The sequence below is a fragment of the Equus quagga genome, chromosome 6 (genome assembly GCF_021613505.1).
Source record: "Equus quagga isolate Etosha38 chromosome 6, UCLA_HA_Equagga_1.0, whole genome shotgun sequence".
In the NCBI taxonomy this organism is placed as follows: Eukaryota; Metazoa; Chordata; class Mammalia; order Perissodactyla; family Equidae; genus Equus; species Equus quagga.
The window spans coordinates 39,721,465-39,793,553 of record NC_060272.1 but is presented as its reverse complement, the minus strand read 5'-3'; the positions used below and the strand labels follow the sequence as shown (position 1 = coordinate 39,793,553).

The 72,089-nt window shown below is 34.9% G+C and overlaps 1 pseudogene; it reads left to right on the top strand.

Annotated features, from left to right (window-relative positions):
• Positions 1–40,473: 40,473 nt before the first annotated feature.
• LOC124240713 (tigger transposable element-derived protein 1-like) lies at positions 40,474–63,567 on the top strand (annotated as a pseudogene).
• Positions 63,568–72,089: the final 8,522 nt, after the last annotated feature.

Here is a 72,089-nt window from a genome sequence, read left to right as displayed (position 1 = left end):
ATTTTAAGATTCTAAGGTGACAAGGTCATTATAGGATGGAAATGTCCCTATAAGGGAGGAACAACAATATCATATCTATAGAGTTAGTGTTCGATATATATGTATAGGCTTGATATTCACTCATTTGTCCTTTTACACAATCAGGAGGTATTTGTAAAATATAGGGTGATATAATAAGATGTATAAATACAGAATCTGACCTAACGTGCAGAATCATTTATTATTTGAATCACTATTATTTAAGTTGATGAGCTGATGTATGAGTAATGAATATTTAAATTGTGAAGAATAAAGAACAGCTTTCGAAGAATGTTTGCTTTGGTACAAGTAACCTTCTTTGAATTAGACTTAGTATCTCAATTCTTCTTTGACTCCCCAGGGTATAGCTCCTACAATTTCTTCTGTTACATGTCAGCTTTTTTTCCCCTCTCTATCTAACATAAGCATGCGTGTTTGGTGTTCTCCATCTTCAAATGATTAACACCTCTCATGAAAAAACATACTCCTTCCATCTGCTGACCTTGTTTCATTAAATACCTTTCATGAAAATAGAAACTTTGTTTCTGTCTCTCTTTAATCATATTTACTCTTTCCTCTAGAAGAGTGTGTATTAAATAGCAGGCATTATGTAAATATTTATCAGAAAAAGCAGAGGAAACACATGCATGACAATATAGTATCCATATGAAGAAGCGCAGCTTCCTGACAAGGCAGAAAGAGGTTGCTCGTTTTGGTAGTGTTCCAAATCTTTGTGGTGGTGTTTCTAGATGTTTCAAATTCTTAGTAATGTGGGAGGGTAGAGTGTGCATAAATCATCTCACAGCATTCAGTTATTTGAGAAATACGTTCGTGTTACTGTGTTCCAAGAAACTGAATTAAACCATGGGCGTCCAAACATGAATAAGGCATGATCCTCTGCTCTCAAGAAGGCAATTATCTAGTGTGGGAGAGAAACATCATGATACAATTTAATAAATATAAATCTATTTATAACAAAGGAAATATAACAGAGGAGAAGATGAAAGCTTGTTCAAATGCGAATGTTTAATTCGTGTGGGTGAGTAGGATTTACCCAGCAGAAAATATTGGGAAGGCATATCTGATGCAAGATATCTAACTTGGAGAAGCACAAACCGTGAATTATAATGTCATGTTGTGAAAACAATTAAAAACTTGTTTAAAAACAATATTTGTGACTCATTGGATACGTAGAATTACGGAAGTAACTTTCAGATTGAGTGATTGAATAGATGTTAATAATATCAACCCAAATAGGGCATACTAAAGAAGATTGAGCAGATACAAAAGCGAGCAAATAATTTGTAAATAATATGTTAAATTTGATGTATTTGAGAGGATGTGCTAACTCCTTACGCAACAAAAACGAATACGTATTCAGTTGACAGAATCTAAGAGAAAATTGGTCCCACTGAAGTCCGACACATTTACTCATTTAATCATATTCCTGTCCCATTGAAGAAAGAGCAGGAAATATTTTGTCTTGTTTTAATTAGATTTTGATAAAGAAAGAAAGCTTTCTTATTGCAAAAAGATGGGGAAAATTTGGAACTTCTTAAATATCTGTGGATTCTTCCACTCTCTTCTAATCTTAAGGAGGCCTTTATTATATTATTAGTCAAGAAAAACACTTTGATTTGCTATAATTACACCAGAGTAGTGCTATTTTATAGATAATATTTAAAGGTTTTTCAATAAGTGACAGGAGAATTACTTCTTATATTAGTTGAAGATAAGGGCAGATGTGTACTGGTTTATGTGTATTCCTTCAATAATCGTTTAAAAATAAAAAGGAACAACCATGTGCAAAGTGGGACTCAAACAACTGTAAAAATGAGCACCACACTCATTCTAGTATATCTCATAAGTCAAATCACAAAACAGAGACAATATGGACGCACACCACCAGGATAAGAATAAAACAGGTAGTAACTGCATATTAGGACAAAAAGAAAATAAAACAATAGGCAAACTCTCTCAATAATAGGAATTCCAGCGAAGCATTTTAAGATGATAAAGAATTCTAGAACTTCCAATAGCTATTTGCCTCATATTCATATAAGGAGAAAGTAAAATCAAATGCTGAAATTCCAAGTCCTAAAAAATGATGTCACATAATTGAGATTCTAAGGATTTAAAAAGCCCCTTCAGCTTAAAATTGGAGATATTACTGAAACAGCTCTAGGTTTAGCAATAACAGAAGGTTGGAAGAAGAAAATAGACAGTGAACAGAAGAATGGCTATATTATTAAATTCAGCAAAGCTTTACCAAGGGGTTGTAAAATGCAGGATATTATAAAGATCCAGTTATAAAGCTTCTGTTTTTAGTAAAGTTGTAGATGAAATCAAGATGGGAAGCAAGTCATGTAACAATGGCTGGGGATCAGATAACTCATTGCCCACGTGAAAATAAACTCCCCAAGGAAATATTTGGTTTACAATGGTACCAGATTGGTGGGAGGGATGAGGATGAGCCACTTCCCCTACAAGGAAGGGCTCTGCCTGGCTACCAGGATAGTGCCCTCAGCAGGCAGCCTCTAGCCCATAGCTCCTTCAGGGTCTGCCTTAACTGCAGGATGCCTCTTTGCCCACGGCCACACCCTTCCCAAGTCAGCCCACAAGTGATGGTGAAGAGAAGCCTGGACACTGCAGGGAGATGGGGGACATTCCTACAGGGAAGTGCACATTCCAGACTTCCCATCCCTGTTGATCAAGGCTCTGTCAGACTTCAATTGCAGTTTATCTTCTTCCACTGCTCAATGCTACTGCTCCTATCACTCCATGACTGTTTCTTACTAATGCATATTTTACACCTCAATTTCCCTCTCAGCCTCTACTGTCGGGGAACCATACAAGTAACAGTTGGCGGTATACTCAGGTGCTTGACAGATGCTCAAAAAGGTCTAGCATGCTGCCACCTCAGGGCCTTTGCACAGCTCTAAGTGAGACCTTCAATGTTCATTCTATGTAAAATGCAATGCATTCCAGATCTCTCTATCCCTCTCCTTTGTTCTATTTTTTTCTTAGTACATATTTCCATTTACTCTATTATAATTTTATTAATTTGTCTGGTAAATTCCACTGTTCCCTCAGTAGAATGCTAGCCTCAGGAGGCCGGTCCCATGCCCAAGTGGTTAAGTTCACGCGCTCTGCTTCAACAGCCTGGGGTTCGGCAGCTTGGTTCCTTGGTGCAGACCTATGCACCACTCATCACGCGATGCTGAGGCAGCATCCCACGTAGAAGAACTAGAATCACTTACAACTAGGACATGCAACTATGTACTGGCACTTTGGGGGAAAACAAAAAAGAGGAAGATTGGCAACAGACATTAGCTCAGGGTCAATTTTCCCCACAAAAAAACCAACCAAACAAACAAAAAAACACAACACAACAAAACAAACAAACAAAAGAATGCTAGCCTCATAAAGATGTGGGTTTCTATTTATTTTGTGAATTAATATTTTCTCTATCCCATGAATGGGGCCTAATACATGGTTGGTGCTTATTGATTATTTCTCCTATGAGTAAATATTAGTTAAAACCCGGAAGTAACCCAAAAGTCTTGAATAGAATCAGTGTAATTACATTATAAAGTGAGGGGGAAAAATCGAAAAAAAAACTAGAAACCCAAGCAATATATTTTTGACTTACTTTAATATGTGTGAACAGTGTAAAAAATAAGATCATTTTTGACATGAGATGTTGGGTGGCGTGTTTCTTGATATGAAAGGGACACTTCCTTTGAAAGGAGAATATGAGAGCATCAGCTGCTTCAGTACCAGCACTGTTCTATCTCAAAAGCTTGTTTATGGGGCTGGCCCGGTGGTGTAGCAGTTGGGTTCATGCGCCCAGGCTTCAGAGACCCAGGGTTAGAAGGTTTGGATCCCAGGCATGGACATGCGAATTGCTTATCAAGCCATGCTCTGGCAGGCGTCTCACATATAAAAAAAGTAGAGGAAAATGGGCACAGATGTTATCTCAGGGCCAATCTTCCTCAGCAAAAAGAGGAGGATTAGCAGGTGGTGTTAGCTCAGGGCTAATCTTCCTCACAAAAATAAAAAACTTGCTAATCAAAATTTTTACTTGTTTTATTATGATTACCTTGGGGTTATACTGTTACCAGAAAGATTAATCTGGTTCAGTTCTGTTAAAGCACAGCAAAGAGGCAAATATAAATAGGTTATTAAAGTCCATTTGACAGTGATGAACACACCCTACAAGTGAGATTATATCAGATGACATTTCAATCTCTGTTAATTTATAGATATGACATATATACTAATTTGTGATATGACTTTTATTATTTCCTTTGGCAATTTAGATTGTTAAAAAGTATAAATACCAAACACTAGTAAGTGTTAAAATTTGAAATGTGGATTAATCTAGTAGAGACAATTAAGTTTCTCTTTCTAAATATAATGAGATCTTGATTTACCAAATGAGAAATCATAATTCACACTTGAATGCACTGAAATATAATTTTACCCAAGAATAATTTCCATCACTTTCTCCACTGAATTAAATATGCTGTAATACTTACTTGTATGTATGGGACAACTATATAATCATTGGCAAGAACTTTGATAAAGAGCTTCTTGGATAAACGATGCTATCTGTGGATTTATAGGACACATATGCTTTGAGCAATGCTATCTGTGCACTGCAGACACTAGCTAGTTCAATCTCAGTGGCAAAGTGTGTGAGAGGACAGACTGGATAAAAAGGTAATATCCTCTCTAACTTAATCAGTCTTCCGTGGTGAGAGGCTAAGCTTGTAACTGCTATTCAGAAAGATGTTCATTAAGGTGTCTGAAGCGTCCTTCACCTTGCAGGAGGCAGGCCAGTTTATCGGATTGCTTAAATTAACAGGCAGGATGTTCTTTGCAATACCTTTTAACTGAAGTTCAGTATACTCACTCTCTGCCAGCCTGGAGCTGTATTCTAATAGCGAAATAGGTTTTTTATAAGTGAAACCCAGGGTCACTTTTATGTTTGAATTTGTAAATCTGCCTTGGAAACATTATGGGATTCCCAGGGTGTTTAAGGTTAAGGTTTTTAAATGTGGCTCTAAAACCGGGGACAAGTGGGGAAGAATTTTGGTATGTTGTTAAATCTGATTTACTTTTAAAGGAAATATCAGAAAGAGTATGTCAATCAGCATTACCCTAAAATCTATAGGATAACGCCGTTTGGGATGTGGAATATCATCCTTGGGGTAAGTAGAAATTATGAATATGTGTCTAAATGTAGAGGGGTTTACAAAGAAGAAATGGAAGAATAACTAAAGGATCAGCTTTCAAAATATAACTCTAAGCAGCTTTTTGTTACATTATTTGAAATAGGATACAGTATTTTTGAATTGCCCTTACAGAGCAGTCAAGAATCTGGCCGAAGCTTTCTCTGCAGTAACTGTGTTAATAGCACCCCTCCATTCATTTCATTTTTCACTGAGTGTATACTTTGTCCTGGGCACTGGCACTGTCGGGGAATAAAAAAAGGAGAGTGGACAGGGCTGGCCCCGTGGCCGAGTGGTTAAGTTCGCGCGCTCCGCTGCAGGCGGCCCAGTGTTTCCTTGGTGCGAATCCTGGGCGTGGACATGACACTGCTCATCAAACCACGCTGAGGCGGCGTCCCACGTGCCACAACTAGAAGGACCCACAACAAAGAATATACAACTATGTACCGGGGGACTTTGGGGAGAAAAAGGAAAAAAATAATTTTTTTTTAAAAAAAGGAGAGTGGTGCACACATTCTATCCCGCCCAGTCTGAGAAAGGAGTTAAGAAAATTGGCCCCCTCCATCCTCCCAGAAAACTGACCTTCTCTTAACTTACTGTCTGCTTCACTAGCAAAACTAAAATAATAACTAAAAGCCCTGTCAGTATCCAATTTTAGATCAGCTTTGCTTCTCTCCCTCCTTTCCATCTTACGCAAATCAGTTAATTAATTAATTTAAAAACCCTACAGTACTGTCAGTTAAAGCCAAAATTTGTAGAAGAAACCCTAGAAAAAAGTTAGTCTGCCTTTGCATTAGACAGAAGTTTCTTAGATATGACGCCAAAAGCAAGAGCCAAATAAGAAAATAATATGATAATTTAATGCAATATCAAACTCCACTTAAAAGCTTTTGCTTTTCAGAAAATATCCTTAAAAAGGCAAAGTAAAAAAAAGTAATTTTTCAAAGTAACAATTGTTATATATGTTATATACATAATGTTATTTTTGTTCTCTCACTTAATGCAGCAACTATTAAGGCAAGTATTTATATTCACAAATAAGGAGGCATATCTAGATACTTTCTGTATAGCTACTAAAAGTGGAAATGAGGTGAGAATCTTGCTTTTCTGATACCTGGCAAAATGTTCTTTTTCATGGTACTTATTTTAAATGTGATAATATGAATTCATATTTAAATTGTATTAAGAATAAATATAGTCATTGAGCTCTAATCAACACATTATAATTATAAAATGCACATTTGCCAAAAGATCCCTTTAGCTACATATTTTGTAGCTAAAAATATTACATTTTTTGCTACCTGGAATAATTTCTATTACTGAGAGAATTCCCTTTTCCTGTTCTTGTTTAATCCATATTTTTGAGTAGGTGGTGAGAATTATTATGTCTCAATAGATGGAGAAAATGACTTGAATAAATTTCATGTTTATATTTTTAATTAGAGACATTGTTTATCCACCTTTAATAAAAAAATGAGGTTTTATCTATTAAGATAAATAAGTGGTTTTTATAGCAAGCTAATAGTTCACAAAGAAGTGTCAAAACAAAAATAAATAAACATTTTTAAAAGACATGTCTGCTTTTAATAATTAAATGTGCTTAGTTATATTTTCAAATAAGTTACAGGATTATGTATTAAAATATAACATAGAACACAACCAATTGCTAATTACCTAAATACTTAACTTCTTGACATATGATGCATTCTCTTTAAAATCTTTATATTTTATGCAAATTCTTATAGGATAAAATTTTTCAAATGTTGTAATAAATAGATGGAAAATAAAATTTTCAGTACAATTGAAGCTCAAAAAAATATCATTTTGTGGATTGTTAATTTAAGGTAATATCACAGATTATTTTAATTATCAGTATGGTACTTCAATTTTCTTCCTATGAATTTCTGAGAAGTACACTTCCTCAATGTAAATTTTGGATTTTTCTTATATTAAAAAAAATATTATTTCTTGGGGCCTGCCCAGTGGTACATTGGTTAAGTTCACCCATTCCACTTCAGCGGGCCAGGGTTGACGGGTTCAGATCCTGGATGTGGACCTATGCACTGCTTGTCAAGCCATGTTGTGGCAGGTGTCCCACATATAAAGTAGAGGAATATGGGCAGCTAATCTTCCTCAGCAAAAGAAAAAAAAATTCTTGATGAATTCTGATAATATATTTCTAGAAATGTTTTCAATATTTTAACTTTGCCTTTACTACTCCTTAAAGGGCAAACATAATATAAAAGCTAAAACTAATGGTAAGGTAAAGCCTAATTTTCTTGCAAAATACCTGTCTGATATTCAAGACATTGTGTGCAACATAGTTTTATTATTTGTATTTAATGAATTTTACTAGATAATTCTTATATGGACAATGTCACATGTACGTTTAAGATAAAGACAAATTTGATATGCAACAGATGACCATAAATACAACAAAAGCTCTGCCAAAAGCATGATTAAAACAACATAAAAATTAAATAATATCTAAAATCATGTTAGCAAATTTGTAAAAATTCATTTGAGATATACATGGAAAATTATTCATAAAACTATATAAAAATAATAAGAAAAAGATAAGTAAATTGGAGCAAACTCAGGAGTGCAATGTGAAAACAATTTCTGAATCAAATAAGGTAGCTGATGGCATTCCGATAATGAATATGAAACACTGCTAAACAGTCCATTCAAAGTCAATCTGGAATCATGAGACTACTAAAATTTTATTGTTATGATATCAGAATCACTACACCAAACTGATTATGTGATTTGAAAAGTAGCTTATTCAATACCCTGGCTCATAAACTGTTGTGAGTTGTGACATTGACAACTAGAGACATTTGCCTCGATATCTGTCTTTTGTAGGAGCAGAGATTTCTCATTGACATTCTGAATCTCTGCTACAGAGTGATGCGGGAAAAAAGAAGACATGTCATCAAATGACATATAGAAAATAAAGAAATTGTTAGATATTCCAGAATTATTCCATCTAAGTAATTACTCTATACCTTTTGTAATACATTTTGTATTTTTAAGTAAAATTGTAAACACAAATATTTCTGTTGGGTTTATATTCTCTACATGTCAGCAATTTTTTATTTGTAGGTTGAAGTACAAGTTTGTGATAGTCTGCATTCTGGAGCAAATGTACATGATAGATATTAAAACTGATATTATGCAATTTAGTTATTATAATTTAGGTTCCCAAGTCCAGAAGATAATATATGTAAAAGTGAGAATATAAGATTGTATTAATCTGATGCATATCCCTAATACCCATGCCTGAAATAGTTGATATCACATGTATATTTATCACTTCAAATGTAATCACATATCTGTGTATATACATAAATATATTTCATTTTAGTTTCAAAAATTAGACAAAAGAAAAAACAATTTTAAACTATTTTCAAAGAATTTAACAAAATTAAAAATAAAAAATCTTTTATTAAAATTAAATCAATATTTTATAAATATGCATTGAATCAGCTTTAATATACGTCTCCAGGAAGATTTTCTTGAAACTTCTTTCTGTTCACCAAATAGAAGCAATGCTTTCTCCTTCATGACCTACCCTAATTCTCCCATAAATCTTATAATTCCTTATGTGCATAATTTGTTGATACCATAGACCATGTTTCTATTATTTTTTATGTCTGGAACATGACACTGAAATAGCCTCAATGCAACATTGTTAACTGAAACAACTATATAAAACTTTGCTTAAATGTGACTTTTGGATAATTAGGGAGGATTCTGTAACAATATCAAAGCAAGGAAAAGATTTGAAAATCAAATGGTAGAGTTGACAACTTTTATCTCAAATCCAATCGGATAAGTTCAAATTTCCAGAAAAATTAAGAACAATGTTCAAAAGATATGAAAGTAAAAATATACCAGTGTCAAGTTGACTCCTTATTAATCTGAGAATATAAAGGATTTTATAAGATCAAAGAACATTCTCTCCTTTAAATCAATATGCCTTTAAACTTTTTTTTAAGTAACTTTAGATTTGCCAAAAAGTTGCCAAGAGCTGTAATGCATTACTGTATACCCTTTACCAGCCTCCCAGAATGATAACCACGCTATAATTACCAAACTAATAAATTCACATTGGTACAATACCGTTAACTAAACCACAGACTTTATTTGGATTTCACCCGAATTTCCTCCAGTGTCATCTTTTTCTAATCCAGTATCCAATCCAGAATATAATGTTATACTCATTTATCACATCCCCTTACTCTCCTCCAATCTATGACAGTTTCTTAGTCTTTCATTGTTTTTTATGACTTTCACCCTTTTCAATACCATTGGTTGAGTATTTTGTAGAATTCTCTATATTTGAGTTTGTCTGATGTCTTCTCATGATTACACTGGGTTTATAGGTTTTTCTAATTCCACACAGGTGAAGTTGCCCTCTCATTAAATTATATAAGTGAGGACATGCTGTCAACATGAATTTTACTCGGGATGTTAACACTGATCATGATTAAGACTGTGTCTGTCAGGGGCCAGCCTGATGGTGCAACAGTTAAGTTCGCACTTTTTGCTGCAGCGGCCTGGGGTTTGCCGGTTCGGATCCCGGGTGCTATGCCATGCTGTGGCAGGCATCCCACGTATAAAGTAGAGGTAAATGGGCACAGATGTTAGCTCAGGGCCAGTCTTCCTCAGCAAAAAGAGGAGGATTGGCAGCCGATGTTAGCTTGGGATAATCTTCCTCAAAAAAAAAAAAAAATTGCAAAGATTGTTTCTGTCAGATTACTATTTTTCCCTGTCCATACAATATTCATACCCATAATTTTTTTCATACTATATTCTTTAGAAGTGTGTCACTAAGTCTAGCTCACTCTTCAGGAGAAGAACATTAAGCTTCAACGCCAGGAGAGAGGAATATCAAAGAACATAGGTAAAAACAAATGTTAAAAACATATGCAAACATATGTTAAAACAAACACTAGGATTAATAAATATTATTTGGATGACAATATGAAGACTATGCAAATATTCTGTTTCTTTAGTTTCCCCCATTATCTGTAGTTTTTGGCTGGGTATAGCATACTCTATTGGTGGGCCATGACAAGGTAAGGCTTTTAAAGCACTTCCCCATCTTTGGGGTTCTGAGTTAGAAACTCTGTTAAGGATGAGAGATTCTCAAGAGTGTTGGAGGACTGAGTTGGGGTAAGAACTCTTCGACAGCTGAAGGCCGCTCTCCCTCCCATTCTGTTGCTAGGGCTGCTGAATCTTGAGGCTCTTACTCCTTGGAGGCCATCTGGACCACAAGGCACCACCCTGTTGCTGTATGCAAACACCCATTAATTTTAATATTCATCAGAGGATCTCATGAGCAGCATTTATCACTGAGGTGTTCTAATGATGATTTTCTATTTCTTTGGTTTATCTGGTACTATAATTTTTTAAACATTTTGTACCAAGCTTGGACATAAGAATCTCTTTCTGGTTGGTTCCTGTGCTCTTATGATGTTGAGGGGTTCAACTCCTGTGTGCAATTCCTCGGGCCTGACCATAAGTAGCGACACAGCCTTCCCCTGGCGGGCCTTATGGGAGAAATCTGCTATCCCTCACCAGACTCAGGGCACAGCCAGTGCATTGCAGTCTCTGAAGAGAGTTGCAGTCAAAGATTCAGACCCTTCTAGCCTGTCAAATGCTTAGCATATTTTCATTCCTAGGACCCCGGCACATTCATGCCCATGTCTTTACCTGGGGCCCTGGGCAGAAATCTTTTCCAGGGACATCTGCTGAGGCTGCCTTTGGGGACTGGGCGGTGTAAGGAGGGAGGAGGGGAAAGCCTTAAAGACACTTTTTTCCCTCTGTAACTCATTAGTCAGTGCTTTCCCACTCCTAGCCCTCCCTCCTGGCCAATCTGCTGACCTGGGATTCATAAAACTACCAGCGCCTTTTGTTTGGGGCTCCCTCAACAGTGAGATGACTCCCAAATTTGTGCTGTTCCACTTTGCTCTTGATCGGTGGAATTTTGGGGACAGATTACCAGAGAGAAGGGAATTCTGGAGGGAGAGGGATGGAAATCTATATCTAAGTTAGATGTGGTTTCTTAGCTGAGAGCTAGGCTTTGTATGTACAAGTCAAGACTCAGACCCTCAGAAAGAAGACACTGTGAAGGCTGATAGCCAACAGGGACACCAGGAGTCCTGCAGTGCTGGGAACATTGGAACTCCCCAAATGAAGAGTAAAGAGACTTTGCTTAACACCTCAGGCATTCAGGTGACACAAGCTAAAGCTCAAATAAGTAAAGGCTACACCCCAGATTAGCGGACACAACCTATTACTAAAACCTGTTACTAAAACAAAACTGAAATAGGCCAGTAAAACAAAACAAAAAATCACACCTGAAAAGATCAAGGGGATCTGCCAGTAATAGAACTTCCTGCCACAAAAACACTCAACGCCTCTAAAAAGAAGACAACATAATTAGCATCCACAATGTCTCACATGCAATTGACAAAATACTGGACATGCAAAAAAGTAGGAAAACGTGAGTACTGTTACCACAACCACATCGTTAAAACAAACTCCAGGATGACCCAGAAGTAATAGACAAGAACTTAAATCAATTATTATGTGGATTGTGATAACTTAAGGATGCATATTCAAATCTCTAGCACAAACAATAAAATTATTAAAAAATAGATAAAGCAAAAATGCAACAAATGGAAAAAAGTGTAACATGAAACAACTATTTCATCGAACAAAAACAATGCATTCAGGGCAGAAAAAAATCTAGGTAAACTATTTGATGCTAATACAAAATGACTGAAAGTAGTTTCATTTATATACTAAAACTAAACTGAATAATTAAAATCATCCTAACCAAAATAATTCTGTTATGTATTTAATATATTTCAATGGTTATGTAATTGTTTCAATTCTACCTAATTCTTTTAATACCCAGGCAAATTTTTAATGTGGATGTCTTTATTTTTTAGTATACTGGCTGCCTGAGCTGTTCAAAAGTATATATTAAATTTTGATAATGATTTTGTTTTATTCTGATGACTTTCCAAGTATGTCTACAGAAGGCAAACAGTAAAGCTTCCAATGACGGAGGTTGCACTTTTTCAGTAGTATAATTTTGTTTTGTTTACCTTTACCACCCATAATTAGAGAAGAATGATGAAAAGTAACTGCAAGATTTGTCTTTTTGAGCCTCAATAGATTATTTGTAGTTTTCAGTTATATTGTGAAAACAGCGTCTCTAAATAATACTACTACAACTAAAATGTTACGAGGAAAGATATTTCTAATGGAAAACCATCACCATTATTTGTGGCAAATATTTTAAATATCTCTCCCATACCAAGTATTGAATTCTAACGCTGTTTCTGTCCCTTTCCTTCAAAAGAAGACCAGATTGTTCATTATGAAAACAAAACTTGTATTTGGTAGATGCAGTAGACATATGTAATATTGTTAATAAAAGAAGAACCTAAATTCAAATGAAAAATAAAACATTATAATTCCTGTTGCTAAACATACAAGTAGTAAACTCAGTTATAACCAGCAGTCACAACTTGCATGAAATTGCACCAATATGGCACTAGAGAAGATCAGGCCAAAAAAAACCAAAAAGAAAAAAGAAATTACTACAGTTAGGTTAGTATATTGTTTTCTTTCAATTAGGAATCACTCTCAGTTACTGATGCATCTGTTCATTTCTTGAGTATCTAGTGTCAGGCATTTTTGGAAGTGGATGATCTGTATATCTTGGCCACCTTTGACCACTTTTGGTTAACCTTCATGGTCTTCTCTAAACTGTCTCCTGTTGGCCAAATCCACATTCTATTAAAGACATCTGTCTTTGGCGCTTGATGAGATCCAGGGCTTCCTGCTTTTTTTCCTCCATCAAAATGGCCTCCTCCTCAATTTTTTGTATTGCCTAGCTTGTTAAGAAATGTAATTATTCAATTTAAATAAACTATGAAAAATGATCTAATATCATGTATGTGACACTGATATAAAGTGATTTGTTTTTGCACCCCCAAAGCCCCAGTACATGGTTGTATATCCTAATTGTAAGTCATTCCAGTTCTTCTATGTGAACCACCACCACAGCATGGCAACTGACAGACAGGTGGTGCAGTTCCATGACCAGGGAGTGAACCCCCGGCCACTGAAGCAGCTAGTGCCAAACTTTAACCACTAGGCCATCAGGGCTAGCTCTGACATGAAGTGGGGTTTTTTTGGTTTGTTTTTGAGGAAGATTAGCCCTGAGCTAACATCTGCTGCCAATCCTCCTCTTTTTGCTGAGGAAGACTGCCCCTGAGCTAACATCTGTGCCCATCTTCCTCTATTTATATGTGGGGTGCCTGCCACAGCATGGCTAGACAAGCGGGGCATAGGTCCACACCTGGGATCTGACCTGGCAAACCCCAGGCTACTGAAGAGGAACGTGCGAACTTAATCACTCTGCCACTGAACTAAACACTGCCCACAAAGTGTTTTTTGAGGAGTAATTGGACTAAGAATATCTTTTCTGAAGCAACTCTAAATATAAGTTCATAACACAGAATGTCACAAAAGTAAAGTCGAAAAAACAGGAAGTTACTATTGAAGAACTATTTCTGGGAAGAAGAGTAGGTCCCTGCTCTATCACAGTACTCCACCAATTAAGCCAAAGATGGAAGCAATTGTATTTCTCTACAGCCCAAATAGAATTTCTGTTATTTGATTTTGTAAACCATCTTCCAGAGAATGTGTTCATCATTATTACAATCACCTTAACTATGTGATCATCATTCTAGGCAAACACTAAATGATGATCATCCTGTGAACTGAATAGCTTCACCTGGTAAAGAAGTTTGTAACTGTGTCTGGCAGCAGAGGTATAGTACTAGTCTACCCATTCTACTCAGGTAAGATGACTGTAGCAGGGCTGTCTAGTTCCTCTGACATTCTAACATGCAGGATAGAAGATGGATACTGAGAGAATAGATGAGCAAATAGAAAAAATTGGAATTTATCATTGCTAGCTACTCCTTTGAACAAAATCAGTTAAAACAATAGTCTGATTTTGACAGGTACTCAACCTACCTTCTCAAGAACAGATCAACGTATTGATATTTTAAAATAAATATTGAAATCAATCACCTCCGGACGTTTTACCTTTGCACATTCACTGTATTCCTTTGACCTTGTCTATTTAAAACACAGAGATGAGAAACTATTAATTCTATTTTTAACAGGTCAGTTCAATTACCAGATATTGTTTTTAAAGATTGAGACTATATTTCTCATTATATATTATAAAACACAAACTAGTTCTGGAGTGTAATTTGAGTGGAATAATTTGTTTTTACAATTTTCCCTTATAGCAAAATACATTTCATTAATTACATTTCAAATCTACATTTTAAAGATTTCTCCCTGTATATTCCACTGCCTTATTCATTTATCCCAACATTTTTTTGAGGCAGTAGTAATTGTGAATACTGCAATCAAATGTAGCTTGCAGTCTAATGGGAGAATTTTAAATTACTACATTGATAATGCTAACTAAAAAGTTAATATAGATGTGCATGTACATATACATGTCTGTATATGAATGGATAGGTACTCATATCTATCTTCTATATGTCTATCTATCAATCACTGAGGTAGACTAAATCGGTGTTCAGGCAAATAAATCGAGAATGCATCATAGAATCACAGAGAATGGACCGTGTATCTCCCAGTTAGAAAAGAAAGATCAGGCATTCCTGGCAGAAGAAACAGCCCACTCATTTCTTAGTATGATTTCTTAGTTTAATCCTTTAATTTTCCTTAGCACTTAAAACAAAATCCCTAACTTTAAACGTTGCCCTCGTTAAATGTTAAGTTTGTCTAGCTCTGCTTTATCTTAATCAGCGTTTTACCTTCATATGCTGCAATGACATGCTACTAGCCACACAGAATTTTAATATGGTATAGAAAGATTAATATTGCATTTTATCTGACACTTTTTATTGCATTTGAGATATTTGGGATATTCTCAAAGTTATTTATTTCATGATACAGAAGGGTTGGAGAAAAAGTTTTAATGGAAATCAATCATAAATATTCAGACATTTGGCTTATTATTTTTCAGAGTAAAAACGACAATTAATCTCTCCCCATTTTGGCTGCAGATGATCCTATTTTTACAGGGGTCTCAGCAGAGTTTATGTGAGATTTGAAGATTATCGGTGTTGTTTAATGCATATTATTTATAGTTTGGAGTTAGTCATTTGCGCATGTACTTTGTGTCTAATATGACTGAAATCAAAACTACATAAACATGAGTTATCTCTAAAAGTGTTCTGTGTGCTTCATTCCTTATGGCAAGTTAATGCAGCAACGCTTTATACCGCACCGAGCTGCAAATGTCTGTTAACTCTCAATTATTTTATTGAAGTAAGCAGATTTCTGACAACCATCTGTTTAGAGTGTACTTATTTCTGTTAATAAATCTATTTGAAAGTGAAATTGTCATTAAAGCAAGGAAGTAAGCACAACATCTCTGGGTAGTTGGAGCTATATATATTTTGTGACACATCCTGTGCAATGACAGTTATAGAGGCATAAAATGAGTGCAAAATTTCTGCTAAAACAAAAAAAAAGAGCTCTATTTATATTGTGCTTATACAAATATCATCTTTAAAGCAAGCCAATTAACAGTATATTTTAGTCTTCAAAGTTTATATAATTTGCATTAATATTAGAAAAGTATAATGAAGCGTTAACAACATTTTTGGCACTTCATTACTCTGGATATTTCACATTTGCACTTTTTTTTTTAACCCTGAGTTTTCTTTTCTAGTATCCTCAAGTATTTAAGTGGCCATTTGAACATGGCTAATTAGCTGTTGCGATAATACATACAACTTTTCTACCCTCCTTTCTCAAGTGAACCATCAATGTTGTAAATTATAGAAATGCCTGAGTATATTCACTCTGGAACGTGTGACATTGAGTTGCTTGGTGGGAATCAAGGTCTACAATTCTATGCGTCGGCCTATATAATTTCTTTTAATATTTAAAATCATTGTTTATTTCATTTAAAATGAACTCTTTATGTAACTCTTTCCTAGTTTGCATTCAAATGTGTGTCTTATTGTGCCTGGATTTTCTTTTTCGATAGTGATTGCCTAGATCTGTAAGGTCACTTTCTTCAGAGCTTGTCAAAGTGAATTTTTCCTGCATTCTATATTCTATGCTTAAAGTTAGATAGTTCCATCCCAAACAACCTCCAAATTTGATGAAAAATCTATCCAGGCATTTTCGTGTCGTGTGTTAACACATAGAAACAATTATTTAAAAGCATCTTTTCGTTAATAGTTTAGGCAACCTAGAATAATATGATAAAGTTCTATTCAGGGAAATGTATATCTGATGAAATAAAAATTGCTTTTCTATGGACAAGAAAATTTTCAAAGGATGGTCACACATCCTAACCAGAGCATGTGCCAAAATCCCCTGACAGATATTTCCTCGATCTAATCAAATTCCTACTTGTACCAGATCAGGAGGACGGAGGACTCACCTCTTGGTTCTTTGAATATGAAGGCAGGGCTGGCCTGGGAAATAGAATCGGCATCAGCCAAACTGAACTAATATCCCTGTCATGAAAAGACAGTATTTGCGGCGACAAAGGTCTATGGTGATATAGCAAGAATATCATGATTGTTCTAGCATCTTCAAGAAACACAGGGGTTCAAAGTGCCAACCAAGGAAGAAGACCATACAGAGCTTATGCTCCGCTTGTGCTTGGAGTGAGCAGCCATGCAGAGGAAGAAGCAGACTCGGGGGTACACCTGGATGATGATCAGGTGTATATTAAATTAATATCATTATTAACAGAAAATAGATATGAGATGTTTTGAGAAGATAATTAAGAGAATACTATCAAAAAGTTGAAATAGATTTATTTTTTTAGCATAACGTCACCCACCTTTCACCACATGAGGAGAGAAAGGGAGGTTCCATATGCCTCCTTGTCTGAGGACGTCATCTCCTTTGATATTCCAATGGAAAGCGACAAAATATTTTAGTGCCTTTTCCTATATATTAGAATATCTAAGTTACCAAAATCTTATATACCATGTGGCAAAATGTGCATGCATCACTTTTCCCCATATACATTACGGTTTGTAAGGGATTATAATTAACTTTATTTTCTAGAAGATTCATGAATAACAAAATTATTTTATCATTATATCAAAGTAAATGGACAAAAGGCTGGTGACTCCATGAAAACCCACTTCAGAGAATCAGACAGAGACATTAGGCAGCATAGTAAGAGGAAGGATAGAGGCCTAGCCTTGAGATATAGAAATGATGCAATCTGGAAAAAAAAAAAAGTATATTCACAACATATTGAGCACTGCCAATGAAAATGGAAGGGTCCCTAGATGCAATCTTACATATAGGGAAAAAATGAAAAATCACCAACCAAAAAAATTACTCAAGAAATTTTCAAACATTCTTCAGCACAAAATAGCAGATTAAATAGAGAAATGTTGAATAGAAAATCTTGTTTTGCATGCCTATAATTCCTTCCTTTAGTGAAATGTATTCTTCCCCAATGCATTTGTTGCTGCTGAGACTGTTAATCACAGGACCCGTCACCACGGGCACAGGGATGGATACATGACCTGTTCAGTCATAGAATCCCATTAAACCTGAAAGCACTGAGTTATGGGGTGGGTAAGTAATTAGCCCAAGTAAAGTTCCAAGGACACTGGAAGAAAGAAGCCCTCATTTGTTTTGATTGCCTATGTTAGTTTTAGCCATGCATAAATAAGAGTCCTCACTATTACTTAAATTAGTAGTTGAAAGTGGATTGGTTCAAGTCACACGTCAAAAGGATATGGTAGTGGTTGATTATAAGCTTGATTGGGAGCAATGCTGATTCCTAATACCTGGCTGAGTATGGAAAACTCTTTTTAACCCACAATGAAGAAGCTGAAATTTCACCTGTGGTATATCGGGCTTCAGATTATTTTTGACTGGTGCTGGAGTTTACAGGAATTTATGAAAATATTGCTGACATGTTGAAATAGGTTAGACACGTCTTGTTGTTGCAAGGAAGAGGTATATTTAATTACATGCTAGGGTTTTTAGAGTCCAGAAAGTGTGAACATGGAAAGTGCTTTTTTTCAGTGAAGAGTAATTCAAGATGGATAATTAATCATATGACTTGCAAAATCTTTTTATTATTATTTTTTACCCTAAGACAAAGTCATCTTGACCAATGGCTTTGGATAAAACTACAGAAGACAATATTAGGATATGGGAAAATTCAGATTTGTGAGAATTTGGATCTTTTAAGCCCTTCAGAAAGGCATGCTGATTTTTATTTCCTACATGATAAAGGAAATAATTTCTCCCCATTAAATAGCTAAGTTAATTAAGAATATGAGGCTTTTGGGGAATAAGATTTAAGCTTATTACTCTAGGTGTTTCCATTAGGGTGATTCAGACCAAAATCCAGGATGGGAGCTGAGACATTTAGCTTTTAGCAAGGCACTAAAGTCTTTTGCTAAGTGAAATGTAAACTTAAAAAGCAGAGATTAGATTCCTGGACCATGATTTGAAAAGTGTTTATATCTGTGTAAGAGTAAAAAGAATTGGCAGCCTCTAAAGATTTTAAGAGAGTTATATTATAAACGACACTCCAGCCTAATAAAGGGTAGCCTAGGGTTGTGTTCTTGGTAATATGGATTCAGCACACTTCCTTTGCCTCTCCCACTTAATATAATGGTACAAACAAGAGAAAATACATGCAGCAACTATTTGAGGACTGTGCAAAGCAAATGAGCATTAAGATCCAAAGTACCACCAAACTGACCGTGAGTTTACCATTTCTTTCCACCCAGGAAAGAAGGAAGGGCTATACTTAGCCTGACTGTCACGCAATCAACAGCGTGGAAATGAGCACAGTGGCAGACAAAGTTCTAGTCCTCTAGTTCTGACTTAAGGAGACAAACAGGAAAATTCTAATACTCATTCAGAACACATTCTTTCCTCCTTTTCTCCATTTTCTCATATTCCAGCTCAGAACAATCCCATAATGTCAGCAGCCAGTATAAGGGGCCAACAGGAGCCAAAAACTTTGAGAAAGGGAACCTTTCTCTCAGAACTGACATCCCATGACAGTGGGGCCAATTCTTGTCCATTTTTTCTGCTTCTCTGCCCTCCCAATGCTAAGGCATGAATATGGTACCAAAATGTGAAAAGGCATGGAAGAATGAATTAATTATAAACTCGGATTTCTAGTCAGATGACCAAAAAGGGGAGCTTCAGGGAACAGAAAAGTCTGGGAGAGATAGTGGAGATGGAAGAACTCGTGAAAGCAACCTCATAAAATTGTTTTTAAGCTCCAAAGCTTAACCTTGGGCTGCAGGTGCACACATCTGATTTTAACTAGCATAGCAAAGACTGATAACTGCGTTATAGGCAGACCACTAACCAAGTCACAGACAGCCTACTACTAGCTGACACACAAACAGGGCAAAGACACAGGTACAAAAAAATACTGCAAAGTTTTTGAAAACTGAACTGATATTGGAACCATAGTCTATAGAAGGCAGATTGGAACTTGAAGAACAAAATTAAACAGGTCAAATTTTGGCAAAAGTAAAAATACCAACATTCTGTATAGAGTTTAAATGAAACCTAGAGTTTCATAATGTAATGTGAGAACATAATCCAAATTTACTCTTTATATGAAGAACCAGGAAAATATTAACTCTTATGATGTAAAAAGTCAACAGACAACAAACATTGGGATAACACAGGAGTTCAACTATTTAACAAATAGTTTAAAACATTTACTTTAAAAGAATACTCAAATAAGCAATAACAATATACCTTGTGTCCAATGTTAGAACAGAAGATATAATAAACTAGATCAAATTTTTTTAAAAATTGAAATATTCAAATATTGAAATAGAAGTTTCACTGGATGGACTAAATAGTAGAATGAATATGACCAAGGAAAGATCATGAAATTGAAGATTGACCAATAGAAATTGGCCAAAATGAAAAATAGAAAAAAACTGAAAGACGCAAGCAAAAAAATGAAAGAAAATATAGATAAGTTGGATCTCAACAAAACTAAAAATTGTATGTGTCAAAAGACACTATCAAGAGAATGAAAAGGCAATCTAAATATTGGCAAAAAATATTTGGAAATCATAAATCTAATAAGAATCTAACATCCAGAATATATATAGAACTCATGAGACTCAACAACAAAAGGATAAACTACCCAATTAAAAAATGGATAAAGGACTTGAATAGACATTTCTCCAAAGAAGATATACAAATGACCAACAAGAACCTGGAAAGATGTCGAATGTCATTAATCATAGAAAACTCCAAATCAAATCCTCAATGAAGTACTACTTGGTGCTCACTGAAAAGGCTGTAATGTAAAAAAGAAAAGGAAAAATAGCACGTGTTAGTGAGTTTGTGGAGAAATTGAATGCCATGCATTACTAGTGTGAATATAAAGTGGTGGATACACTGTGGGAAGTGTTTTGTGGTCGCTTATTAAGGTAAAGACAAAATTACCATATGATGCAGTGGTTCCACTACTAGTTTTATATCCAAAAGAATTGAAAACAGATGATCAAACCAAAACATCTGTGCGCATAATAAAACTATTCACAATAGCCAGAGGTGAAATAAATAAATAAATAAATATCCCTCAACTCAGGAATGGATAAACAAATTGTGATATAAACATATAATGGGACATTATTTGCCAATAAAAACAATGAAGTGTTCATTTCTACTATAACAGGTATGTATCAGAAACATTATGCTTAGTGAAAGCAGCCAGACTCAAAAGGCCACTCACAAAATATTCAGAATTGGCAAATCCCTAGAGACAGAGAGCAGGTTAATTGTTGCCTTGGGCTGGGGGCTGGGAGAAATGGGGAGTGACTGCTTATTAGGTACATAATAAAAAGATAGAGTTAATCTTGAGCACATTAATAATTATATCAAATATAAATGGTCTTAAAAAGCCAATTAAAATAAAATATTACTAGAATATATTAAAAAAGACCCCAACAATATACAGAACAACCTTTTCAACAAATGGTGTTGGCAATTTGGACATTCCTATGTAAAAACAAAAAAAACCCAAAATCAAACAAGACAAACAAGCAAAAAATACCCCGACCTCATCTTCACACCTTATACAGAAATCAAAGCAAAACATATCATATAAAAGCTAAAAATCCTAGACGTTTTAGACTTCCAGAAGAAAACATAGGAGAAAATATTCATGGCTTGGGTTAAGTTGAGTTCTTTTTTTGTGAATGAGAATGATTGGCCCTGAGCTAACATCTTGCCAGTCTTTCTCTTTTTGCTTGAGGGAGATTGTTACTGAGGTAACGTCTGTGCCAATCTTCCTTTATTTTATGTGAGATGTTGCCACATCATGGCTTGATGAGTGTTGTGCATGTCTGAGGCCAGGATCCAAACCTGTGAACCCCAGGCCACTGAAGCAGAGCACGTGAATCCAACCACTATGCCACCTGCCGGCCCCAAGGGTTGAGTTCTTTGACATGACACCAAAAGTAGATCTGTGAAAGAAAAATATGATGAATCGTGCTTATTAAAACTTTTATTCTGCAAAAGATATTGTTAAGAGAATGAAAGGACAAATACAGACTGAGAGAAAATATTTGGAATTCATATATCCATCCATTATGAAACTGTCTACTTGTACTATGATCGGCACCTCCATCTCCCCAGTGTAGGAATTCAGGCCCTGATTGGCTCCAATCACTAAGTGTAACTAGTATATAGCTCATTTTATATGACTTTTCCTTTTCAGATATCATTCATAGCTCATATTAGTTTTCCCTGTCCTAAATATTAAATCTCAGCTACTCTCAAGGATCTGTGATTCTCTACAGAAAAAAAATTTTTGGAAACCAAATACTGGTGGCAGTGTTACAACACGTGGCACTTAGTGTAGAAAAGAATGATTCCAGAGAAGTGGCTTCTTTAAGTCACAGCTAACAGGGCAACAAATATTGGAAATTTGGTGGTGGCTTGTTTTTTTTTTTTAAGATCACAAATAGTTCGCGTTTACAATGTAACTAGTTTTATTTTTACCCACTCCTACAAAAGAGTCTATCAACCCTTCATCCCATAACCTTGGGTGTGCCAGGGTATATACTGTCATATGGAACAAATAAAAGGTGAAAAAACATAAAAGCAAAAAAAAAAATCACACTTTTGTCTATTGCTCTCAAAAACGGAAGTATCCATTTATTTTCTATTTTCCCAATCCTTGCTTCAAATGTCCTGGAATTGGCCACACATTATGGTGTTAATTACCTTCCAGGCTATTATGCATGGCCCTACAAACCAGTATGTTCATTACTTTTAGCAAAACAGAGCTGGTAGGTGACTTTATTTTGTTTTAAGGAAGATTAGCCCTGAGCTAACTACTGCCAATCCTCATCTTTTCAGTGAGGAAGACTGGCCCTGAGATAACATCCATGCCCATCTTCCTCCACTTTATTTGTGGGATGCCTACCACAGCATGGTGTGCCAAGCGGTGCCATGTCCGCACCAGGAATCCAAACCGGCTAACCCCAGGCCACTGAAGTGGAACGTGCGCACTTTGCTGCACCACTGGACTGGCCTCAGTAGGTGACTTTTGCAAGAAGAATTTCAGTGTAGTGTGCAGGTAGAAGCCAAATTGCGGTAGTTTGAAGAGTTGATTAAGAAAAATTGGCTTTAGACAACTCTTAAGAAAGTTTGACTGTGAGGGGGAAGAGAGAAATACAATGAGGAAAATCTAGTAGAAAGAGAGAGGTTCAAAGAGGAGATATCACAAATAATAGTTTTGCTCATCGAAAGCCCTAATGTAATAAAATCTTGCATATTAGAACTATTAACTTTAGAAATGAGCCAAATCAGCATTTCAATTGTAAAAGGAGGGAAATCTAAATATACAGGTACTGATATAGGTAAGTTATTGTTTGAGTAGAAAGAAACTGAAGGAATCCTTATCTGATTGCTTCTGTTTTGTGTGTGAAGTAAGAGAGAGATCAGATGAGAAGTTTTAGAATTGCAGAGAAGTTTTGAAATAGCTACTAAGAAGAAATAAAAGTGAGAGCTAAGTAAGAAAACATGTAGATTACTGAGCTGGTTTAAAAAGGCCCACATGATTTTCCCAATCATCCAAGAAAATTTTTATTTTTTTTAAGATTTGATTTTTCCTTTTTATCCCAAAGCCCCCTGATACATAGTTGTGTGTTTTTAGCTGTGGGTCCTTCTAGCTGTGGCATGTGGGACGCCGCCTCAGCATGGCTTAATGAGCTGTGCCATGTCCACGCCCAGGATTCCAACTGGCGAAAACCTGGGCTGCCAAAGTGGAGCATGTGGACTTAACCACTTGGGCATGGGGCTGGCCCCTCTAAGAAGCTTTTTATGTATGGAGAAGACAATTTATCTTAAGGAAATATTCACAGACACAAAGTTGTGTTTAATAGGGATTGACCATTACAGCTTAACAATGTAAAGATTCACCAAATTAATTTACAGGTTTGGTTTCAATTGAAAATAAAAGAAAAATATACCTGAATGTGAAACTATAAGAATGTACGTCAAATATTTGACTGTTTTTGTCACCTTTGGGGCACAAACTCCAATGAAGGCAGGGATTATTTTTCCACTAAAACATGCCTGATTCTTAATACAGAACTAGGCATGTGCTATAAATGAATATTAGCTAAATGATATGAATTCATTCTAAATGAGTGAATGTACCTGTATTCAAGAAGATTGTATGTGCCTTTCAATTATTCTTGTACATTTGCTGTTTGAAAATTATACTGAATGAGCTTTTCTGTGCTATCATGAAATTAATAAATGTTGGTGAGCAGCAAAACAGTATAAAGTGGAAACTCAGTTCTTGATTTTTAGAGATGATAAATGGCAAGGTTCCCAAGATATTTGACATTTAAATAGGTAATATGTTCTGGAGAAGAAATATTAAATTTACGTCATGAACATATGGATTGGTGTGAGTTATACACTAACGCTAGGAATAATATAGCAGTTAATGGAGTAGAAAAGCAAATGCCGGGTGTGGATATTATTTTTCTTCACCTAGTTAGAACATACCTTACACTAGGGGAAAAATAAATGATTAAGAAAGAAAAAACTACCTCTGTTTACAATGTTTACACCAAGGAACTTTGTGCCTCTAGACAATTACTTAAACTTATCAAATGTGAGGATGTTATTAAATGATTTCTAGGGTTTGCCTCTGTGTTCTAAGGGAAGACTTCATTTTAAGAATCTAGGGATTTGACAATTCAGAATTAACATTTACCATTGAAAATGTATTTAAGGGGCCGCCCGGTGGTGAGGCGGTTAAGTGCACGTGTTCCACTTTGGCCCGGGGTTCGCCGGTTACGATCCAGGTGCGGACATGGCACTGCTTGGCAAGCCATGCTGTGGTAGGGGTCACACATACAACGTAGAGGATGATGGGCATGGATATCAGCTCAGGGCCAGTCTTCCTCAGCAAAAAGAGGGGGATTGGCAGTAGTTAGCTCAGGACTGATCTTCCTAAAAAAAAAAAGATAAATAAGAAAATATATTTGAGTGAGTTTTGATATTGTGTTTGTTTATTTTCTTAATAAAGATTTACCTTTACAAGGGCAAAGTCTATTTCTCATGATACTTTTCATGATCTATCACCGATGCTTAGTCCAAGTGGCAAATAGTAAGTATTCTTAAATATGTATAATGAATAATTTCAAATTTGTAATTTCACATTATTTTACTCCTTAATAAACAAGCTCTGTTGTCATCTGATTTGTTTTTATCTATCAACTTTCAATATTTTGATAAAACAACTATGACATCATTCAGGGGTTCTTCAATATATTTCACATTTCACATCATTATAATATATTGAAAATTTACCACTTAGTTTAGCAAATTATGTTTTTAACTTGTTTAACAAAAATATTGGTAAAATTTTTAAATGTTGCAAAGAATATTCTAAGTGAAAATTTTCTTCCATCATAGCCAGAGAGAGAATTTTCGAAAGTCATCTATAATCTGATTCTTCTAATGCATAATGCTAAATTTAACCTTTGAAAACTGTATTAACTCTTTATCTTCAGTGGGATGATTTAATATACTGTGTCCTCGTACATTTAAAAGGCTAGTAAAAGTCTTGAATGTGTCTTTTCTCATTCATTTCCCCTTACAGGCTTTACAAAATGGCTATACAGCTAGACAATAACAAGGCAGTCAAATAAGCCATTGTGTTTAATTATTCAATAGATATTTATGGAACACTATTATGTGTCAGCAATGTGATAGGCATTAAGAAAAAGTCAAAGAAGAGTAAGTCATGCTCTTTGCCCTTGACATGTACTCAATCTCTCCAGCAAGAAGAGCACATGATGAAGAAATGCAATCCATTGTAATAAGTACTGAAAGGACAAAGAAAAAACAGTTTTAATATTAAGGTAGTATCTCCAGATGAGTAGGGATAAAATCTTGAACAAAGTCATATTTATGCATATCCATGAAGATCAGTACATCAGTCAGACAGAAAGGAGAATTGCAATTATGGTCAGATGCAGTAAATACAGAGACATATAAGGGAAAAAGACCAGTCTTCAAAGGTTCCCAGTGTTTACAAAGTGAGACAGAATGACATGAGGAGAAGAACCACATTAGATCATCTTGAAATTAAATGTTTATATATATTCATATATATCCAGAGGATATGAAATCACTATCTTGAAGAGATATCTGCACTCTCATGTTCATTGCAGCATGATTCACAACAGTCAAGTTATGGAAACAACCTAAGTGTCCATTGATGGATGAATGGATAAAGAAAATATGATATATATATATATATATATATATATATATATAATGGAATATTATTCAGTCTTAAAAGGAAGGAAATCCTGCCATTTTCAACAGCATGGATGAACCTGAAAGGCATTATGCTAAGTGAAATAAGTCAAGTAGAGAAGGACAACTGCTGCATAATATCTCTTATTTGTGGAATCTAAAGAAAGAAAAAGTCAGACACATAGAAACAGAAAGTAGGATGGTTGCTCTAATAGGGAGAGGATAGGGGTCCAAATTTTTAATCATAAGACTATTAAGATCTGAGGATCTAATGCATGGCTTTGTGACTATAGTTGATAATACTAGAGTGTGTAATTGAAATTTGCTAAGAGAGTAGAACTTGAGTCCTTACCACCAAAGAAAAAAAAGGTAAATATTTGAGGTGATGAATGTGTTAATTAATGGTATGATGGGAATCCTTTCACAAAATATATCGAATTATCACGTTGTATACATTATGTTACAATTTAATTTGTCAATTTTTCCTCTATAAGGCTAAAAAAAAGAAAATAAGAGAGGCATTACATGCACATACTGAAAATTGTTTTTCCGAAGCTGCTATACTATTTTCCATTCCTAAAACCAATGTATTCAAGTTTCAGTTCTTTCACATCTTTGTCAACACTTCCTATTATCAATCATTTTAATTTTAGCCGTTAAAGTTGGTGTGCAGTGATTTCTCATTTGGCTCATGTTTACCTAGTTATTAATCACATAGAGCGTTTTTTCACATTTCATGTATATATAAATTTTTGAAAATATTTATTCAAATATTTGTCTTTTTTATTTTATATTCTAAATAGAAGTACTTTGTCAGTATATGATTTACAAATATTTTTCTCAATCTGTGTCTTGCCCTTTTGTTTTCTTAAAAGTTTCTTTTGAATAAAAATAGTTTTAAATATCTAAAGAATATAATTTATCTTTTAAAGTTTATGGCTCTTTTTCATATCTGATAAATTTTTGCCCAATACAACATTGCAAAGATTTTCTCCTACGTTATCTACTGGAAGGTTTACATGTTTAGCTCTTCATTTAGGTACAAGATCCATGTTGAGTTAAGTTGTGCATATGGTGTGAAGTAAGGCTTGAGGTCCATTATTTTTAAAAATAAATATCTAATATTCATCACCTTTTGTTGAAATATTAGCGCTCCCCTTCCCATTCAATTACCTTGGCATCTTTATCAAAATTCAATTGATCTTTTAAGTATGGGTGTATTTCTGGACTATCAATGTTGATACATTGGTCTATTTGTTTCCAGAAAGTTATTAAATATTATTAAATCCACATTCTCTTAATTACTAAAGCTTTCTGTTAAGCTTTGAAAGATTGTATATGTAACTTAGAAGCCTGTTATTTTATAATATCCTTAATATCATGTTGACAATAGCCTTAATTCAATGCTACATGAGACAAATTTAACAGATTTTGTTCTAGATCCTATCAGTCAAGCTAACTGAATGGCTGAAAGAGTGGCATATTCTCATTTTATGGGGGAGAAAACTAAAATCAAAGTTGAATACTTTGGCTATGATTTCTCAGGCAGAAAGTAGCTTGTTTCTTCTAAGATCCAGGTTATTCAGACGCCCAAATCTGTCTATAGAAACACAAAATTTTACTGCATATTCTAAAATATTTGGGTACCATTCAGTTTGCTGAAAGATTGATTGTGATTGGTTTTTCACAATTAGTGAATCATTCGTTTTGTATCTACAATATATCAGCTTTTAAAATACCTTATTGTACTTAATACAATTTTACTAGTTAGGTGTTATTGTCCCCATATTGTATATTGTAGTAGAAAAAAATGCATAAATGATGTCAGACATTGTGAGATGGAAATACTGCCATGCCACTTAATTCTTTTATTGGCCATTGGCATGTTACTTTCAGTGCTCATCCATTTCTTTATTTGTAAAACTCTGTCTCATAGATCATGATAAACGTTAAGTAATACAAAGTATAGAACCTAGCAGCCTCTTTGTTGCTGCAGCTGCCACAAATAAAGAAAATGAGGATTAAATTTGTTAAATGGTTTTCTCTGGCATATTAAAATTGATATTACTTTTTTCATGCTACGGTGACTAGTCACATTAGAGTATTAACTTCTTCAAAGAAGAAACCTAGCTGTTGTTTACCTCTTACAGGGGGTAGGAGCTGAGTGAATTTACTAGAGCAGAAAATATTGCAATAATAAAGTGATATTTTGGCTTCCTCTCAAAATTGACAAACCATACATTTAGATGTAGAATGAGGCAGTGAAGCATATTGACAAAGACATTGTTAAAAAGAAACTTAAACTCTCTAGTAAAAATAACCAAAAAAGTGGGGTAAAATAATGACAGTGAAGTTATCCAACTTTTTTATTCCTTATTTATGTAATCAATAAATTAGAGATACCTCTATTTATAGCATCTCCCTCATGAGGTGGTTGTGATGATAAATGTGGCAATTAAATAAATTTGTAACAATGCATATAATACAGAAACACTGTTAAGAGTACTTCTATTTCTATTGTTATTATTTTTGTTATTGCTCTCTAGAGTCTTTGACAATAATCAGAAAAGGAGAAATTTTAATGGAAAAATTGAGAGTTTACAGGAAGGCTTGCTGTATGTGGAATTTGTAGGAAGTGAGTTTAAATTACGGAAAGATTCAAATATAGGGTGCAAGGACAAGAGCAGAGAAGCACATTATTTAAGTATTTCGCCCAGAAAAGTTGGGTTTTTTTTTCTCTTTGCAAAGAAAAAGGAGGAAAAATATGAAGAGCTTCTGATGCACCATGTTTTTCTCTATAAGGAATCAAGAGGTTTGGGTTTTAGTATATTTTTAAAAAAGAGTGAAAGAAATGCATAGAAAAGTAAGTAAAATACTAGCCCTATCTTCCAAGGCTGTTCACTATTCACACATCCTTGAAAAGGTAATTCAGAACAAAGGTCAGTCAGTGGCATTGTGGAGAAATGCGAAAGACCAGTGGAGATTTTTCTCCCAACAGGTGTATAAGATGAAAGTGTTATAAAGCCTATCAGGATGTCCATTAAGTCAGGGAGCCTGATTGGGACATAATGGTCTCTGTAAATCTGACAAAGCCTTTGACCATGAAGTGTTTGTAAATGATGAAACACCTGAGCTGGTTTCTTGCTTGATTCGGTGAGTCTGGCTGAGATCCCTGAGTAATTTGCTTCACTTTGGTCTCTGAAGACTACAGAGCCCTCAGGGTCTGCTGCCTCTTCTTCAATCTTACCATGGTTGTGGAGTTACATCAGCCCTCACTACAGCAGGCCACATGGAAGCCCACTTGGCACTCAGCTCAGCACTCACGGTACTTGGAAAATGACCATGGCTTGGGAGCATTATTGTCCTTAGACCCAGGCAAGGGACACATTTTTAAGCATCCATGCTTCAGGGGTCCATGCTTTGAAGAGCCCTCTTTGACATTTTCTATGTCCTCACCAGTTCCTGGGACCTGCCCAGGCCAGTAGTGCCATCAAGACAGGATATCCTGAGACCAGACCTGATTCCTCATGGATGCCAGACATCAGATGCACCTACTGGAAATTGTCTAAGCTGAGGCCAGCCATGACCCACGGTGCTGTCTGTGTGAGCCCAAGCCCAGACTAGGACTTATGTGGGGCCGGGTCCTTGTTTCTCTCCTCAGGGATTCTCTGACCCTCCTTCTTGAATGTGGGATCACCCTGGTGCCCCAAGAATCTTCAGTACTTCATCTCTGTTCTTGTCCTTCCTATGCCCTGTTCCTAGGAAGACAGCTTGGTGAGCAAATTGCTCCAGCTGGCTGGTGTGGTATTTTTTCAAGGTATCAAGAGATTGGACTTGTAGAATAGTGCTGACACTCAGTTTTGGAGGACTGAAATCATTTACATAGACAGGAGCCTTGCAAAAAAAACGGAGCTTCTCTGGGCCTAGCTATTTGACAATGGCAAATTAGATCAACTTTGGTAAGTGGCTATCCATGTCCTAGTACTCACGGATAACTTCTATCCCTGATATTGAGGTCAATTCATTCATGTGCCCATCATACCACAATTGTGACAACAGATAATATAGACTGGCTGATATTAACTAAGTGATTTTGTTACCTTTGCTATTAACATGATGTTTGTTAGCATGATGGATACTCTCTGGGGACTGTTAACATATCATTCTACCATATGTCCATCCACACGCCTCTGTCCCAGATTCCACTGCCTATGGGTCTAACCTCAGTTCATTTGTCCTTTAACATAAAGTGCACAACAAAATGCATTGCCCAAAGCTCTGCTTATTGAGAGAATTTCTTCCTCACCCCCGTCTTTCAAGGCTACATCTATGTATGGGTTCAGGACAGCTGCTATCTCTATTTTGTTTCCCCCTGCATAACATGCCAATTCTTATGGAAAACAAGCTTGGGCATTTTTTTCCCCTCTATCACTTGTTCATATTGGATCTCTCTTGTGACTCTTCTTGGTGTGGCCTGAGGGGATTGTGCGGGATGGAAATTCCAAGCCTCTATGGAAGATCAATAATGCTATAATTAACAAGAACTTCCAGGTAGAGATCAAATCCGGGACACTGTCAGGAAAACATAGTCTCAGATAAAGCTAAGATTGTGATAGTAGAATTAACTTTTAAAGACAGAAAAAAAAACCTAATGCATTGCATTAGAGGAAGGACGAGTCAAAAATAGGATCTTTCTATTTAAGGATGCCTTTAAGGATATTACAATCCAGCATCCTCAATGTAAATCCAAGGGGCACAAGGGAATATCTTTAAGAAATTTGTGCCTATAGGTTTTGGGTTTATTTATTGAACTCCAGTAAGATTCATAGGGGACCCAAACATTTTAAGATAATAATGAGACAAAAATGATAGCTACTTGAACAGAAAATGTCAGGGAAAAAGAAACAGTACAGAGAGTACACAAACAAATAAAAAACAAGGTGTTTGAACTCCCACATTTCTATGGACATAAAACATGCTGAAAAATACGTGGTCTACCTTTAATGGACAAGGAAGATGTAGATGGTAGACAAAAAGGACTCAGAGGACAAAACCAAAAAGCCATGGAAGATCATTTCAGGGCCTTATGTCTTAAGAAATGGTCCATATATGCCATGCTAGATTTCAAGATTGATATGAACTTCTATCAACCTCTTGTTTTCTCTACTATTTTGTAAAGGACTGGAGAAAGCAGTTGTCTTATCCCTGTACCACCACTGTATGTTTGAGTTGGAGGAGCGATAACCTGTTTCTTTAGGTTCCATACCATCCTATCCAGAGGAATTATACTCAAGGATCTGTATTTGAGAAATTAATTCTGAAGAGCTTTTACTTGCACCTGGACATGATTTGGATAACAAGTTTTCAGGCATCAAACTTGTAGTTGAAAGGAACGAGAATTTTGGAGATATTGAGAGTGAGCATATTTTCAATGGGGGAGAAATACAAATAACTTGACATAAAAGGAACTATTGGGGTTTTAAAATATGTTCTCAAATACTTTGACATTCTTCCTTGAAAAGCTTGAACTTAATCTACCCTTCATTGTAAACTCATTTAAGTGACTCATTTCTAATGCATATAATGTGGTAGAAATGATGATGCATGACTTATAAGTCTGAGTCACAAAAGGAATCACCACTCTGTCTTGCTATTTCTAGATCGCTTGTACTGGTGCAAGAATGTTGTCACTTTCTGAGGAAACTCAAGCAACCTATTGAGTCCCCTGCATAGCAAGAAACTGAGGCTTCCTGTGAACCACCAGAACCAACTTGCCAGCTATGTGAGTGAGCCTCCTTGCAGGCAGTGCCTCCTGCCCTAGTGAAGCTTTTGGGTAACTACCACTCCGGAAGACATCTTGACAGCAACCTAATGAATGGCTCTAAGCCAGAACTCTTCAGCTAAGACATTCCTGAATTCCTGACACAAAATATGAGGATCATAGATACTTATTGTTGTCTTGAGATAACTTGTTATATAGCAAGAAATAACAAAAACATCAACTCATTTACTTGGGTATTTGTATACTGGATAAAGGGTAATTTTAAAAACACATTTATAAAATAAAATTAAATAAAAAGAAAAGAAAAGACATTTTAAAGACTGTTAGACACCTGATCGTGTTTAATGTTGATATATAGAAATCCAAGCATCATTATGTCACATCTTGTTAGGATCAACCATCTGGAAAGATGGTGACAAATGAATCCCTGGCCAACATCTGCTGTAGATAGTGGTTACTTTTCTGGACCCCAAATGTATAACTGGAGTTGACCTACTTGAATGTTGGTGCAACCCCAACACTGAGTCCCTGACCTGTAATGTAAGAGCTATCTCAATAGGAAAGGACAAGTGGAAGCCTCTGAAGCTATCTATCCCACCTGGTCAAGATACTAAATTTTTAAAAAGTGTATATCTTGCCTCCCAGGAAGATGGTAGAAATTAGTATCATCCTTAAGGATCTAAAAAAAAATTCCAGGGCAACGGTACCAGCATTTAGAACCTCAGTGGATCTCTGTGGATAATCATAGACCACCACCAAATCAATCAGGCAGGAACAATGATCTCAGCTGTCATGCTGGATATGGCAACTTCATCAGAGCCGATTAGTACGGCTTCAGGTGTAGTATATGGTCATCGACTTCAAGGTTTCTTTCTCAATCAGAAAAGATCTTTAGAAATAGTTCACATTCATATGAAATAGAAAATATACATGTACGTGTTTGTCCCAGGGCTATGCTAACTCTCCCAAACACTTGTCATAATATAGTCTTCGAAGATTTTGATCATCTGGACATCCTGAGTAACATAACATTGATCCAATCCATTGGTAATATGCTTCTACAGCCGGGTGATGAAGAGTGAGCTAGTGTGCTGGATCTCCAATATGTGGAAGATAAATTTTCTGAAATTTCAGGGATCTGCCCCATTAGTAAGGTTATAAGGTACCTAGTGTCCAATGATACATCAAGATTTCTTCCAAAGCTTAAGACTAACTATTACATTTTGTACCCCCTATGATGAAAATGGAAACACAATGCCTGGTGAATCTCATAGAGTTCTGGAAGCATCTTATGTCACAGCTAGAAGTAGTGCAAACTTTAAACATTTAATTAAAATAAAATTTCTATATAAAGATATAAAAAGGTACAGTGGGAGTACAGAAGTAAGTACCTAGTCAATCTGTGATGAAACAGTAGGAAGGGTCAAAGAAAGCTTCAATAAATTGCAAATCGGAAAATTAGGCAATGAGAAATGAATAAGAGGAAAGGCTGTTCCTAGCAGAGAAAGCAATGTGAACAGAAGCATTTCCCAGAAATAGTAGGGCATGTTTGAATAGCTGCTATAGTGTAGAACGTGAAGATAGGAGTGACTAGGGCTAATGCTGGATGAGTTGGTAAGGGAAAGAAAATGGGGGACCTCATTTATTAGACTAAGAGCTTTAGTATCATCTATGGATGATAAGGAGTAAATGAAGATGTTAAAATCATTATTTTAACTGATTCTTTTCCCGCTTGGTAGAGGATAAATTTCAAAGAGTTAAAATTGAAGATGAAGAGGCCAGTTGAACACAATTGCAATACTCTGTATCATAAATGTGTAAAATTAGCAGAGATAATATAAAGATGAAAGAATGTGTTTCATGGAAACTAAGAAGTAAGATAGGCAATAAGTAATACTTGAGTTTTTCTGGGGATAAAGAAGCTTCTAGTTTTCTAGTCTAAATAGTTTGGTCATTGCTCATACCACCCATTGATATTGAGGCTATAGGGGGGTCATCATAATTGATGAAGAATGAGGGAAGATGAGTTGAATTTTGAATGTGGTAAATTTGAAGTGCCTTGAGTTGTACAGCAGACAGTCCTGCAGGTGTGATAAGAAGTCTCTAAGTTGAAGTAATTGGTACAGAAGTCCTTAGAGTACAGGCGAGAGTATAAAGTGGATAAGATTGCCCACACAGAGCTGGTACTATAAAGAAATGTCAGCTAAGCATTGAGTTCTGTTCCAGAGAGAATTATATTTCATTAAGTATTATACTTTACTTATGTAAAGAAATAATATGGCCAATTTAGAATAATCATCAGTTTGTTTAAAAACGTATAAATGTAATAAGATTATGGAACAGAGTAATCATAACGAGATTTTTAAAAATATGTGGAATAGTTGTACATTTTTCCAGTTTTATTGAGATATAATTGACATATATCACTGTGTAAGTTTAAGGTTTACAATGTAATAATTTGATATACATATATATTGAAAAATGATTACCACAATAAGGTTAATTAGCACATCCATCTCTTCATATGGTTACACGGTTTTTGTGTGGTGAGAACTTTTAAGAGCTACTCTCTTAGTGATTTTCAAATGCACAATAAAATATTGTTAATTATAGTCATCATGCTACACATCACATCTCCAGAACTTACTCATCTTGTAACTGGAAGTTTGTACTTTTTGATCACTTTCACCCAGTTCCCCCAGCCTTCAGTTGTACATTTTAAAATGTACAGAGAAGACTGAAAGGAGGGATTCAGAATGCGAGTTAAACATGGCGCAAATGAAGGGACAGAATCCTAGACTGTGTGAACCTTGATTGAATCAAAGGCACATAGAGGAAGATTACAACTTTATTATGAAGATTCAAAAAGGAAGAGGATTTGTTAAGTTATTTTCATGACTGTATTACCCTGAATCTAAATCGACCATGGAAATTTTTCTGAGTTCAAATAGCAGGTTCCATGCCTTTCAAAGCTCTTATGGCGATTACTCCACTTGTGTACTCAGTGTAAAGGCTCAGAGACTGTGATTATTGTAGTGGTAGTGGGAGACCTTTGGGTACACTCCGGTACCGGACATTGGACAATTACACAATATATATTGCACACTTTTTTTGCCCTGTTTTTGAGATGTTCTAAAACTTATAAGACACGGTAATTGCTTGTGATTTATTTTTGTTTATCATTGTCTGTATGTGTGGTAAATCTTAAGAATGCAGGTCAATATGAGAAGATTGTCCCAAGTGATCTGTCCCAAGTGATCACAAAATGGTCATTGTTATTGCAGCCTACAACAGTAATTTAAACATTTGAAACACCTTCAAATCTTTAGGTCTGGGGCCAGCCTGGTAGTGCAGCAGTTAAATTTGTGCACTCTGCTTAGGCAGCCCAGGGTTCAAATCCCAGGCATAGACCTACACACTGCTTATCAAGCCATGCTGTGGCAGGCTCGGACACATAAAATAGAGGAAGACGGGCATAGATGGTAGCTCAGGGCCTATCTTCCTCAACAAAGAGAGGAGAAATGGCAGCAGATGTTATCTCAGGGCTAATCTTCCTCAAAAAAAAAAAAACAACTTTAGGTCCATTTAACCTACTTATGTGTTTAGATACATGATAAGTTTGCAGAGATCCTGAAAGGACAGTCTGAAAAGGAAACAACAGACATTCTCAATCACGTTGATGCCGAGGCCTTGCTGTGTCCACATTTACCTTATTGCAAATATTTAACACACATAAATATGGCTTTATCATTTTCATAAATGTATCATGGGGAAATGCAATGATGAAGTTGTCTTATCTATGAATAATTTTGAGTTTTCATTTACTTAGGAACATTTTTTAAAAAACAAAGAAGTATGTCAAAAGAACATATGGTTAGATTTATTTATGAACAGAGACAGTACTCTTGATGACAATGCCATTTTCACTAACATATCAATTTTAAAGTTCAGATAAATATCCTTGGTTATCATTCACTACAATAAAACTTGGTTTTTGCCACATACCAATTTATATAAGTAGTAGTTATTTCCAAAATTAGGTCCCCCAAACCATAATATTGCATCAATATTGTTAATGTCCCTGAGCTATATTTCAAATTTAAACATCTTAACACTCTAGACTAAATATAAAACTATGGGAATTTTTATAAATTCATGAAGAGTATGTAAATTCTATGCAAATTAAAACAAAATGTATAAATTGCATGGGGGATGGGGAGATGACATTTATGGAAGTCTTTGATTAGCTATGCTTTTCTTTTTTATTTTCTCCCTAGGGTTGCCACTTAAGCTCAAATGAAGTATATTGATTATAAAAAGGTGTATCTTGTACTTGACTGTTGTAACACACTTTATGAGAGGAAAAGTCCCAGGATATGATATTTATGCTTGCTGAGTTGCAGAATATAACAGCATGATGCAAAATATATCTCAGTAAATTATGAAATATGCATATTTAGCTCTTTTGGAAGTTTTCCCTGTGAAAGTTTTACACTAGTCTGGGAGGAAGTATTTTCAGTGCTCAGGAGGTTGTGATCACAGCTGCTTTACAGTAGAGTAATAGCCAAATTAGCAGTTTTCTCTCTGCTATAAAGCAGCAGCATCAGTTTATGATCAACTGATTGATCAGACAGTAGAGGTTCTAGCACGGACCCTCTGATAGCTGACATTTGCTCTCCAAAAATCATCCTTAGAAGCCAAGACGTGATGATAAACAAATTGTAATGTTTTCTATTTTTTACTGCCCATTGCAATATGTTAAACATTTCATCTTAGTTTTAAGCTGGTACTTTTTTGTTGTTTTTGTTTTGTTTTAGCTGATTTTTTGGCAGTTATTCTAAGATAGTTAAAAATCTGCTGATGTTCCGCCATAAACGCTGGTAGGAAAATGTAATTAATGGACAATCTGCTGAGATAACTTATTGGTTCTCTATTTCCTCTACTGCCATTCTGTATTTTTCGTGCTTTTGCATGAAAAGAGGATGATGTTTTACTAAGGAACCAATCTTCTGTTTCTATTTATTTTCTCTCATTTGATAATTTTGCTAAAAATGAATTACAAAAAGGGAGTATTTTGAAACCATTTCTTCCAATATCAGTCTTATATTATCACTTCTAGATTCACTTTATTAAAATATTTCCTCAATTAGATCATGTCTGCTGCTAAAATATCATGAACACCCCCTTGGAAGCACTGTACCTGATGCCTTATGCGCACTTTATCTAATCCTTACCAAAACCTTCAAGGGTCTTGTTTTCTTCATTTTAGTAATAAATAGATGCTCTGTAAGGAGATTCTACGCTTGATCAAGAATGTACTGCCTACTGTCTGATGTTTGGCTATTTATTTCAGAATTGGAGATTTTCAAAAATTTCAAGTGCTTTCACTTAACTCAATACAATTGGTTTGTTTTCTTTCTCAAAGTCTTATGTGGCCCAAGTTGCCGCTGTTCCATTGTTCACATATAATATTTTCCCAAGATACGCTTCTCCCAAACATTCACCTATCCATGGTTTGCTTATTTTCTCATTGTTTCTCTAGTTAATCCACTCAGAGATTTTATCTTTGTTTTATGAATCTTCAATATATTGAATCACTTACATTGCACTTATACAAACTTAATCATTACATTGTATGTTTTACATTATCGCTGGTTCTATACATGCTTTCTATGGACTATTCTGGGATGGCAGAGACTTTTTCACATGTATTCTTAATTAATTAATTAAATTTTAACAGCTTTATATACAAATAACTGGACATAATTAATTTGTACAATTTTGGTAAGTTTGGACATATGAAAATACCTGTTATACCATCACCATGATCAAGATAATAGATATATCCTACACCTCTCAGAGTTTACTTATGTATGTCTCTTTATTTTTATTTTTTTACGTATGTGGTAAGAACCCTTAAGATGGGATCTACCCTCTTAACCAATTTTGAGGTGCACAATACAGTCTTGTTAACTACAGGCACTATGTTATACAACAGATCTCTAGAACGTATTCTTCTAGAATAACTGAAACTTTAAATTCCCCATTTCCCTCACCCCTCCCCCAGCCCCTAGCAACCACTATTGTATTCGTTCTCTGCTTCTATGTGTTTGACTATTTTATATACCTCATAGAAGTGGAATCACGAAGTATTTGTCCTGAAGTATTTGTCATGAGGCCAGTCCTGTGACTGGCTTATTTCATTTAGCAAAATTTCCTTCAGTTTCATCCATGTTGTCACAAATGGCCGGATTTTTTTTAAAGCTAAATACTATTTCATCGTATGGATATACCACATATTCTTTATCCATTCCTCTGTCAATGAACACTTGAGTTGTTTCCATGTTCTGGCTATTGTGAATAGTAGTGCAATGATCTAAAAGAATTGAAATCAGGATCTTTAAAAGAAATGTATTTTTAATTTATATCTCTAAGACTATGTACGATAATGCTTAAGAGACGATATACAAATATTTGACTAATAAGTCAAAAAGAGAGATGTTAAGACAGGCATTTTCATTAGAGATGTCTGTTTTTAAATCCTTTTTCTTAATAATTTATTTAATTTTATTTTTTTTTTTTTTTGAGGAAGAATAGCCGTAAGCTAACTGCTGCCAATCCTCCTCTTTTTGCTGAGGAAGACTGGCCCTGAGCTAACATCCATGCTCATCTTCCTCTACTTTATATGTGGGACGCCTACCACAGCATGGCTTGCCAAGCAGTGCCATGTCTGAACCTAGGATCCAAACTGGCGAACCCCGGGTCGCCGGTCGCTGAAGCAGAATGTGCGAACTTAACCACTGTGCCACTGGGCTTGCCCCTGTTTTTAAATCTTGACTCTTTTGCTGCAACTTAGAACCAGTTTTCTCCTTTCAAAAAGGTAATAAGAACAATATGTGGTCAAGACAGTTGTGATGAATGATTTAAAAAATGCAGGTTATTATTTAGCAAGTTACATTGTATATACTAAATATTCAATAAACTTTATTTATTTCCCATGCCTTAAAACTGTGCTGGATATATATTGGATATGGAAATATATATGTATTTTTTTGGTAAGGAAGATTGGCCGTGAACTAACATCTGTGCCAGTCTTTCTCTATTTTGTATGTGGGATGCCACGTCAGCATGGCTTGATGAGCAGTGTGTAGGTGCATGCCTGGGATTTGAACCCAGGAACCCCAGACCACCAAAGCAGAGTGTGCGAACCCAACCACTACACCACTGGGCTGGCCCCATGAATATGGAAATACTTTTGATGGCCATGATTAAATCCACCTTTCTCATAAGAATAAGATTTACTATTGAGAATCACCTCTTGCTATTTTGTAAAGTCAGAGTGGGATGGTTTGTTTCAGTTAACAAATAGGGGACCATATCTCCCCTCTCCTTTTACATGGTAAAACTGGGATAACCAAGGAATCTTATCTCAACCAATCAGATGACTGTCCAGGAAGCTTTAATTTTGTATGAGGTGCATTTAAAGAGAAGAAACTCTTGGAAGTTTTTCATCATAATGTGAACATAGCAGTGGCACCACCAGCAGTAGTTGCAGTTTATCAGACTGTTCATTCTTGCATTCATCCATTTAGCCAATAAAAATTAAATGCTCTATGTTTAAGGTAAGATTCTAAAAACTGGAGCTTACCTAATAAGGAAGAGACAGGCAATATAAAATGAATAAACATAAAATAAAGTACAGAAAGTCAAATAGTGAAAATGCTGTGGAGAAAAATAAAAGAAGAAAGGAGGATGAGGAATGCCAGGGAGTTAAAATTTTCAGTAGTGTTAGAGGGGACCTTACTAAAAAGATGTCATGTAAGCAAAGCCCTGAGGAAAGAGGAAGGACTTCACCATACATATACATTAGGAAAGAGAATACCAGAAAGGGAAAGCATGAACTGTGACAGTCTGAGGTCACAGAGTTAGTGGGCGGGCTTATGTACTTTAAGGTGTGATAGGATTTAAAGGCAACTGCAAACACTTCAATATTTACCTTAGACTGAATAGGAAGCTTTTGGAGGTTTTCAGATGAAGTGGTGAATCATATAACTAATTGTTAAGTGGGCATTCTCTGGCTGGTGTCTTAAGAAGTAACGGTTGGTAAAAAGGTTAGAGACAGTGAGACGAGTAGGAATGCCAGTGTGGTGATCCAAATAAGAGATGTCAATAGCTGGTTAGATTTTAGGACATATTTTAAAAGTAAAGCAAACATGATTTGTTGACAAATTGAAAGATAAACTCAAGAATGGCACAATTCATTGGCAGAAAATCATAAAAACTGTGGGAAACACGGGTTTGGAGGGAAGAGCAGAAGCTCATTGTACAGCAAGTTTAAAATATTCATTAGTTATCTAAATACAGTTGTAAATTATAGAGTGGATTGAGAGTATAAATTTGTGATTTATCAGACACTAATAGTGTTGAAACAATGGGAATAGAGGAAATTACCAAAGTGTGAGACTAGATAGAGAAGCAAAGAGTTCTAGGATTAGGCCCAGGGTACATCTATATTCAAAGATGGTGAAGATGAGGAAGAAGGAGAATGAAGGAGCAGGAAAAAAGGCTGCAAAAAAGCAAGGAGAGAATAGTATCTTGAGGGCCAATCAGAGTGAAGTTTTTGTTAACGAAGAAGGTAATTACCTATTACAAAAGCCACTGATGGAACAAAGGTAAAGATAGATAATTGATTTCTATTAGTAGTTTGGAGGTGACTGGTGATTAATAATTTTGATGGAGTGATGGAGTAAAAGCCTCACTCGAGAAATAATGGAAGGAGTGGAACTGTAGTAATGAGGTAGTCGGCTGCTTGTTGGGAAAAGCAACAGATGGCATATATTGCAGTTTCAAAGCAGATTTTTTACAGAAACTTATAACTATCAGGATCCATGAAAATGCCCAGACTCATAGCTTTTCAACTCTGATCATAACTAGCAATTCATACTGAAGTTGAGTTCCAGAAGCGAGATCCCAATCCTTTGCTCCCATACATATTCGGGGAAGATTGAGAGGTAGGCAGAGTCTCTGGTGAAAACTGAAAGCAATATAAGTTCCTGTCCTTGGGATCAGGCAAACATCTCTCCCCTTTTTCTACACTATACTGAGACTAAACAGAAATAATTTAGTTTCTTGATCCAGGTAATTCTTACTCTGGAATACAGGTATGTGAACCTACTAAACAGCTTACTTCTTAGAACTGACATCTTTCTCACCAAGAATCCTTTCAGGGGCCCAGCCCCATAGCTGAGTGGTTAAAGTTCCATGCTCTCCACTTCAGTGGCCCAGGTTCATGGATTTGGATCTCATGGGCAGAACATCTCCACTCACCAGCCATGCTGTGGTGGTGTCCCACATACAAATATAGAGAAGGATTGGCACAGATGGTATCCCAAGGCTAATCTTCAAGCAAAAAACAAGACAAAAAACCCAAAAAACAGAAGGATTAGCAATGGATATTAGTTCAGGGTGAATCTTCCTCAGCACAAGTAAAAAGAAAGTAAGAAAGAAAGAATCCTTACAGGACTCTCATCTTTCTGTGCCAACCAATTTGAAACTATTATATCATGGTCTGTCAAATCAAAACTAGTGCCTTTCCTCACAAGATCTACTTTAAAGGTCTTAAAGCCTTTCTAATTTCTCTATTTTTATGAACTACTAAGACTCTGTGAAGGGAGTATTGTCCCTTCCTCTACTAGTTCAAAATACGTTAGTTTTGCTTGACCAACACATTGATGTCATCTGAGGAGTGACACTGGTGAATTCAAAAGACCCTAAGCTTTGTGGTGAGATTGTACTCTTCTCAGAGTGAGAACCCTGTGTCTTCTCGGGCTGTCTCCTGCTGAAATGCATATCCATCAGAGTTTCAACCAGATCCTTTGAAGCACTATTAAGGTCACTTATTCAAAGACACCTTGAGGGAATTAGTGAGGGTTGTCAAGGAAACATTGGTATCCAGGGTTACTTTTCTCACTTAAGGCTCTTCTGACATCCAGACTCTGGAGCTTCTCATGAGGGACGTGTGTTGTATAGACTTGGAAGGAATCTAGCATTGTTTGGTAATGATAAAAGATACATTTTTTGAGCAGAGTAGCTTCAAATAAGAGTAAGAGCTTTGAAGTTCTCATTGACAATTTTTCCTGAACAGGTTAGATGGGTTATGGATTCTGTGTTTTGCTTTATAGATGCCAGTGTAAAGAAATTCTTACAAATTGATGGAAATAGCATCTATACACTCAGTAAATTGCTTTGGTTACTTAAGAAAAACTAGAACAGAGGATTAGAGCCAAACCAGTTGGACACTCAGTTACTGTAATGTCTAGCAGCATTTCTTAGTTGTATGGGACCTGTCCCTTATACAATTTAATGGGCTTTTATAATCAAATAATACAAAATGACAACTGGTAAATTTTTAGGAATTGTCCCAGAGACTTGGAAGAAGTCTGTGGAACTTTATTTCTTTACAGGAGGCTCCCTTAGAATTGTCTCTATTGTGCAGAGTAGAGAGAAGACAAAGACTTGCCTTCCACTCAAACAGAGAAAAAGAAAAGTCCAGCATGTCACAGAAAACTGTCTGCTCTCCAGGTCAGATTGACCTTATGGAGCCAGATGGTAATAGTGTTATTTCATCTGCTGAACACTGAATTTAATGTGTTAAAAAAGAATGGTTAAAGTACACATAAATAAATGGTGAAGAATTACCATTAAGGGCTTATAAGATTTCTTCTATGCATTCACCCATCCCAGACCTCGAAGCATCAGTAACACTGGAGTGCTGATGCTTTAGATTGAGCATGTCAAATTATGCCAGGAATGATTACAGCTGCTGCCAGGTAGATATTGGTTCATAAGTCAACCCTGGGAGTGAGATGATAATGAGGTTTTCCTGAGAGTGAGATGATAATATCCAACAGAGTGATGATATTCTCCGCTAAAAGCTGGGACAATCACAGGAAGTTATTAGGGGTTTCCTGCTTGTGTCTGTTATGTCAAGGTCACAAGTGTCCTCCGTCTAACTAGTTGAGATCTTTCATCTACTTCTAGAGGAGCTGGGTGATCATTTTCCTAGGGGAATGAGCTTTAACCTAGAAAATTGAAAAAGGATTTACCATTCTGTCACTACAGGTGACCCCTAAAAATGGGATGGTGGCTTCAAAAGAAAGGGAATCTATTGTACAGGCTTAAAAGCCATTGTGAATAGGGTATATGGCAGAATTGTCGAACCACTGGTGGCTGGCTATGACAAAGTCAGAGTTGTCCTTTCAGTGTATATGGCCAACAGCTGTCATTGTGAAATTAAAAGAAAGACTCCAAAGTTGTGTCCATCTAGTCATCCTTGCTAGTATCCCATTTTAGCCAGAATCAGGGTGGGAAAGAAAAAAAAAAAAAAGACAATATTGGTGGTGTTCAGATACTCTCAGTTCTATTCTATCAAGTTGGCTTCCCTTTTTGTTTTCCATTCTCAAACTTCTGGGTACCTATGAGCTTCACCAGGTAGTAAGGCTCTTGCAGAGTATGTCTATGTTCATCTTTTAAGGGTTTTGTTGGAAAGTCTGGCTCCTTGGATTAACCACTTCTGTACTTAATGATACCTGCCACATTTGGATGTAATTGGCATGGCATAGCTAGAAAATCCTACGTTAGGATTGATAGTAGCTGGGAAGAGAGTTCAATTTTTTTGATTACAACAGATCTGTGTACCTCACATGCAAGTCATATAATAGTTGCATTCAATGCCTTGATATCTATGCAAACCACTCAGCTAAGAAAACAACAATTTCATATCCTAAAATCATTCTATAGAACCAATAAAGCAGTGGTAAAGAGTTGAATAAATATATCTATATAATTGTAAGTGGGTCCAGATTTATATTGTACTATGCCCAGCTCACTTTGAGCTACATAACCATATATATGGCAACAAGTAAGACTGCAAGTATCATTAGCTCTTCTACATGTGTCCAAAAATTTATTGCTGGATATTCAAGAATTTTGTGTTACTCTTGTAACCATAGTGGTTTTAGGCATGGACCTTTGCACTATGAATGACATGATGATTGTGCAATCTGAGCATATTCTAGATGCTATTCTCTATGTGGTAGTCCAGTTTTCAGAGTATGTATTCAGAATACATGTGACATGAGATCTAGTTTGTAATTTGGTTGTTGTACTTTCTTTCGTAAGGCATAAGCCATATAATAGTGCTTTTAACAGTCTTATTTTGTATGACCTAGAGACTGACTAGACTAGACCATGGGCAATAGCCCAAGATTAAACATATAATTTAGTCAATCTATGGGTGGCAAGCTCTGGCAAAAATTAAGCCTATTACATGAAATTACAAACAACAAGACACCAACAATGCTTTACTATTATTTTGGTTGATTGCTAAGGCAGTCTGTTGAATTACTCAGAAGGGAAACTTGATTTCTTTTCAGATATTATCTCTTGCACTTGAGAATCTTTTTAAGTCAGAACCCCTTTAACTTTAAGTGAAGAATTTAGCAGGGCCATATCTTCTACTCCTGGGTGATTATACACATGTTTATGGAGTTGATTAAGGCATCAGGAGTCAGGCTTGTTTGATTGGATGCAATATTTTAATTTTATGACAGAATTTTCCAGGGTTTATCCCACTTTAAGTGATTTTGGCTTGAAGAATACTCCTGTCAGTGTTGAAATATTGGGTGAGAGAAACATTCTTTTTCTATGGGGAAATAATTTGTTTCCACTAAAGACAAGGAAGAGATTAAAAGTTCTTTTCAGGTGAATGGGAAAAGTATGAGCTCCTGCATCCAGGAAGCCCAGGAATGTCTGGGATTTTCCCTTTGCAATTCACATGTACTGGAGCATGCAGTCAGCGATGCCTCTAGGTACTAAGGGAAGAAGATGGTAGGAGACCAGGACACTGTCTTGGGATTCTTAAATTAGAAAGTGCTCAAATTGGATACAGACATATTCTGTAGCACAGATGAAGATCAAGTTTACAAGAGAGCACTGCGGGCTGCTGGAGGTCTTGTCAATACTTTTATTTCAATATTTCTAAAAACTATTGGTGTCATCTTTTGGCCTCTCTCCTGAGGACCAGTGGGCTTAGAGTCTTGCAGGGAAGATGGTGAGATGAGAGAGGAATTTAATACTTAAATGGGATACTTCCCAGGATATTTCTTGTCCAAATCTTTCTTTTGTTTTCATTTGAAGACCAAAGTGTCTTTATTACATTATTTTGTAAATTGTTCTTTTCATTCAGAATTCTTTAGTTCCCTTTGGATTCCACATGGTTCCATAACCTCATCCGCATATCTTCTATAGTTGAGAATTTGAAAACTCGTCAACCCCTTAGCCACATTATCATGCTATTTATTTTATTTATCATGTTATTTCTTTGTCAACACTTTAGCCACATTAAATCATCTTATTTATCTGAGGGAACATCATTAGGGATTAGGTCCTAATATTTGTGCCCCATCTTTGATAGCTCTTCCCATGTTGCCCCTTTTTCTTCCCATCTTGGGAAGAAAACTGAATTGCTTTCTAATGTACTTTGTCTCTATTTCCTCCACATGGCACGAATTCCAAACTAGCCTAGAGCCAGCCCTGACAGCTTAGTGGTTAAATTATGGCATGCTCCAGTTTGGCAGCCCAGGTTCAGTTCCCAGGTGCGGAACCATACCACTTGTCTGTCAGTAGCCATGCAGTGGAGGCAGCTCACAAAGAAGAACTAGAGGGACTTACAACTAGAATATACAACTATGTACTGGGGCTTTAGGGAGGGGAAAAAAAAGAGAGGAAGATTGGCAACAGATGTTAGCCAGGGCGAATCTTTTCCAGCAAATAAATAAATAAATAAATAAAGTTATAAAAAAAGAGAGCAAGAGAAACTACCCTAAAAAGGTTAACCCATTCTTCACAGTGTGCTCAAACTATGGTACAAATTTAAATTGCTCCCAGCATTTCTAGAGTGAAGGGCTTTCACCTTGTACCCAGGGGTCTCCCTATAATAATGTGGAGAGGTCAAACTTATTCAAAGTAGTAACAAATTCACCAGGGGTTCTCCAGTTTGTGGTTAGGGTTCCAGAGAAATTCACCCCAGTGGAAATATACCACCTTTTCATGCCTATCTCTTTTTTTCACTCATAAAATTTCCTTCATGTACATGTACAGCAGGGAATAATTGAATATAAAGTTATAATTTCACTAAAAACTATATCTAGAAAATCATTTTTTATATTATTTAAATGATTAAATAAAATTCATAAATAAATACTTAAAGTTGAGTGGCATGGCTCAACACATGGAAGAAAAACAAAATGTTGTGTTTTAACAGAAAATGAACCACAACATCTCAAGTATAATATTCTCAAAATTTCAATGAAAGATTTTAGAAATACAACATTTTACAATATTTATGTTTTATGTATCTTAAACATCTATTTCTTCAAAAACTTCTGACACTAAATTGGGAGGGTATAAATTAACCAAACACATATGCACATACAATTTGTTGATTATAAAAAATATTATTATAATTGTATTTTTCTGTAAATCAATATATTCCCTCACTATCTAACTAAAAGTATTCAAACTTCACATTATTTGTCAAATAATACAAATAATTCAAAAACAGTTTTTGAAAGTTTTAAGCAAACTTTATTTTTTAGAATAATTTATATTTACAAAACAAATGGAAGTATAGTATAGAGAGTTCCCATATACCTTATACCAAGTTTCCCTTATTATTAACAAATTACGTTAGTATTGTACATTTGTTACAATTAAAAAATTAATACTAATGCTTTATTGTTAACTGTTATCTGTATTTTTATTTAGAATTGTTTATTTTTTGCCTAACTCCCTATTTCTGTTCCAGGCTTCCATCCAGGATGCCACATCATACCTTGTTGTCATGAATCCTTAGGTTTTTCTAGATTGTGATAGTTTCTCGGACTATCCTTGTTTTGAGTGACTCTGACAATGTTAAAGAGTACTGGTCTGGTAGTTTGTAGGGTGTCTCTCAATTGAGATTTCTTTGATAATTTTCTCATGATTACACTGAAGTTACAGATTTGAGGGAGGAATACCACGGAAGTAAAGTGCCATGTTTACCGCATCCTATCAAGGGTACCTACTAGCACCGTGACATATCACTGTTGATATTTGCCTCCATTATCTGCCTTCAGATAGTGTCAGATTTATGCATTATAAAATTACTATTTGTTCATCCTTTCCAGACTATACTCTGGAAGAAGTCATTGTGCACGGCCCACACTTTAGTTAGTTCACCTCCTTTAGGGCAGAGTATCTGCATGAATTTGAAATGTGTCTGCATGGGAGACATATCTCTTCACCCCCAATTATTTATTTGTTTAATTTTTAATTTATATCAGTGTGGACACACGGATATGTATTTTATACTTTGTTTTATAATCCAATACTATTTGATTTTGTCTCTTCAGTTGTACCAGCTCTGCCTTTTGGGAGCTCTTTCAGTTGCTCCCTGTGTCCTTTTGACCTACACACATCATTGCTTTTTTATTTTTTATCAGTTCTGTTTTGTTTCTGAATACATTCTTATTTTCAAGCTCAACAAGATGAACTAGATTCACTTTGTGTAATTTCTGACCCAGCCTTAGAAGCATCTTTTTCACAAGGAACCTAGGGTTCTTCCACTGGAAAATGGTATTAGAAACCAAATCTGGGTGATAGGGTTGCTTGTTGCTACTGGAGTGTCATTGCTTCTAGGTCCTCTCAGTTGCTGGAACAAGGAGATACATGTGTATATGTGAACCTGTGTGTAACACATCTATCTATCTATCTGTCTATCCATCTCTGTCTATATGTTTATCTATCTATAATCTACCTATATATTTATTATACTAAACATGAGTTGATGCTCATGTCTTCAACTCTGATCCATTACGACATGGATATTCTTGCTGACTCCCTTTGCCTATCTGAAATCTTCAATTCAAACAGTCAGAATCCTGGCTTCTATTTATTTAACTGTTCAATTCCAATATAAATGTATAGTGCTTTCAGTTTTCTTGTATCCCAGGCGGAAAATTCTGCATCAAGCAGAGTAGTGTTTACGTACAGTTTCTTTTGTCTTTAGTTTAAAACTCTTCCCATTTCCAAAGTTACTTAGCTCAGCAACATTTTCCTCCCTTCTCATCAGTGAGGTTGTTTAGTTGTTTTGTACATTTGTAATACAGTTAGATTATTTTGTCTCAGTCTGCATACCAGAGTGAGATTCCTTTTACAACTAAATGATATTTTACATTTGCATACATTAAAGTTTATTCTTTTTGCTGTAAAGTTCAGTGGGTTTTGACAAATGTATAGTATCATGTATGCATAATTACAGTTACACATAGAATAGCTTCCCTGCACTAAAATAATTCCTGTGCTTCAATGATTCATACAATCATGTACGAATATTACTCTAAAAATTATAGATTTTAGATAGTCAGATATGTCTATATTTTTATAAATTTCTTTTTAGTTCCCTGTCTTATTTCTTCTCCATCCATATATTCTGAGTTACTGTATTATCTGCTAATAACCAACAATTTCTTGTGGTATTTACTTGTTTTAGCTTTTGAAATATTTATTTCTTTAATATGGGTGAAATTTCATTTAATTTATGGTATAACAGAGAGTGCTAGTTTACTTCTACCTGGTTTTCTCATCCTGTGAATACAATTTATTATATACATTCTTAATTTTCTTCTGAATTAAAATAACTGACTCTTCTCAACTAAAATGCAATGCACACTAGTACCTATAGATGCATATTTTTATCCTGTATGCTGACTTATTTGTCTGTATTATGTAAAGCCATGTTAATTTTTTTAGCAACGGGGCTTTACAAGTTTTCTGCTATACTGTAAAATAATCCATCTCTCACTATTTTTTAATATTTTCAAAATATTCTTGGGCATTTATCCTCCTGCATAAATCATTAGATCATTTTCTCTAATTATAGTTCTCCTTGCAAGACTAGAAATGAATAAATGGAGTAGAGAGCACATAAAACATTCTGTATTCTTTTGCGTATGAGACAAAAGCTTTAAGCCACAATTGGCTAGACCCTTATTGGCTTTAAGACTATTTTAGCTTTCCTGAAAGCCCTATAACTTTGTAAGGTGCCATTAAGGAAAGTCACTCTTGTCCCAAATAATGGCTTTAAATAGGATTTCTTTATTTCCTCAGTGAGCAGATTGAAGGATAAGTTGGATCCTCAGGAATAATGTCTCAAAAACTCCCTCTAAATATTTTTATCATGCTTTCTCCAATTTCTTTATTTGTGAGTGTGTGTGAGAGAGAGAGACAGAGACAGAGACTAAGAGAGAATAGGTAATAGTATGTGAATTTAAGAGAATAAAACATAAACTTCTATTGTGATTGTGTAGTACTGAATCAATTAAGTTAAACACGGTTCTCTTAGTTAAATGACCTTAGTAAAAAAAAAGTTAGTGTAACTAATGAGAATGATTTATTGAGTCCAGTGTCTAAGAAAATTCATCATAAAAATGTAAAAACTCCCTTGAATTTTATCTTATAGCAAATACATGTGAAAATGTTATTAAGAGCAGTTTAGTCAATTAAAATAGAAAGGTATTTCCATCCAGGTAGTTAAAACAAAATATTAAAGACTAAGACCTAAGGAAACTGCTTATATTTATGAAATAATATGTATTTGTTATTCATTATGTTCTCTAAAGTTTAATATCAAATTATATACTGGACAGTAACCAAAATGGTATGTTTTTACATAAATTATTTATGTACCAAATTACACCATGATTAAGACATAAATATATGAAATTTTAAATGACCACTTGAAAATCAAAATATCTGTATCTTGGTATATTTTGTGCTAAGGATTATGAAGTCATTTTAAAGCAAGGAATTATAAGTCAATCCTTTATGTGATAGGTGGAAAGCATATTTTAAATATTTCCAACAAAGTAGTCACTAGAATTGATAATTCTTTTTACAATAAATATGAATCAAAATAATCATTTTTCAAGAAAGCTAGGCATTATTCAATTGAAATGTACAATATTATGAACATTTTGAGCTTTTACAATTTTTTTTCAAAAATTAAAATTCCATTTAATATTGTAAACTTTAGATATTAAAACCCAAGGCAGCAGATGGAAGGAAAATCAAAATTATTGATAATCTGAGTGATGTCAGCATCATGGTAGCATTAAATATCCCTCATTTTTGTTCCCCTCCTCAAAAACAGTGATTCATCATCCATCCACAGACTAAAGTGCCTTTGAGGAGGCTGTGGGATCCAACATCATACAACAAGAGAACTGGGATAAGTCTTACCCACTTGTGCATCAGGTAATAGACAGACAGATCTTAGTCTTCACTGTCGTCCATGCAAGGGTCCATGAACTGGCTCCAGCCCCCTTGGCCATAGTCCAGGAGCCTCAGGAGAACACTAGACAACCACCCACAGATGAGAGAGTGACTATGTGGAAGTCTAGTTTTCCAGAAAAGAAGTTCCAGCACACTAGTGGAGCAAAGGATGAGTCTGGATGGATTGGACTGGAATAACGAATTGTGAGCTATATGACTGAAGGGTTGGAAAAGTCAGAGATAGTGGCAGATAGGACTCTTGGAGGACATTAAAAGGATGCAAGTGCTACTAGTTGCAAAGAGGATTCTGTGAAGAAGCCCAGCCATAAGCTGCTGGGAATTCCTTACCCACAGATCCCCACAACTGGTCCACGGGCACCTGCAGGACTCTGTGTGCCTCACCCCTACCTCTCCCGACCCCACACTTCCTCCACATTCTCCCAATGGCAGAGGTGAGAGTGGGCTTTGACAGACAGCTAGTGAGCATGTGCAGAAAGCTGGCCATATCTGTGGGCCAGGAAGACACCACAAACTTGAGCTTTAGCATCACCTCTTGAAAAACAAAAAACAAGTTGTCTTCACTTAGCCTTGTGCCTTGCAGAATCCAGGTAAGTCATACAAGCTTAAGAATTCTGTCACAAGAGGGAGCAAGAATTATGGAGCAGGTATACCCGTAGATGGTCAGAGAGAGCCTCAGAATCTCTAGCGGGGCTAATGGAAGGTATCTCTCTCTTGAAGGCAGTGAATAAAGCCTAGATGAAATGATTGCTACTTTAAATGTGAATACAGCAATGCAAACCTTGAAAGAGCATGCAAAGTCAAGGTGACATGACACCACCAAAGGATCGCAGTAATCTTTTGGTAAACAAACTCAAAGACAGGGAGATTTGTGATTTAACAGATAAAGAATTCACAATAGCTGTTTTAAGGAAATTCAATGAGCTACAAGAAAACAGAAAAACAAGTAAACAAAATCAGGAAAAAATACACAAACAAAATGAGAAGTTTACAAAGAGACAGAAATCATAAAAAAGAACCAAACAGAAATTCTGGAGCTGAAGAATACAATGAATGAAATGAAAATTTCAGTAGAAAGCTTCAACAGCAGTCTTGAACAAGCAGAAAAAAGAATCTGTGAGAGTGAAGACAGGAACTTTGAAACTATCCAGTGAGAGGAGAACAAAGAAAAAAGAATGAAAATGAGTAGAGAAAACATATGTGAACTATGGGATACCATCAAAATGACAAATTCGCAAATTATTACAGTTATAGAGGAAAAGAGAAAGAGAAGGGGGCAAAAATCTTATTTAAAGAAATAATGACTGAGAATTTCTCAAATCTGGGGAGAGATTTGTATGTCCAAGTTCATGAATCTCATAGATCACCAACAAAATCAACATAGAGAGCTACTCTCCAAAAACATTAAAATAAAACTGTCAAAAATCAAAGACTAAGAAAAAAATCTTCAAAAAAATGAGACAAAAAAACACTTATAACTTACAAGGGAAGTCCCTTAAGGCTATCAGTGGATTTCTCAGCAGAAACTTTACCAGCCAGGAGAGAATGGGATGATATATTCAAAGAGCTGAAAGAAAAACTGCCAACCAAGAATACTTTACCCAGCAAGCTGTCCATCAGAAATAAAGGAGAGAGAGAGAGATTTTCCGAGACAAACAAAAGCTGAGGGAATTCATCACCACAGAACCTACTTTATAAGAAATATTGAAAGGAGTTCTGCAAGCTGAAATGAAAAAATACTAATTAGTAACATGAAAACAGATGAAAATATATAACACATTGGTAAAGTATATAGTCAAATTCAAAATACTCTGATACTGTAACATGATAGAGTGTTAAATATTTAAGTCAAGTATAAAGGTTAAAGGACAAGAGCATTAAAAATAACTGTACCTAAAACAATGTGTTAATGAATACACAAAATGAAAAGAGGTAAATTGTGACATAAAAAAACATAAAAGGAGGTAATAAAGAATAAGGTTTTTCTATGTGATTGAAGTTAAATTGTTATTAGCATAAAATAGACTTATATCTCTAAAATATTTTATGTAAGCCACCTGGTAACCACAAGGTAAAAACCTACAGCAGATTCACAAAAGATAAAGACAAGGTAATCAAAGATACTCCCACAGAAAATCATCAGTTTGCAATGGAAGACAGCAAAAGAGGAGTAAAGGAACAAGGCAACTACAAAACAGCCAAAAAATTAATAAGATGGCATAGTAAGTTCTTACTTATCAATAATTACTATAAATATAAATGGATTGAATTGTTCAATCAAAAGACATAGAGTGGCTGGATGGATAAGAAAACAAGACTCTACTATATGCAGCCAACGAGAGACTCACTTCAGCTTTAAGGATAAGCAGGCTAAAAGGGAAGCGGTGGAAAAAGATATTTCATGCAGGTGGAAAACGAAAGAGAGCAGAGACAGTCATGTTCATATCAGACAAAATACATTTTAAGCCAAAAATGGTAATAAGAGATAAAGAGTGTCATTATATAATGATAAATGAGTCAATTCATCAAGACCGTACAACAATTACAAACATATATGCACCCAAAATAGGGCACACCTAAATAAATTTAGCAAATAATAACAGATCTGAAGGGAGAAATAGACAACAATAAAATAATACTAGAGAATTTCAATAGCCTACTTTCAACAATGGTTAGATCGTTCAGACAGAAAGTCAATGAGGTAATATTCGACTTGAACAATACTTTATACTGAAGGGACCCAACAGATTTACAAACATTCCATTTATAAACATTTATAAAACATTCCATCCAAGAGCAGCAGAATATGCACTATTTGCAAGTGCACATGGAACATTCTGCAGGACAGATTATATGATAGGTCACAAAATAAGTCTTAGCAAATTTTAAGAGATTGAAATAATACCAAGTATCTTTTCCAACCGCATGGAATAAACTAAAAATCAATAAAATGAGGAAAGATGGAATATTAAAAAATATTTGGAAATTAAACAACACAGTCCTGAATAACCAATGAATCAAAGAAGAAATCAAAAGGGAAATAAGAAACATCTTGAAATAAACAAAAATGGAAAGATAACATGCCAAAACTTATGGGATGCTGCAAAGGCAGTTCTAAGAGGGAAATTTATAGTGATAAATGCCTACACTAAGAAAAAGGAAAGATCTAAATAAGCAACCCAACTTTACACCTCAGGGAATTAGGGAAAAAAAAGAACAAACTAAGCCCAAAATTAGCAGAAGGAAGGAAATAAAAGGACCAGAGCAGAAATAAATAGAGATCAAAAAAAGATCAACAAAAGTAAGAGTTGGTTTTTTGAAAAGATAAATAAAATTGACAAATCTTTAACTTGACTAACTGAGGAAAAAAGATGATTCAAAGAAATAAAATCAGAAATGACATTTCAACTGATATCACACAAATACATAGGATCATAATAGGCTACTAGAAACAATCAACAAATTGGATAACCTCAAAGAAATGGAGAGATTTCTAGAATCATACAACATACCAAGACTAAATCATACATAGAAAATCTGAACAGACCAATAACAGATAAGGAAGTTGAATCAGTAATTGAATATCTCCCAACAAAGAAAAGTTCAGGACCAGATGGTTTCATTGGTGAATGCTACCAAACATTTATAGAAAAATTAAGGCCAATCTTTTTCAAACTCTCCCAAAAAAGCGAAGATGAAGGAACACGCTGAAACGCATTTTACACGGCCAGTATAGCTCACCCAGATAAGGATACTAAAAGAAAACAAAACAAAATTGTAGGGGCCGGCCCAGTGATGCAGTGGTTAAGTGCACAAGTTCTGTCTGCTTCAGTGGCCCGGGGTTCACCAGTTCGGATCCTGGGTGCGGACATGGCACCACTTGGCAAGCCATGCTGTGGTAGGCATCCCACATAGAAAGTAGAGGAAGATGGGCATGGATGTTCGCTCAGGGCCAGTTTTCCTCAGCAAAAAGAGGAGGATTGAGAGCAGATGTTAGCTCAGGGCTAATCTTCCTCAAAAAAGAAAACAAAACAAAACAAAACAAAACTGTAGACCAATATCCCTGATGAATATAGATGCAGAAATTCTGAATTCAAGAACACATTAAAAGCATTATACACTATGATCAAGTGTGATTTATACCTGAGATGAAAAGATGGTGCGGCATATGCAAATCACTAGATGTAATACATTGCATCAATAAAATGAAAGGTAAACATCACATGATCATCTCAATAGATGCAGTAAAAGCATTTGACAAAATACAACACCCTTTTATGATAAAAAAACATTCAACATATTGGACGTTAGAAGGAGCAAACCTTAACATAATAAAGGCCATATATGAAAAGCCCACAACTAATATAGTCAGTGTTGAAAGGTTCAAAGCTTTTCCTCTAAGATCAGGAACAAGGCAAGGACACTTACTTTCACCAGCCCTATTCAAACTAAAACTGGAAGTCCTAGCCAAGGACAACAGTTAAGAAAAGACGTAAACAACATCCAAATTAGAAAGCAAAAAATAAAATTGTCTTTGTTTACAGATAATATGATCTTTTTTTTCTTAAGAATAATGAGGACTTTATTTTATTTATTTATTTTTTATTGTGGTAACATTGGTTTACAACATTATATAAATTTCAAATGTACATAATTATATTTTGATTTCTGTGTAGAACACATCATGTTCATGATATGGTCTTATATATGGAAAATCCTAAAGACTCCACCAAAAAACTGTTAGAATTAGTCAATGAATTCAATATAGTTGCAGGATACAAAATCAACATAAAGAATTCAGTTTTAATTCTGCACACTAACATGAAATATTTGAAAAAGAAATAAAGGAAACAATATCATTCACAATAGCATCAAAAAGAATAAAATACTTAGATTAAATTTAACCAGGAAGTGAAATATCTCTACACTGAAAACTACAAGATTTTAATTAAAAAAATTGAAGACACAAACACAGGAAAGATAGCCTGCATTCCTGGATTGGAAGAATTAATATTATTAAAATATTCATGTTACCCAAAGCCATTTATAAATTAAATGCAGTCCCTATCAATTTTCCAATAGCATGTTTCAGAGAAATAGAAAAAACAATCCCAAAATTTATATGGAGTTATAAAAAGACCCCAGATAGCCAAAGCAATCCTGAGAAAGAAGAACAAAGCAAGAGATGTCACACTTCCTGATTTCAAACTATGGTACAAAGCTATAGTAATTAAAAAAGTATGGTGCTAGCAAAAAATAGACACATAGACCAACGGAACAGAATTGAGGGCCCAGAAACAAATCCCCACAGATACAGTGAAATTATATTTGACAAGGGAACCAAGAATACTCAAATAGGAAAAGAATAATCTCTTCCATAAATGGTGCTTGGAAAACTAGGAAAACAGATGCAGAAGAATAAATTGGACCCCTATCTTACACCACTCACAAAAAATGAACTTAAAATCAATTAAAAACTTAAACATAAGACCTGAAACCATAAAACTTCTAGAAGAAAATATAGAGAAGAAGCTCCTTGACATTGGTCTTGGTGATGATTTCCTGGAGATGCCACCAAAAGCACAAGCAACGAAAGCAAAAATAAATAAGTTGGACTATGTGAAACTAAAAAGCTTCTGTATAGCAAAAGGAACTATAAACAAAATCAAAAGGCATCCTATAGAATGGGAGAAAATATTTGCAAATCATATATCTGATAAGGGGTTAATATTCAACATATATAAAGAACTCATACAACTCAATAGCATAAAAACAAACAATCCAATTATAAAATGGGTAGAGGATCTGAAGAGACATTGTTCCAAAGAAGATATACAAATGGCCACCAGGTACATGAAAAGATGCTCAATATCACTAATCATCAGGGAAATGCAAATCAAAACTACAGTGAGATCTCATGGCGCACCTGTTAGAATACCTATCATCAAAAAGACAAGAGATAAGTGTTGGTGAGAATGCAGAATAATGCAAACCCTTGTGCACTGTTGGTGAAAATGTAAATGGGTGCAGCTGCTATGGAAAACAATATGGCAGTTCCTCAAAGATTAAAAATAGAACTACCATGTGATATAGAAATCACACTTCTGGGTAACTGTCCAAAGCAAATATAAACAGTATCTCCAAGAGATAACTATACTGTCGTGTTCATTGCAGCATTATTCACAAGAGACAGCATGAAATGACCATGAAGGCATTATGCTAAAAGAAATACATCAGACAGAGAAAGGCAAATACTGCATGATATCACTACATGCAGGGTCCAAAAATCTGAACTTATAGAAACGGATAGTAGAATGGTGGTTACCAGGGACTAAGGGATGAGTAAATGGGTAGATATTGATCAAAGGGTACAAACTTCCAAGTATAAGATGAGTAAATTCTGGGCATCTGATATACAGCATGGTGATTATAGTTGATAATGCCATATTATATACTTGAAAGTTGCTAAGAGATTAGATCACAAGTGTTCTCATCACAAAAAATAAAAGGTAATTATGTAACATGGTGGATGTGTTAACTAATGCTGTGGTGGTAATCATTTTGCAATATATATGTATCAAATAAACATGTTGTACACCTTAAACTTCTACATTATATGTCAATTATATAGCAATAAAGCTCTGAAAAATTAGACGAAACACTGCTAATTATAATAGCATATATATGCTTAGATATTTTAGTTTTTTTATAGTTACTGAAAAAACATTACAGATCTGTAAAAAGTGTTCAATTATCTGATTGCTTACTATTACTAGTAATGTCTTCCCAAGGTAACTGACATTAGAATCATATAAGCTGGGTAAATAAAGATAAAATAATCATTGTTTAACGCTATTTAATTTAAAATGTTGATATTTTAAGCACCTGTGACTTTTTATAACATACTTTTTCATTGTTCCACAGAAGAGAAAATAAATTTATTACATATTGTTTTAAGGAATTTATCATTTAAAAATAATTCTTCAGAGATTGCCATAAAGATTCTAGTATGATACATTTTACATGCCTAGCTAATAGGTACAAAATATATTTTTTAAAGTTTAAGAAATGAATAATAATGTCATTAACCTCTTAGGCCTTACACTTTCAAATATGTGCATGTGTGTCTATGCATATTCATATATATATATATGCATTCATATTCATATATGATGTTAAATACTGACCATGTACTCAGCCAAAATTACCTGTAATCTTCATCACAGGTAATGCATGACTTCGTAAGAAAAATGAATTACATAAATTGACCTATATCAAATGGAAACCAGAAGACTTGGATTAGAACAGAGACTGGAAAGCTAGTGAGGATCGACATATAAAGATTTATCAGGACCAGATGGCTCACAGGTGAGAGCTATATAACCTGGAAAGGACTTATGAGACCAATACCGCTTAAATTACTCCAAGATTAAGAAGTAGATGAAATTAATGAAACTTCTTAAAGCAGCACACTATCAAAATCTTATATGCATAATAAAAATCAAACTAAGAATCAAATTCTGCTATGAATATTGATGCAAAAATTCTAAATGAAATCTTAGTAAAAATTCAGTGATAAAACAAAAATATAGAGTCTAATCAAGAATTTTAATACAAACACTTTTTACCATTAAAAATTATCAAAATAGGCACCAGCCCAGTGGTGGAGTGAAAGAGGAAAGGACCAGGTGGGAGAGAAAGGCAGGATGTTACATTACGCATGGCCTAACAGCCCTTTTTCACAAATGGGCTCAAAGATTCAAGTTTTCCTATCAAGCACAATAGGCAGTGATTAGGAGCAATTAAATTTTTTTATAAGAGAGACATCTGTTGGGTTTTTGACCACATGTTAGACTCTCTAATTATATGAGATCTCTGCATTTAAGTTCATGGAACAAGTCAAGCTAAAATTAAAGTATGCTTTTTTTGAGATGCCTTTGAGTCATCCAGTAAGAAATTGGATATATTAGACCCAAGGTCATGAATGTAACATTTGGATACAAATGTAAAAATGACTTTGTACTATAATCAATTTAATTTCATTTGCCACTATTTTTCAGCAACCTAGATACAAACAGGATAACTAAGAGAGAGCGTTGGGATAAGATTTATCCATATGGTTAATGTAGAAAAATATTGTGGCAAATTTGCTACCGTTGGCAAGAGATTAGATGAAGTAATGGACCACAGAAGCAGATAATACAAGCTGGAATGAGAAGTAAGTGAAGACAGGAAAGAATGGAAGTTTCTGTGAGGTCAAGTATAAAGGTAGTGAATACAAGTAAGGGATGTGATGGAGTATAGGAATTTGTGGTTCAAACATGTGATATTCAAATTTACAGTCAGCTGTGGAGCAAGTCCATGTGATGAGAAAATCTCTCATGAGTCATGAGAGTGCATTGGTAAAGTAAAATAAAGGTGATATTCCCCAAGAAGAGGGTGTTACCACAGAAAGGGCATGATCTGCTCACCATGAGACAAAAGCCATTCATCAAGAGGAAAGATGGTGGCAGAGAAAGGGAATTTTATTACAGCTTGCTAGCAAGAGGGAAGAAGGCCAACTAATGTCCAAAAGAACCATCTTGGGGGGGGGGCACAGAATCTTGAAGCAGTTTTATAGGCTAGTGGGTTATAGGGGAGGGGGTGAGGAATGTTGACCCTCTGGTGTTACACACTGGGAGTTGCCACACCAGATCTTTCAGTTGTCATTGTTGATGGCTATCAGCATAGACTCTCTGTTTGGGGGGCCATCACATTCCTAAGGAAGGCAAAAGAGCAAAGTCATTGTCTCATCACAGCTGGGAGGTATATGCATTAGTAGGGGTCATAAAATCTACAGAATAGGTGGATCTCCTGGAGGGTGCAAATCCAGCTAGGTTAGTTAGTCAGAGGTCATTCAAAGTTACCACATGGTCTCTCTTCCACAATATGGCTTCCCTTAGGTCAGCCTTGTGTTGAGCCGATTTCAATGGTGTCAAGAACATCAAAATTGCATGGTCTCCAACAATGAATATAGGATTTAGAATACGGAGGAAAACTTTTCCTAGTGATAGACAGCAGAGAATGATAGTCAAAAGCACAGAATCTGGATCCAGACAGCCTGGATTTGAATCTTGAGTTCACCACATATGAACTGGGTGATGGGAAAATTATTCAACCTATTCTGTGCTTTAGTTTTCCCATCTATAAAATAAGAATGATAGTAGTATGTATTGCATACAGTTGCTCTAAGAATTATGAACCAATGTATGGCACCTAGAAGCATTCTCAGTATATAAGAAAGACTATAGAATGTTGATAGATTTTTTTTAAAAACTTCAATGAAGGGGTTTGGGGAGAGTGACTAGTCTGTCTACAGCATAATAACAACATCAGCCCGCGTATACAATCATTAAGTTGGCTAGGAAATGCTAGGCTAGGACTGGAAGAAGCACGTTGGTTTCTTGATTTCATGTTAAGAAACATGAGACAGAGCTGGGGAGAGAGGGCATGAAGAGGACAGAAAAGAGAATATGGTGTTACCAAGCCAAGGGAGAAGTGCTTTTCAAAGAGATGGGTTTTGCTTTTCTCTTCTGCCTGGCTATGAGAAATCACAGAAGCAACCTCTCTGAAACTTATTTGTCCCCTTTGCTGTTAAAAGCTGCCCTAAGATTTGATGCCAAGTACTACAGTTTTCAAACTGTGGCTTCAATGAGTTGTTTTCTCCATTAGCTGAACTGTTAAACTTAAAACAAAGTTGTATTTGAGAATATGCTACTCTGAAATACAAGCCATTTTAACATGGGTGTGTGTGTGTCATCAGTTAAATTAGCTTCTCTGTTGACCTTTATCAAGTAATACTGGGCTTTCTCTGTTACCTAGGTGATAGATGAAACTAGAAGTAGCATCCAGATGGAACACTAGTAATTTAAAGACATAGTCACTTTGTTAAAAGGAAAAAATAAAACAGACCATTTTTGGTGATAAACTAGGATGAGAGTGAGGGAGACATGGAATTTTTAAAAGCAGACTCACAGCTATGTCTTGTGATATGATAAAGTATCTAGGGTCGGCGCATTAGCAAGTTACAACAGAATAAAAAACAACAGATAATTGGAGTACAAGTTTGGAAAACTTTTAGAAATTAATAAATTGGCAATACTAAGCTGATGGACAGGAACCATTCCTATTTAGTAGAAGAAGCATATCACTAACCATACGGCCATACTGTGCAGTAATTAGACCATTCCTGTTGCACACAGAAGAATATTTCAAGATTAATGGGGCATTCTACTTTGTATAAGTCTTCTCAAAATGTTGATTAAGGTGAAGATGGAAAAGTATCCATAGAAGTTTGTAATACTGTAGAAACATCCTCGCTGCTAAATATTTATTTTTCCCAATTTTTCAAAACTTGTTCTTTTGTATTTTTTAACCATTGATTATTCTAAGTCCTGGTATTTTCAAGTGTGAGGGAACCACATAAGCGTGAGGATCACTGGATATTGGTGACGCATCCAGAGCTATCCTTTCTCCCTCCCTGCTTAGATTCAACAGAGAATAAATACTAGTTTAGTCTGGTTTTCTGAACGTATAGTTACTAAGGATTTAAGAGGGGAAAGCACATAGGTAGAAGCTGAATTCTCTCTTTTCCTCTAAATTGATTTAGTCATATTCCTCATGTCTTATAGTAACTATTTCCTCTGTCTCTTCGGTGATAAACTTTGATTTTTCCTGCTTTATTTAATATACATCTTAAACAGTTTGTGATATTCCACTGTGCAAATAGATCGAGAATGACTTATGTCTGAAATATGCAGGAGTATGTAATAGAGATCCAGTGGAATAATTTTTTTAAACTCCTGTATTGTATCTTTCAGAAACAAGATTTGTAAGTACTGATTCATGTTACATAGATGAACCTTGAAAATATTATGCTAAGTGAAAGTAGTCAGTCACAAAATACCACATAATATGATTCCATTTACATGAAACATTCAGAATAACCAAATCCATAGATCCATGAATGACAGTGACTGGGGTGAAGGGGCAATTGGGAGCAACTGTTGATGGGTATGCTTTTTTGGGGGGGCTTGATGAAAATAATCTTAAGATTAGACAGAAATGTTTGCACAACTTTATGAATACAGGCCTACCTCGTTTTACTGTGCTTGGTTTTACTGTGCTTTGCAGATACTGCATTTTTTACAAATTGAAGGTTTGTGGCAACCTTGCATCAAGCAAGTGTATCGGCACCATTTTTCCAACAGCATTTGCTGTGTCACATTTTGGCAATTCATGCAATATTTCAAACATTCATTATTATTATGTTTGTTATGGTGATCTGTGATTAGTGATTTTTGATGTTACCATTGTAATTTTGGGGACACCACAAACTGCGCCCATATAAGATGCAAACTTAATCAATAAATGTTGTGTCTGTTCTGACTGCTTCACTGACCAGCCATTACCCCATCCTTCTCCCTCTCCTTGGGCCTCCCTATTTCCTGAAACACAACAATATTGAAATTAGGTCACTTAACCTTACAGTGATTTCTAAGTGTTCAAGTTCAAGAAAGAGTCACACGTCTCTCAAATTGAATCAAAAGCTAGAAATGATTAAACTTAGTGAGGAAGGCATGTCTAAAGCCAAGACAGGACCAAAAACTAGGCCTCTTACACCAAGCACTTAGCCAAGTTGTGAATGCAAAGGAAAAGTTCTTTAAGGAAATTAAAAGTGCTGCTCCAGTGAACACACAAGTGATCAGAAAGCAAAACAGCCTTATGGCTGAAAGGGAGAAAGTTTTGGTGGTCTGGAGAGAAGATCAACCCGGCCACAATGTTCCCTTAAGCCAAGGCCTAATCAAGAGCAAGACCCTAACTTTTCAAATCTAGAAAGACTAAGAGAAGTTAGGAAGCTGCAGAAGAAAAGTTTGAAGTTAGCAGAGGTTGGCTCATGAGGTTTAAGGAAAGAAGCCATCTCCATGACATAAAAGTGGAGGTTGAAGCAGCAAGTGCTGACGCAGAAGCTGCAGTAAGTTATCCAGAAGATCTAGCTAAGATAGTTAATGAAGGCAGCTACTCTAAACAGATTTTCCCTATAGACAAAACAGTTTTATAATGGAAGAAGATGCTGTCTAGGACTGTCAGACCTAAAGAGAAGTCAATGCCTGGCTTCAAGCTTCAAAGGACAGGCTTATTCTCTTGTCAGGGGCTAATGTAGCTGGTGACTTTAAGTTGAAGCCAATGCTCATTTACCATTCTGAAAATCCCAGGGTTTTAAAAATGACGTTAAAGCTATGCTACCAGTGATCTATAAACAGAACAACAAAGCCTGGATGACAGCATGTATGTTTGTGACATGGTTTCTGGAATGTTTTAAGCCTACTGTTGAGATCTATTGCTCAGAAAAAAAGATTCCTTTCAAAATGTTAATGTTCATTGACAATGCATATGGTCACCAAAGAGCTCTGATGGAGATGTACAATGAGGTTAATGTTGTTTTCATGCCTGCTAACACAACATCCATTCTGCAGCCCATGGATCAAGGAATAATTTTGACTTTCAACTCTTATTATTTAAGAAATACATTTTGTAAGGCTATAGCTGCCATAGATAGTCATCGGTCTGATGGATCTCGGCAAAGTAAGTTGAAAACCTTCTAGAAAGGAGTCACCACTCTAGATGCCATTAAGATCACTTGTGACTTATGGGAAGAAGTTAAAATATCAACATTAACAGGAATTTAAAAGTTGATTCCAATCCTCATGGATGACTTTGAGGAGTTTAAAGCTTCAGTGGAGGAGGTAACTGCAGATGTGGTAGAAATAGCAAGAGAACTAGATTTAGAAGTGGAGCCTGAAGATGTGACCGAATTGCTGCAGTTTCATGATGCAACACTAACGGCTAATGACAAGAAAGGATTTAGAATACGACATAAACTTAGTTGATAAAGCAGTGGCAGGGTTTGAGAGGATGGACTCCAATTTTGAAAGAAGTTATTCTGTGGGTAAAATGATATCAAACAACATCACACACTACAGAGAAATCATTCATGAAAGGAAGAGTCAATGACTGTGGCAAGCTTCATTCTTGTCTTATTTTAAGAAATTGCCACAACCTTCACCCACCACAACCCTGATCAGTCAGCAGCCGTCAATATGGAGGCAAGACCCTCCACCAGCAAACAGATTATGACTCACTGAAGGTTCAGATTTTGGTCCCTTTTTCAGCAATAAAGTATGATTAAATTAAGGTATGTACCTTGATGTTTTAGAGATAATACTACTGCACACTAATAGACTATAGAATAGTGTAAATATAACGTTTATATGCACAGGGAAACCGAAAACTCAAGTGACTCGCTTTTTGGTGATATCTCCTTTGTTATGGTGGTCTGGAACCAAACTCGGAATATCTCTAAAGTATGCTTGTGCACTAAAAAACCCTAATTTTTATACTTTAAAAGGAAAATTTTATAGTATGCAATTTATATCTCAATAAAGCTGTTATTTAAGAATTAAAACAACTAACCAAGATTGACCTTATTAATATTGTATTTACATATTTATATTGAGCATCCAAACTGACCTTTTTTTGTTTGATTTTCCTCTGCTTTAAAAATATTTTTGTCATGTCAGAGAAAAATTGCACTAGATGGAGTAAACAGTCAAGGTAGACTTTATTCAAGATTATTTCAGTAGGGGCGAGAGCTTGAACTCAACTCCACTGAAACAAAAAGCAACAGTATTTAAGCACTGGGATGAGCTAGCAGAAAAGTACTGGAGGATGTTAGGGGGAAGTTGGCCAATGTGATTGTCATTTGTGTTCATACTAGTCATACTTGTCTTTGTTCCTCTGCATGTAAAGTTCTTTTATTCTCTGGCTGCTTTTAAGATTACCTATTTATAGCTGGTTTAAAAAGTTGGTTATGATATGCCCTGTTACTCCACATTTCTTGTGCTTGGGTGTTAGTGAATTCTTTGGATCTATGGATTTAGAATTTTAATTCAATAAACAAAACATTTAACTTAGGGTTGTCTCACAGTTCATTGATGCTCTGTTCTTGTTTGATACTGTTCTTTTACATTTTGTATGATTTCTCTCTGTATTTTAATTTATATAATTTTACTGCTGTCTCTTCATGTTCACTAAACATTCCTTCGGCATGCTTTTCCTTTTACCTTTCTGTTATTGATTTCCACTTTGATTACATTATGATCAGATTGTAGACTCTAGATGATTTCATTTTTAAAAATTTTTCAGATTTGTTTTATGAATCAGGACAGGGTTTATTTTTATATACGTTCCATAGGCACTTGAAACAAAAGTGTATTCTGCTGCTGTTGGGTGGAATATTCTATAAATGTCACTTACTATTGGTTGATGGTTTTGATGAGTTATTATATAGCTTGCTAATTTCTGTCTAGTTATTCTGGTAATTTCTGACAGATAAGAGTTGAAATCAGCACAAATAATTGTGGATTTCTCCTGTAAGATCTGTAAGTTTTGCTTCACATATTCTCTTGTTTGGTGCATACAATTTTAGGCTTGTTTACTTGGAGATTGACTTGTTCATTGCAATTCATGTTCCTTTATTTCTCTGGAAATTTTCTTTGTTCTGGTCTACTTTATCTAATATTAATATATCCACCTCCATCTTTCTTTTGATTATATTTTACATAACATATATTTTCCATCTTTTAATTTCAATCTGTCTGTATCATTAGACATGAAATGAATTTCTTGAGGGCATCATATTGTTGGGTCGTGTTTTTTTAATCAACTTTACCAACTTCTGTCTTTAAATCAGTACCCATATTTCGGTGTAGATGACGGTTTGTGGGTGAGATATTTGGAAATCCAATTTTAAAAAAAAAAATTGGAGGTTTTGTTGTGTTGTGTTTCCTGATCTATTTTCCTTGAGCTTAACAACCTCAGCGTCAATTTGCTAGGATAGATTTCAGCTCTGTGTGTTCATTTCTTGCATATAAAATGTTTAAGCTTAAATAAAAATATATTTATCTTAAATACCTTAAATAAAAATGTATTTTATCTATCTTTCAGCGTTTTATGCGGAAAAGGCGTATTACCAATCTCTGTGTCATGTTACCTAGATTAAAACCCGCAGTGTTAATCACAATTTAATTTGGAAAAAGAACAATTGTCCCTCCATCAGAGTCTAAGTAAATACACTTTGTATCTACATTATATACTATTTTCCTTTTCTATAAGCTCCTTTCTATCATCATCACCATCATAAATTGTCTAATTTCTCTTAATGTTACAAATAAGCAAATTGAAACAAAACTTATTTTGAGTCCACATTTTTTTCCAAATAACATTTCTTTCTGTTATCACCTTTAAAGCCAAAGTGTGTGTACAACATTAACTTACACTCTACATTTTGTCTCCCCTTGCATTAGGTACTATTATATATATAGATGTAAATATAGATAAAATTATTATGATACATACTACATATATCTCTCTATATATGTATGATATATGTTTATATATATGTATGCCGTATTTTTTATTAGGTACTATTGTCCTTAAAATACTCTTATTTCTTGACTTCTGAATTACTAATAATTCTGAATCACTAATAATCCTACTTTCATAAACGCCTCTTCTTAACATCCTTCTGAAGCACCTCTTTTTCTATTTGACCTTAATTTGTTTTTCAGGGTATAGCATGGGTTTTCTTCTATAATTTTACTTTTACTTTAAATTAGGAAAACTGAAATTTCATTTTCAAATATTTAAATTTAATTTCTTATCAACTCCAAAATTTAAATCCTCCTTTGCAAATTATATCTAAATTTGAAATATCCAAATAGGAACTCTATTTCTTCTCTAAATTTGCATCCTCCAAGTCACTACCCAATCTTCTCCATCACTTTAAATGGCCAGGTCACACACATTTTAAATTCTTTTAAATTCAGAAATACAGAGAGCATTCTTGGTTACTTATTTCATTCATCCTCCTCTTGTATCTGATCTAAGCATACGACACATTGATTATGCACCTAAAGTATATTTATAATTTAATATCTTTTTATAACATATTTATCATTTTAAATCATGTGTATTCCCATCCCCTTAATTCTGGCAAGTATGTTGTATTACTGAAATCTTAAAGGCACGTCTTCCCTGATCTCTGCTTTCTCTTGCTGCACCTTCCAAACCGTTCTTCTCACAGCATCAAAAGTGATCTTAAAATGGCATTCACTTCTGAAAATAATTTCTTTTCACTAGGAAAATACATCTATACTCTTTCTAAGTCATCAATATGTGTACCAGATACTGGGGGTGGGTGAGATGGGTGAATTTGGTCAAAAAGTACAAATTTCCAGCTATAAAATATGTTAAGTCCTGGGGATGTAACGTTCGGTATGGTGACTATAGTTAATAATACTGTATTGTATATTTGAAAGTTACTAAGACAGCAGATCTTAAAAGCTCTCTTCACAAGAAAAAAAATTTGTAAGTATGTGCTGTTGTGGATGTTAACTAGACATTGTGACGATCATTTTGCAATATATAGATATATTGAATCATTACGCCATTCACCTAAAATTGATATAATGTTACATGTCAACTATATCTCAATAAAAAATTTTAAAAACCCACTGTTATACAATACTATAAGACTATTGATTTCATAGCTTGAAAAACTTGCAGTGATGAAAGCAAAAGTTAAAGATATAATATTTCATACAAATGAATATACAAAACTACATTCTGTATGATGCAACTAGCTAAATATATGTCTGTAAATATCCAGTTGAAAAAAAAAAATGATAATATTTTCTCCGTGACTGAATGGGCTAAGAACAATTTACCTAAGTGTCAAATCTGCACTGAAAAACTAAGAAAGAACAGGTTGAACTGCCTGTTTAGATTAGAATTCCTAATACAGTTTTAAAATTGTTCCAAAGAGTTCTTATGAAGAGTTTTAAGTTTGTAGACAGGTTGTACTCATTTTTTTCTTTTACTGATGCTGCTTAAATATATCACACCCTGTGTATGTACTGGTGCTAATTTTAATAATTAAGTCAGATATGTTTCGTATCTCACGCATTTTCAATATAGAATGGAATACACCTACTAAAAATACTATTTTCTTTTATCTGACTATACTGACTGTAAAATTCACAGTTGATTTAATAACAGAAAATAAAATACTGTCTTAATCGCTGCTCATTTATTTTGTTGTTTTAATCAAAATTATCATACACATGCACAAAATTGCATAGAAGTTCTTTTTTCAGTATCACAATTAGATTTCAATTCCAGAGTTTTTAGTCTTTTGTGTTACTTCATTTTCAAGGTCAAACAAGACCCACATTGAAACAATTTTATGCCTTTTATAATCCAATTCACAATTTTAATGTCCTTAGAGACTTTATGATTGACAATAAAATGTTGAGGCCTATCGTAGATCTTAGATTTTTCTGAATTTAAAATATTGTCATTGCTCTTCCCTAAATAATTATTTAACGAACTTATATTTAAACAAAGACATTTAACAAATAGAATTTCTGACACATTGAAATTTACTTGGTGCCCAAATTATATTCGTTCAACATATGTAAATGACGCACACACAACGCTGAAATATTTTGTACTTTATACTATTCTCAATTAAATTTTCTTACATTGACAATCAGCCTTCTATTGTACATGCCAACCAATTGTTTCACTGGAACATTGGCCATAATCATTTGTTAAAACTACCAAATGACATTTAGGACTCAAATTAAATTGATATTCCATTGGATGCTATGTTAAAAAACCAAAAGTATAAAAAGATGGACTTTCCATCTATGGCTGAATATTCTTTGGAGCAGTCAGTGGTCACTCTATCTCAGCATACTCCTCTGCCCAGAAACTAGAAAGTTACTTTAAACATTTATTGTTAGGTGCATCCAATTTCCAAAATTTGAACTGTGAAGCAAGTCTATAATATTATCAAACATCTATTATAATTAAACTGTGATTGGTGTTTCTAAAGGGAAGTGTAAGCTGCTCTGGAAATGTATATTCAAACTAAAATTGTATAGTCTAAAGTCCATGTTGTCTATTCCATGACATTAGCACTTAGATTCAAAAATTAAATAAAAGCTATAATTACTTAGAATTTTACTATGGTTCCTTAGCATCAAATAAAAGAAAATTATAAACCAGTAGTGAATTAGTAGTAATTTTTTTAACAAACGTTATGGGTTAACACAAACAGCACATCCAAACACAGATACTCATTTGGCGAAGCCAACTGTGTACTTGAATAAATGAAAAGTCTTGTAAGTATGGGTTCATACCCAAACACAAGTGTTTGTTCACCTTAGGAATACAGATATTTCTTTGACTTTATTATGTTTTGTTTTTTCTTGCTACTAATGATATAGGGTTTAATAAGTTCAAAGTTCTATGCGAATGTTTTCCATTGTAATGACATGTGAACAGTTTCATTTTACAGAAGGCAAAATTAGGAATTAAAGTGATTAATTTCCTTGCCCAATGACACACTAAGTTTAAGCACGTGTCTTATCTATTTCCAAGTCAGTGACATTTCATTGACGTCATATGCCTCTAAGTTTGATCTTGCACAGCCCCTCTATGTGTATGGTCATGTGATGAACTATGCTTAAGCTAAAAACTAAACCAAGAAAATTATTTTATGATTTTTGATATATTTATTAATATTATTAATTTACCTAATATATTCCTGGGCACTATATATTTTATTATTATGAAGATGAAATAAATATTATTTACCAAATTTTTGAGATTTTAAAATAATCTGAATAATTTCTAAATAATTTGAATGGATTTAACATATTTTAATATATGAATACTACGTAGAAAGACAAGCTAACTTTATCTGGACCTCAGCTTTACCACACAAAACTAAAGCATAGATTGTTTTTACTTCGTATCAAGCCATTATGAACTGTCTAGTTACAAAGATATGCATTTGAATTATCATTCAAGATAATTTACATATTCAAGGAACATATTAAATGCATGAGTTATCTTTCCTCAGTAAGAGCCTTAATACCGATATGATAGATCAGGGAGCTAGTAGATACAAATTATCTAATTTAACTTCTGATACAGAATAAGTGCTCCAAGAATGCTAGAGTGATTTCCTTTTTCTCTGAGACATGATTATTTCATACTGAATACTTCTCACAAAACATAATAACCTATTTTAAAGTTATTTCTCATGTATCTTGACATCGTTTACAAAAAAGTGTTACTATTATCCTTTATAGAGTATTTATAAAGTGAAATTCATACTTAAAATAAGTAATATCACTATATATAAAGATATATAGGAAGAGATATGCTTGCATGGCATGGGAAGGGCATATCAATAATTTAACATAGTTTGCCAGCATAGACACACAATTATGTGTAGATACAGCTTTAGATCTCATGCATGGGCCATCCTTATCTGCTGGTTCAGGGTAATTAATAAGACATTAGGAGTTCTAGAAAATGTCTGTTGACTAATAGTTTGAAAGATTTTTCAAGTATTTTAACATATAAAATATTAAAATTTTCGTATAAACATAAGGAAAATGTCTTCCCATTTTACATATTATGCTGCTTATTTCTTAATTTTTAAATATTCTTTAAAGAATAAAGAAAAGTGAAAATGAGTTATGCCTCATGTAAAATTTTTTTTAAAAAATCAAACATTTTTCAAGCAGTACTATAAGATAGTAAACAAAGCAGGCCAAATATATCCTTCAAAAATATATTATTCTTTACCCAAACTTCATTAGAAATATTTCATTTACTAAAATAATTATTTGCACATCTTATTATACATACATTCTGAAATCATGATTTTCATATTCCTATACACATCCTTTCATGATATAAAATTTCAAGGTGGGATTACATTTCTGTTTTTGTTTGTCAGAGATTGAGTCATCTGTGTGTCCTTAAATGAATACAAGCTATTTTCTATTTTCTTCAATTATTGCTTGCTACTACTTAACCAATTAGAAAGCAGTGAATCCAGGTGGTAATCATCTCAGTAGGAAATTGCTCTCACAGTATAATTTCACTAGATTTGATGTGGTAATTACCACTGTAATATCAGCATTAATGGCAGAGATAATTTAGTTTTCCTTCTGGCCCTAGATCAGAATGACCCCTTATAATACCTTCGTGTGTATGTAGGAAGATATTTTCATGATTTGACATTTACGCCAAACATAAGAAGTAAGCAGTTTAAAGTAGAAAGCAATTTAATTTCTACAAAATAATTGAAACTGGAATTATCCTGAACTAAAGTCATTGATTGATAAATACAGTCTCAGAAAGTACATATTTGTTGGACAGAGATTTAACTTTCAATTTAAAAGCACAGAATTATAAAAATACATTTTAATCTCAGATAAAAAGGGACTAGAGTTACAGAAAGGCTATAGGTAAGGTCCTTCTCATCATTGCAAATTCTAGTGACCATTTGCTGCTTAGAAGAAAGAAGTAATGTATAAAAATATTCTCAATAAATCTGTGATATGACTCTGAACCAATTTTTGAAGGAATTTTCCAGACACACTAAAACATACTCTGCATTAAAGTGAAATGCTGAACAACGTTTTGTAGGAAAAAAATCTAATTATATTTGAGATAGAGATGCTCAATTAGTGTTTAAATTTGGCAAAGGAATGAAGCATTTAATCCTTGTTCCTTGCTTCTTAACTTGGTTTTCCTTCTTATGTATTGTGCAAGTTTGGATGACTTATAGCCTTTTCCCTGAAAACTTGGAATTTCGAAGGAAAATGCCCAGAGAGTCAAAAACAACACTGCTTTGTTAGAAGTCTAATCTTAGGTAGGTTTCATCTCTTTGGATCCTATTTTCTACCATCTGAGTCATACATCCACCTTCATTGGTTATACCCCTGGGGCTGATTACATGATTTCTATTTTTGCTCTCTCTGTTTTAGACTGTGTCTTAAGGATCCTCCGTAGAAGTGCTAAGATTACTTCTTTCCTGTATCACTACTCTTTTAACCCATCTTCATCTCCTCTTAGTTTATGTTTATCCCATAGTGCTTAAGCCTTGTCTGGCTACCTCCTCTCTCTTTTTCCAGTATCATTAACATTGTCTATAAGGGCACATACATCTATGCCAGGATTTCCAAACCTTGACAATATTGACATTTTGGGTTGGATAATTTCCTGCGTGTGTGTGTGTGTGCAAGGGGGAAGAAGTAAAATTTTGTTCATTGTAGGATGTTTAGCAGCATCCCCTGTATCTACCCACTAGAAGACAGTGGCACCTCCAAGCCAATTGTGGCAAGCAAAAATTCTCCAGATATTACCAAATGTCTCCAGGAGCAAAACTGACTCCATTTGAGAACCACTGATATATATGATGATGTTCCTATCTTGAAATTCTTCCAGAGTCTCACTGTGTTTGGTCCATATGAAGCTTTTTCACTACTAAACGGATTTTGTTTGCATTTGTCTGTAAACTATGGTGTTAGTTTATATGTGTTTAAATTATAGTACTCACCTAAAATATCTTAGTTAAAAATTAGGTTAAAATAAATAGTTCTGTTTATGGAATAGGTAGCAGTCATATGCCAAAATATATCAGATATTCCTCTAAGACTTACCATATCTCATCCATCATTCTGGTCCAGAAGCCAGAGAGAAAAACAGCGCACATTAAACCAGAAACAGCTAGTGAAATAGGGCTACCAAATGGTACTGATTACAATTTCACAAAAAAT